This window comes from Cibotium barometz, chromosome 17 (genome assembly GCF_041138505.1).
Source record: "Cibotium barometz isolate CiBa-2024 chromosome 17, ASM4113850v1, whole genome shotgun sequence".
NCBI lineage: Eukaryota > Viridiplantae > Streptophyta > Polypodiopsida > Cyatheales > Cibotiaceae > Cibotium > Cibotium barometz.
In genome coordinates, this window is record NC_141062.1 from 11,883,601 (window position 1) to 11,955,689 (window position 72,089).

Here is a 72,089-nt window from a genome sequence, read left to right on the forward strand (position 1 = left end):
ATTTTGGGCTTTGCCAAATATACAAGCCTCACACAAATCTAAGGAAATAAGGTGAAAGTTGAATGCAAAAGTTGAATCTATTTATTTAGCTTGCGTTGACTTGAGTACAACATGACTAGGGTGCCCTAGTCGATAGTGTCGCCCTCGAGGCGTGTTCTTTTAGGAAGACCTACATATAACATGTGTTCAAAAGGAATTAAAAAATACCTTTTTTGTGAATTTTTACTAAATAAAATCACCCTTTTCTCTTTATAAACTTTGGTGAAAATCTTTAGGTAGCCTCGATGATAGGTACCATGTTGAGGTGGCATGAAAAGTGATAGGTGATTTAGAGGTTTTTCATACAAGGTTCTTCATGAAAAGTGATAGGCGATGTAGAGCTTCTTCATACAAGGCCTTTGTGGCTTGTGGAAGTGATATACAATGTGTTAAGGTGGCATGAAACGTGATAGGTGATGTAGAGATTCTTCATACTAGGCCTTCGTGGCTTGTGGAAGTGGCATGGATTCTTCAACATTAGATAGTTGGTCAAAGTGGTCAGTAACTTGTGATTGGAAAAATTGAGTGCCAGGACCACCATGGAATGATTAGCATGGGGAGATGATGGTCCAAAGTTTCATGGCATAACATGAGAGTATGTCCCGAGCGATCTCACACTGTGATATTGAGACATGAGGCTTCTCATGGCGAAAACATCGGCCAAGGCAAGGTTGTGTTTTGGTGATTGAAATCAAAGCTCTTTGACAGTACTTACGAGGTTGATGGTTCTCTAGGCGATGAGTCATACATGGGCCCAGATTGTACCTCCCATGGTTCTGGCATCAAGAGATGTGCCTGGTTAGTTGATGTTGATAGTTGCAAGTGCATGTATTTTTGTGTGTCGTGAGATACAAGGACTGAAAAAATGTAATGCTAGGGAAATATATAGGTGACATGCATATGTAATGGGCAAAAGGTGTGCCCATGTGTGTTTATTTCTCCAACACAAAGACTTCTCCAACTCAACTACTTTCTTTGACTCTCTTTGCTGCTTTCTTCAAACTTTACTTAACATCCCTTTTCTTGGGGAGTCAAGATTATTGCATTGTTTGAGGCACGGCTGTAGGATTTGCTCATGGTATAATGGAGCTCAGTGGCCTCTCTGGGGCCTGAGGAATTTAGCCACTATCAATGATAAGGCTTAATGCAGGTTCAGCCTATGTGATTATGTGCAGAGCAACCTATGTATATATTTGGTAGGTGGCATGCATGGGCATTGGGTGAAAGATAATTCCATGTGGACCCATGCAAAAGTTTCTTCTGGTGAAAAATCCAACACATAGTTCTTTCTTTGACACTTTTAATTCTTTTTTCTTTGATATTGTCTAGGCAGCTTATATGCAGTCCCCGCCTTGACAAGGGTTTTGAACCAAAACGGGGGGGCCATAAAGAATGTGGAAACTAGTAGACAAGGCTTGGTATGGGATGACTTACCAACCCACATCTTGCCTTGACAAGGGTTTTGAACCAAAAGGGGGCCCATAAAGAATGTGGAAACTAGTAGACAAAGCTTGGCATGGGATGACTTACCCACATTGGTACCAAATATTCCATCGATCTTATAGAAATACGTGATGAAGGGAAATCCATCGATCAAATCGATGCATAATTGCAAAGGGATTTCAAAACTTATCGTGTTGTCAAGCACTATCGATGATGAGACTTAATGCAAGTTCAAGAAAAAGTGGTAATTATGTGTCTATTATATGTGGAGAAACCCCTGTATATATTGCAGGTGGTACACATGGGCATTGGACAAAAGGTGGGCCCATGTAGAAGCTTCTTCCAATGAAAAATCTTAACATAATTCTTTATTTGACACTTTTAATTCCACTTTCATTAATATTTATTAGGGATCTTGTGTACAAGATCCCTGGACAAGGATTTTGTATCAAAAGTGGGTCCATAAAGAATGTGAAAAGGAGTAGACAAGTCTCAGCACAGGGTGACTTACTAATCCACATTGGCTCCAAATATGTCATCGATATCATAGCTTGGCATGGGGTGACTTACTAATCCACATTGGTACCAAATATGTTATTGATATCATAGAAAGACGTGATGAAAGAAAAGCCATCGTGAACGACTCAATTGACACATGATCTCAGGGTGTATTTTTTTGACGAGCGCTTTTTGAGCGAGCGCTTTTCGGTGTTTAAACGAGCGGTTTCTCTCTCTACACTTCTCTCCCTCTATTGTCTCGCACATTGCGACTCCTTGTGATAGTATAGGAGAGGAGTAGATGGATACAAGATCACTACACCATTGCAACTCATTTACAACTATCAAAACAACTCGTTTACAACTACCATTGCAACTCGTTTACAAAGTCACCATATTATGATCTTAAACTTCTATTATATTCCTTAGCAAACTTACAAGGCCACAGCATTACATGACAAACACCTACGACATGACACGATCATTTTTACTTCTTTACAAAGACACCATATGAAAGCATTTTGGGCCTCAACTATCATCTTAACCTTTTCCACCTATCCTAACTTACAAATGAAGGTGGCAACTTCAACTCTAAGAGGGTCCTTCAATGATGCTGAAAGCTCTCCATATCCCAATGGCCATTGCTGCTTTCACCTCTAGCGTGTTCTTGTAGAGCTCATGCACTTCATACGTTGTTATCTATGCTTCTAAAACAGCATCCGATCTAGGTTGCTTTTCTTTGAGTTGCATGAAAGATTGAAGAGCTCTACTTAAGATAGTTACAAACGTAGTAGTATTAAAGGGATTGCTAGATGAAGCCATAACCAAGGAGTTCACAAAGGACCCTATTATAATATGAAGATATAAGGGGAGAGTGGTGTGGGATGTGTCTAGAAGAAGAGTATTGGAACATGGCAATCTCTACTATTTTTATAACTTTAAAAGGAATAAAAATTACTTTTTTGAGCACTAGAATTCTTACTTTAAGCATAAGAATTAATACTTTAAGCATAATTGTTATTATTTTAATATCTCGATTAAACACTCTCTCTCTCTCTCTCTCTCTCTCTCTCTCTCTCTCTCTCTCGTGTTGTTGAGATCTCACACCAATTTCTCCATCTCTCTCAAAAAACAATGCCATGGAGGAAGCAAAAAACAAAGCCATTAACATAATATGAGTGAACAACAATAATGTCTAAAACCAATATATTTTGGGCATTACAAGCTACTAAAATACATCAGTACGGATGTTGCACGTGCCGGTGGAAGAAGGAAGGTGGTATGGGGTAGGAAGCTCTACCAAATGGTGCAAGTGCGGGTGGAAAAAGTGGCCTTGCAAGATTAGGCCTTGGTGCCCATGAGGGAACTGCAAAAGAACCTATGAGGGATGTATGTGGTTGACATGTCAATATTGGGGCTCCATTGGAACACCAGGTGGCCATGACGAAGCACTAGACTGTGTTAGGCTCATGGATACTGGGAGGACTGGAGGTATGGTATCCCCACGTTCATCTACTCCCGTCAAGAAATGTCACTAACCTCACCCTTGAAAAATTGGTTAACCCAAATCATCGTGCACAACGGCAAGTGGTCGCAGACATGAACTAAGGCACACCTCATCACTCTGCACGCTGATGCAATGTCGTTGCAGCCTGCATGCTCTAGCCATGGTCCTAGTACCAGCAAAGCAATCTAGGGCTACATCCCCATGATTGGTGAACATCTCGAGTAACCACCTACCATAGTAATGGCTCACAATTAGCATATATACAAATGGACGACAATGTTTAAAACAATGACTATATAATGATTTCACTACTTGAATCGTGCATTAATTACCTTGCGAAAGGCTCGCTACGCAACAGTATATCGGATGGGATTTTCGTCTGCATCTAATTGGTATGGGGAGGTTTCCTCCTGCACTTCTCGTTTGCATCCAATTGGTATGGGGAGGTTTCCTCATGCACTTTCGGCCCCAAGAAGATATCGTCACCCACCACAAAACCTGAACAATCTGCAACTACCTCGCCTCCCCCCCTATCATACTATGGACGACTGGACGTACTCTCATTGGGGTGCGTGAATAGAAAAGTAGAGACCTACATACACACACTAATAAGTACATTAGGGAGGGAAATCATTGCGCTTCACTTTGTTAAAAACCAAAGAATCTTGCACTCACCTCTTCTTGGCTATCTTCTGACATGACATACAGATATCGCGGGACGCACAAGAACAAAGTCCTTCACGATGTGAAGTTCCAAGTTCCTGCCTCCCATATAGCAATCCCCAAGTACTCTGCACATAGAGTGCACACCATAGTGCCATCAGCCTATAAGAACTCTACAGCAAGCACAAAAGACGTCTCCACAAGTACCTCCCTAAAAACATTCCATCAAGGAACCACAAAATCGCACTTGTGGAGACACAGATATATAGGAAAATTAGCCCACACCAAATGCATGTCTCCAAGGCTATCGAAGTTGTCCAAACTTCCCCACCTTGTCAGAGATCCCATGAATACTACAAGATTTTTGAAACAACAAAGCATGTGAGGGGAGTGCAAACGCTATAATGACGATGAATGAAGAGAGTCACTAGCACGCCTGAGAGATCATACGTATGCTTTTGCTTTCCCAAAAGCCCGAGACGGAGGTGATCAATGTTGGACCTCAAAACTAAGTGCAGGGGGTCCACCACAACGGGATGGTAGTCTTCATTTACACAACACCAAATACATGTTATGAGCATTGAGGAATAAATGATCTAATGAATGTTCAAACATGTCAAGTTCACTTACTAGATCTAATGAATGTTCAAACATGTTAAGTTCACTTACTAGATCCCAAGAGGTCCGCCTCATCATCTTTTAAACTCTCTGACCCACGATCTTGGGTCTCACCATGCGAAGGGGTCACTTGCTCTTCGCCCTATGCGTGGGACTGCCACTCATCTTCATGCTCATCATCCTTGTAATGGCTGTCCTTAGATTCCTCATCAAAGTCATCCCCTTCCCACTCTGGCTGCCGTGACCTTTTTTGGGATGATGGAGGCTCCTCGATTGTGGATTTCTTACCCTTTTTCTTCTCGGGGGCTAATTGTTGCCCCGTGGTAGGCTTCTTACCCTTTCTAGCTACTACATTCAACTAACATTAGAAATCCAAATTCTCAAAAACAAGCTTCATACTTCATACAAAATGAATATTGTACACAAGGAAACGTACTCTGAAATTGCTCTGCCTCCTCTAGAGGAAACTCCCCCTCTGGGTAGTCTAACCACCACCATGGGCAAAGTATCCATGTGTCCTAGCCCCCGAAGCTCATCGATCCACTCTTCGGGATACAATCCTATCTCCTCTACCTCAGACAACACCCATGCATGTGAAGGTCCTCGGGAATGTAGACCCGATCACATACACTACTTCTCCACCACCTAATACACAAACATTAAAGAAGTCTAAAAAACCAATACGAGGTGTGACTTCTCCACCATGTAAGGCAAAAAAAAAAGAGTTGTGGTACTTTATACGTGTACAAGAGGCGTCATACTATGGTCCTCCATCCAATTCGTAGAGATGTGTCAATCAACAACTTGGCTGAAACTCTCTTTCACAGACTCCTCTTCTTCTACAATCGTGGCACTACGATTTGCCACACATTGTTGACGGGCATTGAAGAACTAGCTCCCATAGTCAACTACAATTGTGAGGTGTTTGTTACCTCGCTTGATGTGGCCACTTGTGATATTCCCACATCTTTCGAGAGAGCGATCTCATCTTGCAATCTGGTGAACTCCTTCGATTCTACACATGCGTGGAGGCATTTTGTCTTGAATATGAATCCATATTTAAGAATAATTCTTAAATTAGTCTTTAATCATTAAGATGTGATGCAATTATTTTAAATTAGTTAAGATGTGATGCAATTATTTTAAAATAGTCTTTAATTATCATTAATTATTGATTCAAATAACATGTGATTTAATTAGATTCATGTGATGCCGCAATGAGAGGGTGAGAGAGAGAGAGAGAAAGCGATCGTTGAGGGCTCTTTTGGGGGGAGCCCTCAACATTGGATGTGCAACGAATTTTAAGTCCATTGCATGCATAGCCATGTGGCGTGTGTGGCTGGCCACCATGCAGGCCATGTGGCCACGCGGCTGCTGCTGGCAGGCCACAGGCCACATGGCCTTTGCTGAGTGCGTGGCACGCAGCGTGGCCACGTGTAATGCTTTAGTGTGGGCATTACACGTGGACCGCGACATGTCATGGCCGCATGTGGACACGATCCATTTATGCCACATCTAATGTCCGAGTGTGAGAATTACACATGGCAACGCCACGTGGACTAGACAATCCATGTGGCGTGCCATGTATAGCCACGTGTGTCACCATTTGGTGACACACGTGGCTGTGAATTACATGTGGCACCAATGAGTAGGTGCCATGTGTAATTCACGAGGCGCCCATGTGGACTACGCCCCCATGCAGTCCACGTGGAGTGCACAGTGCATGTGGCACCACGTGCACTGCACACTACACGTGGTAGTCACGTGTAATGCTTGTGTGTGGGCATTACACATGACATCCACGCCATGCATGGCATATGCTGCGTGTGGCCTACATGCCATAGGCCGCACTGGAGGAGGGCCCACAAAAGCCCTCCTCCCAAGCGTCCCCTCTCCCAAGCGCCCCCTCTCGTATCCCTCTCCTATCGACCCCTCTCCTATCCCTCCCTATCTATCCCGCCCTATCCCTGCATGGTATATTTGTGTCCCATGTCTCTTGCAGCCCAAGCATGGTATATTTGTGTCCCATGTCTCTTGCAACCCAAGCATCCCCTCCTATCCTTGCAATCTATCATGGCCGAAACTCTCCTTATTTGCACTTATTATTACTTATTGGTGTGCCTACTCAAGTCTACTGCCTCTTACCTAGACCAACATAAGACTCCTCTTGTAGACCCTACTACAAAGATCAAAATTACTCTCTACCGCATTCTTCTCATGGTATGAGAGCGTCACTTCATGTAAAGAGCTCAAGAGGCAAGCAAAGGAAGCAGTACATGGATAAGGGTAACTCCATCTCTTCCCTTTTATTTGAAATCAAATCTCTGTAGGCAAGAGCATCATGCATTACACAATAGTAAGGTGTACTATCACATCTTGAGACGCCCTTCACACGGTGAAGTAGAGAGGTATAATATTGTGTGGGCATGATCCATAGGACCTCAGTGATTTTGGAATTTGGATTCCATACCATTTTCATCCCCACTTTAGCTCTGTAAGTTATCTGCATGCGCTCTATGAAAGTGTCGATTTTGAGTGTGTATGCCAAATTTTTGATTCAGTGTAAAGTTGTGACACAATTTTGGTTGCATGATAGTCTATGTAAAAAATTTGAGATTTTGCAAGTTGGTGGATGTATGTTTATGTGACTAGTTCATATATAGTTGCAATATAATAGGTTTACAGTACTATTGTGTTGGAGATTGTAGATTGTTGCTGGATATATGTTTAGGTGACTAGTTCATATACAATTGCAGTATAACAGGTTTACAGTGCCATTGTGTTGGAGATTGTGGGTGTTGTAAGTGCAAAAGTTTTTGCAAGCACTATTTGGTAACTTGTTGAAGGTAATCATGTCTCATAATCTATCCCATATTATGAGCAAGAAACTAGACAAGAACAACTTTCAACTATGGAAGTTCATGATGAGAAAGTCCCTCATGGAAAAAGAATCCTCGAAGTTTATTTTAAGTGACAAGGAGTCGGAGCTTCCGGAAAGAAAATGTTACTCCTCAACAGGTGCATGTCCTTAAGTCGTCGTATGAGAGAGCTAGCAAAGTGATGTATTAGATATTTGTTAGTGTGTCGGGTGCTATGATTGGTCATATATAAGATGCAGGGACACCTAGGCATGGGATACCTTGGTTAAAGCTAAATAGCACAAGTACCAAGGCAAGGAAGATGCAATTAAAGCAAGAGCTAAATAATGTGGAGAGGAATAAGATAAGTATCAGTGATTACTCATTGAAAGTGAAAGAACTTGCAGATACCCTCAGCTCCATTGGAGCTTCTGTTGATGACATAAATTAGTGTCCGTCACATTGAATGGGATTAGTAAAGAGTTTAATCAGTTTCTAAAATCTATCTGAACTCGAAAAAACTTCCCAAACTTTGAGGATCTCATAGCACTTCTTATTGCTGAGGACGTGAATGTTGGGAGTAAATCATCTTCTGAAATATGTAGAAGAGACCATCTACTCGGACACACGTAAAGATAGAGGAAGATCGTCATCCAAAAGCCAAGATATAGGCCATTTTGGAAACACAAATCATGGGCAGCCAAACAACAAGAATCTAATTCACAAACATGTCGTTTTGGAAATATAAATCATGGGTAGCACAGAAATCTAATGCACAAATAGGTGGAAGAGGTTCCTCTAGAGGCAGGGAAAGCCACAGAGGCCGCTCTAGCAAATGGCAAAGAAATCAAAGTGAAAATAACATGCAGTAATATTATTGTAGTAAACCATGTCATATAACAAAGGAGTGCTATAAAAAGCAAACTGACATCAAAAGTGGGAAGCTATGATAAGAAAACTATGCATCTTCAAGCAAGCAAGCCAAGATAGAAGTGAGCAGCTTTTTATGAAGTAGCATATGATTAATTCCATGATTGTCAATGCAAGAAACCCTAGAGATGTATGGTAGGTGATTTGGATGCAAAAAATAAAAAAAATAGGGTATGTGGTACAAGTGATACTGTGCATGTTGGTAAGGTGTCATTGTCTATGTAGAATGACACAATGAAGTACTTGGTTGATGTACTTCAAGTTTCAAACATTATAAAGAACCTGGTTTCAGTTGGACAATTGATTTAGGGTTCCTAAGTGAGATTTAATCCTCACGGGTGTTATGTAGAAGCTTTCAATAACTAATGCCACGTGGTTACAAAGGGTAACAGAATTGAAAAATATTTCACACGGGATGTAAATATGTCTGAATTGAAGGCTGCAATGTTTACACATGGTACAAGTATGATTGTAGACATTGACATTTAGCATAAGCGTATTAGTCACGTCAATATTCAACGGCTGAAAAATATGCTAACATTGACATTTGGCATAAGTGTATTGGTCATGAAATATTCAATAGCTGAAAAATATGTAAGCCCAAAGCATCGTTACAGGTTTGCTAAAGTTTAAAGTAGATGGAACACACAAAGTATGTGAAACATGCCAACAGCCTAAGCATGCATTTCCACATGATAGGAATGTGAATCAAAGACCATTGGATATGGTGCTTTTTAATGTTTGGGAACAAACAAAAACAACATTAATCAAAGGATGCTACTATTATGTATCATTCATTGACCACACTGTGGGTTTACTTTATAAAAGAGAAAAGTAAAGTGTTTATGCCCCTTCAAAGCTTCAAGGCCCTATATGGTTGAGAAAGACAAAGGTATGCACATAAAATTTTGAATATTGGATGGTGGGGGAGAATATTTCTCCAATGAATTCAGTGATTATCTAAGAGGGCACGAGATAAAAAGGCAAGATAAAGAGGCAGTTCATATGTACTTAAACCTCATAACAAAATGGGATTGCATAAAGGAAAAACATACATATTGTTGAAGTTATCCTTGCGTTCATGAATGAGAAAGGAATGTCTCATTACTTTTGGGCTAAAGCGGTAGCAACTATAATTTATATTATGAAGAGAACTCCCACTATGCAATAGTTCATAGCATGATGCCTAAGCAAAAGTTTACTGGTAGAAAACTAGATTTAGCACACTTGAAAGCGCCTGGTCGCATTACATGTGTACGTATGCCACATGAAGTGAGAAGCAAACTGGATCCCAAGGTAGAAAAATGTATATTTATTGGATACCCCCTTAAGAGCAAAAAGATTATAGATACTATAACCCCACTACGTGAGATACAAATGTGCAGGAGTGTTGTTTTTTATGAGATGGGGATCTGTACAGAAATGAAGGATTCCATAAAGACAATGTGGTTGTAGCAAATGAAGAGCAACACAATCACATGTGGTTAGTGGACCATGGGAGTCCTTTAGTAGTGGGTCTATTATGAGACATTGGTCAAGAAGATTGAGGTAGAATGTGAGGAATTCTGATATATCATTTCGTGGTACTACAGAGCAAATTCACATGTATCATGAAAGGGAAAAATGAAGATGGACATCTTTTCATAATGCCTGATGTTCCAGCAAGTCATTCATTTATTAATGAGGATAGTGGCTCAAAACAGAGCCTTAATGAGGAGTTTGGGATCCCGGCTATTGTTACACCAGGTCTACAAAGAGCCAAAGCAGGGCTCAGAACACCTGACAGTGATCCACATGTACACAAGTCTATGAGGGTCAAATATCCAATGGAAAAGTTGAGATATGATGGGTATACAAACCATCATTATATGCTTATATTATCAAAGCAATACAGAAGTAGAGGCCACATGTTTTAAGAAGGCACTTCGAAATAAACATTGGGAAGATGTCCTAGATGAAGAGATGGTTGTATTGGATGTAAATGAAAATAGAGACCACATGTTTTAAGGAGGCACTTAGACATAAACATTGGAAAGATGCCATGGATAAAGAGCTGGTTGTATTGGATGTAAATGAGACATGGGAGTTAGTGCCTTTTGCCTAAGGAGAAGAAGGCAATTGGGAGCAAGTGGGTCTATAAAGTAAAGTAGAATTCAAATGGGTATGTGAGCAGATACAAGGCAATATTGGATGCAAATGGATCTATAAAGTAAAGTAGAATTCAAATGGGTATGTGAGTACGTACAAGGAAATATTGGTAGCCAAGGGATATGCACAGGCCTATAGCATTGATTATGAGGAGACTTTCAATATACATGGATGTAAAGAATACATTTTTACAAGGCGACTCACAAGAGGAGCTACATGGTGTAGCCACCAAGATATGAGAACCATGCACATCTAGATTTTGTTTGCAAGTTATGTAAAGCCTTGTGTGACTTGAAACAGGCACCTAGAGCATGGTCAAATAAGATAGGAAAGTATCTTGCCACTATTGGCTTTCATATATCTACAACAAATTTTTCACTTTACATGAAAAAGACTTACAAGGACATTGTTTTAATTGTCATCTATGATTATCACTTGATTGACAATGATGGTGACATTCATTAAGAGGAAGTTCAAAATGAATGATTTAGGTGAGTTGCGATACTACCTAGGTATATAGGAGATAAGATCACATGATAAGATTTGGCTATTATAGAGGTAATATACTTTGGACATGTTGTCTAAGTATGTCCATGTATGGGATGAAAAGTTGTAAGCCAATCTCAGTGCCATTTGAGAAGAACACAAAATTGAATGCAGATACAGGTGATCTTTTCGAGGACCCTACACTGTACTTTTACATGTGCATTGTAGGGAGTTTGATTTACATGACTATTACCAGGTCAGATTTGAGCTATGATGTTGGGTTGGTGAGTCAATTTGCAAACCTACATGCAACTACATGCTTTCCTCAAGTGCCTAGCATCTGGCTAACTAGCCTAACAATGCTCATAACACTTGTCATCATTCCACAGGGTGACTCACACTACGGACTAGCACTTCTTCATGTGTAGGACTTGCACACCTGACCAAGACCATGTACCTAAATTGTACACCTGAACTTGGACGCTTAGAGTAGAACCCTGGCTAACTCATCCTGTATTGGGGCTCAGAAGGAACCAGTTTCCACTCTAAGTCCTGCACCTGCTGTATAGATATGTCCACGTGGCATCCAAGTGTGGGATGCACGTGAAGCTAGTATAGGAGCTTAGAGGACCTACTCAACTCCATGTTCACGTGGATGATACCACAACCTACTTAACCGAGATAGTGTGTGATGAGAAGGTTTCACATAAATCCTTCTTTAAAAAATTGGTGGTGATGGAGCCCCAATGGTGGAACGAAGATACCTTGTGTGATTTATGCCATCAAGGCTTAAACTTGTCATTGAGTGAGTGGTACTAGCGATGTTGTTGATCCTGCCTTCAGAACTATCGTTATGGTCCTGAATCACTTGAGGAAGATACTCTCTCTCAAGAAAAATTAAGAGGCATGAGGCATGTACTGTGATGCTCTTTCTCTTAGAACATTACACATGGCCCCTTTTACCACCTTTCCTCACCTTCAGTGCTGCTTAACAACACTCAATGAACAAGGTGGCAAAGAAAGATAGATTCCACCAGAGTTTGGTAACCATGAGGAGGGTACTTCACTCTGTTTTTTTGGTGCTATTTCAGCTTTGATCTCAGATGAATTTCGAGGTAACACTTCTTTCAGAGATCTTTGCGCCCAATCTGTTGCATTAGGATAGAGACTCGGACCCCCCTCAACTAGAATCATCCATCCCCCCACCAGTCAGTTAAATGAACGAGTGAATTGCCTAGAAATTGCAGTTCTTCAATATAAGATAGTAGCATTGGCTATGGCCAGAACGCTCACCAAGGGCTCCACTACACTAATGTTTGGAAACCAACCTTAAAACATAGCAATTAAGGAAATAGTAAGTCGGCAAAACATTGGTAATGGTGGTGCAATGGCAACAAGAAGCAGCAATGAAAGTATTTGGGCAAGAAACAGGCCTTTAGAAATCTAAGTCAATCAAATGGGCCTTAACTAAGCGCCCGGGATGGATGCATAATGAGGTGCCATCAACTCGTTCAAAGACAACATCTCAGGTTGGATTGAGAGGCCTCACCGATTGAAGATGGAATCTCAATGTTCAAGGAGCGGACTACAGGAAGTCACTTTGACTTTGTTGATCAGTGTGGCAAGTAATCATAGCAAATAAATGTTTGTAACACTATGGTATGCCTCCTCATCCTCTTGTTGTTGATTGATTCTTGCTACTCTATTGTAGTATGCTTTCATTATTTCAAAATTCCATGGTGCTTGGGAATTATCTAGTTCTCATTTGAGCTCTTATGCAATTCGTGAGAGATTTGTGGCTTCACCTTGGGATTGAACTTCTATTTTACATGTGGGAAGAATGTAGAGGATTTTTCTTTAGAGTGATAGAACTCTAATCCTGTACCTTCAGTGAAATGAAGCATGGAATGAGAGTAGTGAGTTGTGAGAGATTAGCTTCAGGGGAGTAGAGAAACCAATTTGGGTGAGTGTAGGGCTTGAAGAGTGGGATTGTGTGCTTGCAAGTTGCAAGTATGAGTCCCGGTGAGAAAGTATGGTATGAGTCCTGGTGAGAAAGCATCACTCAAAGTGCCTTCCAATTGTGGTAGCATGGAAAGGGATTGCACACTAAGAAGCATTCCCTTGGAGATGGATGCTTGGAAGAAATAGTAGTGGGACCATTTTGTACTTACATTACAATTTCCCAATTTCTACCTAGATTAACAATTCCTCTAAATCTCTCAAATTTTTCCCAATTTTCCTTGGTTGTTCCCCATTCCAATCCATTAAATGAGTAACTTCTTCAGAACCACTACCTCAAGTTCTTCTATTTCCTTTCTCGTCAAGGTCTTGCAAGGGGACATGGTTAGCCACAATGGGTCAACCTGTGAGCTGCTGCCATTATGGCACTCCTTGGAAGCCACTGCTTATCAGATTGCCTTGCCCCTAAGCACAACAGGTTTGGAGGAGGACCTTGCACCTCTTTACTGAAGACCACCAGTGCAACCACTTAATCCCTTGGGCATTATTGCCTGGGTGATGCATATCAGCCCTGCTCCCCACTACAGGAGGATGGTATTAACTGAATTTTCTACCAAGAGTTGTTTGTCATGGAAGCCAGCCTTGGTGCCTACGACATATCTCATGCCTTCTAAATCCCCCTAGGAAATGATCACTAGCATGGCAGCAAGGCAGATTTGGCAGGGCTGCTGCTATGAAGAGAAAGAAAGCTCCTCTCGCGAAGTCAGACTCATCCATCAATCTGCAAGGAGGAGGAGAGTGCCTCCACAGCAGCTCCAGATTCATGCAGGAGCATTCTACACATCTGGCGCCCTAGACATTTCTTGTCTAGAGGTGAGGATGGGATCCGCAATACAACTTCCACCTCATTAGGAGGTTCTTATTTCAGAAATGCTTTCCTTTTTATTAGTGGAAGGAAATGTAACCCCCACAATGGGCCCCATGCATTAGAGAATCATGGTTGCAAAAAAATATACCAAGTAGCAAGGGCTTACTGTGCTCTATTCTCAAGAATCCAGTGCCTTTTATTTTTCCTTCTATCACAATGTGGCACATAACTGCTATGTGGATCTTATATCAACTATGTATCTCCCTCAACTTTGAGTTCTTAAGGTCCAATAAGTCTGAGACTCTGGGTCTCCCTTTTGACTGGGAAAAAAGCATAAATTCTGCTTATGCTTCTGCTTTTAGATGCTGCTTCAAGGGCAGCAGGCATCCACCCAACCAACCTGGTAGAAAGAAAGCACTGCAATCTATGTTGTTTGCTACCTGCTCCCTGTAACTACAGATGCCACTTTCCAAGGTAAAAATGAGAGGTGAAGAGATTCGAGGAAGAAAGGAGGCCTTCTGACATGATGTTTTCATGTTACATTATGCTTAGATTGCTGTAAAAGAAAATTTACAGAGCATCCTACCTCTCACTGTTTATTGGATTTGAAGCTCTAACCCGCATACCAGATGCTCAACTAAGAAGGGCACAAAACTCACGGGCTCATCAAGGATGTGATCCGCGAACCCACCAACTTACATGCAAACACCTTATAAGAGGCGTCAAAACCTCTGTTTACCTAAATGGCTGAGACAATTCCTCCTGTGCTAAGACCAATTCAGACAAAGACCTTTTATCGTCTGTGTTGAGCCTGCAAGCATAAAAAGACATGCATGAGAAGTTTGAACTCGTTCATTGAAAATTAAGGTATTAAGGCACCAAGTCTCCTTGTTGGCAAACTGTTTCATGAGAAACTCATCCACAGAAAACATATTACTCACCCTGAAATTCTGTCAAGAGAGAGCAGCTTATGATGTATTCTAAGGTCCTGACCAATGTAACTGACAATCAAGCCCCCAGCATCTGGATGTGGCCAACTGCAAGTGCTAACAAAACGAAGCATAAATGTCCCAGGTCTAGGTGCATCCTGAGATCTCAGTAAAGCTTCTGCTTCCTCACGAGAAGCCATGCCCAAAATCCACTTTGGCTCTTCAATCTCCCATGTCATGCGCAGTCGAGAGTTCAACAAAGATAGAGATACTGGATACATCCAATACCATAGCCGATCAAAGTCTTCACGAGAAACATGCTCTTTACATTTTGCTAACTGCCTCAGAAAATTTTTGTCCTGCGTTGTGCCATCAAATTCAGTGAATCAAATGAGCAGCCCAATCAAAAAAACCCAGAATAAAGACAAATTTAAGGCTATACAAAATTCAGGGAGTATAAACGACCATACCAAACAAGAGGTGATATCCAAGCATAAGGTGGCTGTTGTGCATCTAACCATTAATGAGCTAGAACCTTTAAAACTTCTCATACCATCATTTCCTACAAGAAATTACGGCTAAGACACTATCAAGTTTAGCTTTCACAAAAGCTTTAACAATTTATGAAACAGTAGATGCCCCGGTACCATTACTCGCAAATCCTTCATTAAATTTGTTTTGATTACAAATCCTTTGGAATCAAAATACAGTGTTGACAAGTCAGCGTGTATTTTAGATTCCTTTTTGAAATCCAAGTTGTCGGCTCGCTGAAGCTCTCACGCTCCCCCCCCTGCTCGCGCTGCTGCCTGCGCACACTCCCCCCCTTCTCGCCCACGCGTCTGCTCCCCCCCGCCTGCCCCACGCAAGCTCCCCCTCCTCCGCCTAGCTTTCTTGCGCACCCCAGCGCGCCCGCCCCCTACTCCTCGCCTTCGCGCCCCCCCTCCCTCCATCAGCGCCCCACCCCCCCTCCGCCAGCCATCGCCCTCTCTTCCCCCCCACCCCACCCCCCCTGGTTTTTTTTTTCTGTCCTCGCCGCCTTATCCCCCCCTCTCCTTCTTTCTGTGTTTTTTCGTCCCCTGGGGTTTTTTTGCCTTCCGCCTTCCCCCTCCGCCCTTTGTGTGCAGCTCGGTTCTTGCAGGACTCTCCGCATTCGCTCCGCCTTCGACATAGCTTCAGACTCTGATGGAAGCGAGCCTCGCCGCAGAGGTGAAACGCCTCCAGGCACATTCCACCATCTGCCATATAGTCGGCACTCGCCCCATCAGAGGGGAGATCCGGGATCTTCTCCAGGCCCGCCTTCTTGCAGATGTGGGCAAGATCCTGGACGCTCAGCTACTGGGCCGTGGACACTACCAGATCGAGTTCGAGACAGCCCAGAGCGTGGCCAAGGTCCTTGCCATGAGTCCCCTTGACATCAGGGGCTCGGGCATTCTTCAGACCTTGGCAGCATGGCTTTGACCCAGCAACAGCCGAGCAGGGAGAGCGCCTTTTCCATGTTACAGTTTGCTTCCCTGGGCTCCGCCGTGAGTACCTCCCGTTCCTTTCTAGGCTAGGAGCATTGGTGGGTTCGGTGCTTGAGGCTGGCCCCACAGCAGCTTCAGTGGTGGCCAGAGCAGCTGGACTACCTTCGGTCAGAGTTTTGGTTCCTGACATCTCCTCCCTTCCGAAGGTCATTCAGCTACCTAGGATAGGGGGGGGATGGATTGATCAGAGAGTGGAGTTTCAGGGCTCCCGAACCAGTGCTTTTTTATCTGCAGGCAGGTCGGCCACCTAGCCAAGGCCTGCCCTCGCAGGAGACCCCGACCTTCACCACAGCAGCAGGCCCCCGATGGCCCGTCCACAGATGCGGCTCGGCAGGCAGCCTCCGGGACACCTACTCAGCCCACAGAGACCTCGGAGTGGCAGCCTGGTCAGGGGCGCCGTCGAGGGAGACAGCCCCAGCAGCACGCCTAGAGACCGATGCAGCAGCAGACACAGTCTCAGCATCACGGGGTTCCCGTGAGGAACAGCTTTGCTCCCCTACATGAGGAGACCCCAGCGCCGACTGAGAACCAGGAGATGCCAGCACCCCCTCCTTCGCCCCCACCCCCACCCCCCCCTCCCCCGTCCCCCCCTCCCGCCTCGCTTCCATCTTCGCCTCCTCCCGTCCCCGCTCTGGTTTTGGCAGCGGCTCCTTCTCCACCCCCTTCTCCCCCCCCTCCTCCCCCCCCCCCACTCGCCTCAGCTCCCCGGGAGGCCCTGGCAGTTCCCTGGCGCTCACCTGCAGTCCGGCGGACATTGAGCACCGACCTTGCTCGAGCACCGCAGAGGAGACTTACCATGCCGATTCGGGCTTCACGGATATCCTCTATCCGCAGTCGGCTGAGTCATCTCGACACTAGACAGCACTCGGAGGCTTTTGATTATTCCTTCACACGGCTTTTTGGAGCGGAGGGCCCCCATGAGCCAGCACCCATCAGAGTTCATGTAGTGATGCCTCCGGCCTGAGGGGAGGAGGCACTTGATTCAGCGGTGGCCTTCTCATTCCCTCTCTGTGGCCCTAGCGACCGGGAGTGGACTATGGATCTCGCTCTTAGCACTTTGAAGACTCAGGCAGTTGAGTTTTCCCACCATGTGAGCGATCTGGAGGTGACAGATGTGATAGGCCGACTATGGGAGTTGGCTCGTATTTTCTTTGATCCCGGGAGTGTGGATGCCTCCGGGATTCGACATTTGGTGGTTCGCATAGTGGCAGACTTAGCACGCGACCCTGGATACGTATGCATACACGAGGTTGCTCTGTCTGAGCGGGAGGTAGTCGCCATGGGGGACAGCCACTGGCGCCTGGTCCGAGATTCTTGCAGTACACCGGGTGGGCAGATTCGTAGCTGCTCGGATGGGGACTATTCTCCATCCAAGCCGCTTGCAAAGGCCCGCCGTACGGCTGAGACAACATCCACCTCAGCAGGTCATCCATGAGGATCATCTCATGGAATGTACAGAGCCTTGGCGGCGCACACTATATACGTTACCGTGGTTGCTTGAGGCAGGAGCTTCAGAGATGCCTGGTTGGGGGCAGTATTGACATTTTGATGATGCAGGAGCACCATTTGGGTGAGAGCAGGATCCGGAGATACGGTTCGCTGATGCCTGGTAGATGGAACACCTTTTGGTCTGCAGGGTTTGGCCCCTTGGGTGGGCAGGGAGGAGTATGTATGGTCATTGCGGATGTATGGCGGCAGGCCATTGTGGATCGTGGGATCATTGTGCCTGGTAGAGCACAGTATGTCATTCTGAGGATGCATGATGAGCTCTTTGGCGTGCTCAATGTCTATGCGCCCAACCATGCTGGTGCCAGAGCAGAGTTCTGGACCCAGGTTACGGATGCATTGCCAGAGGCCGCACATTGGTGTGTCGGGGGAGACTTCAACATGCTTGAGGACCCGGCCGATAGGGTGGGAGGCAGTCATGTTACAGTGCACGGCACGGAGCTTGCAGCTTAGGAGCGATTTTGCATGACACTGAGGATCACTGATGCATGGCAACATGAGGCTTTCTCCCGCTCTCAGGACAGTCTTAGTTTCTCTTGGTCGGATCGCCGGCAAGGAGGGACTAATCTATCACGGATTGATCGCTTCTATGTGGGCGACAGGTTACGGGAGCGAGGGGCATCCGTTGGCATTCTCGCTGGCACCTCTTTTTCAGACCATGCGCCAGTTATTTTGACACTTGAGGAGAGGACACGGGAGACCAGCTTGCAGCAGGCCAGTGTGCCCAGGGACTCATCGAGCTCAGCTCTTTTTTGCACGCTGCAGCCTTGACACGGCTGGGAGAGACACGCGAGCGGGAGCCGCGGTTGAGACGTAGCCTTGCTTCGCTTCAGCGCCTTCAGGAGCAGCAGCCTACATGTGAGTGGGTGGCGTCCCAGCTGAGCCAGGCACGCCAGGAGGTTAGAGAGGCAGAGGAGCAGAGACATGATTTTTACTATCACCGCCAGGCCTCTCAGTGGACGCAGCTTGGTGATAGAGTGACTGGGGAGTTTTTTGAGATTACTGGACCTCGCCATGCTCGAGCAGGAGTCCGCCAGCTCAGGAGGCAGGACGGATCGGTAGCCACTGAGCCCGAGGAGATCAGAGCCATTGCCACTGAGTTCTATAGAGACCTGCTTTCAGCGGAGCCAGCCACTGAGGCTCGGGATGCTTGCAGACAGACTGTGTGGGCCAGGAGGGTCACAGATCGTATGCGTACAGTTCTGGGTGAGCCTCTTTCAGAGGTTGAGCTTGCTGAGGCCGCGCCACAGTTGCCCTGGGGAGGACGGATTGACGCCTGCCTTTTTTATGCGCTATTGGGACCTTTTGGGGCCAGGCCTCCGCAGGGGCTTTCAGTATGTTTTGGACACTGGGGTGATGCCACAGAGCTTTTCAGAGGGCTTGATCTTTCTTATCCCCAAGGGGGAGGGAGTATCAGACGATATTCGGCATTGGAGACCTATTACGATCCTCAATACTGTCTACAAGGTCTTAGCAAAGGCCTTGAGTTTGAGGATCCAGCCCTTCCTGGGGGAGTTGATTCATGCTACCCAGACAGGATTCGTCAAGGAGCGTAGTATCCTTGACAACATTTTCACCTTCTGGGAGGCGACAGCCCGAGCTAGATTTCTCGGTGAGGACCTGGTCGTGATGCTTCTCGATTTTGAGAGGGCATACGATCGAGTCGATTGGAGTTTCTTAGAGGGCACGATGCTTCGCCTGGGCTTTGAGCCAGTTTGGATTCGAGGAGTGGCGGCTCTATATTCCACAGCTCGTAGCCAGGTGCTGATGGCAGGCGGACGGGAGACGAGTTTTGAGTTGACCAGATCAATCCGTCAGGGGTGTCCTCTCGCCCCGTTTCTTTTTCTCTTCTTTGCTGAGGCTATGAGCATGTATCTGACGGCAGAGGAGGTTGGTTTGAGAGGACTCCAGCTCCCAGTCCGAGGGGAGGACCTGCTCGATGCTGAGTTTGCTGATGACACGGGTTTATTTTTGCATGGCCAGGAGGCCAATCTCCAGAGGGCAGAGCAATCGCTTCAGGTTTTTAGTGCAGCTTCGGGAGCATTGATCAATTGGCGCAAGACAGTGGCCTTTTGGATCAGCAGCGCTCCCACGTCTGGGCGGGACAGTCAGTCAGCCCGGGCTAAGGTCGCTTGGGCAGTTATTACACTTCCGCTTGCCCAGGGGGGCTTGGGCATTATAAATCCAGTTGATCACAGTAGAGCCTTATTGGGGAAGCTTATTGTTCGGGGGCTGCTTCCAAGCGCTGAGCCTTGGAAAGAGCTTCTTTTGCAGCGGCTGCAAGCTCGGGCTCCTCCAGCAAGGGGCACTTGGGCACCGGAGATACGATGGATCTTCATAGAGATGAGGAGGACAGCCCTCAGTAGAGGATGGGAGGACAGATTTGCCTTGAGCATCCTGCGAGCTTGGGAGTTGCTGAGACCGGGACTCTCTCACAAACGACCTTCTTGTGATGAGGAGCGGGCCAGACAGCCGCTCATCTGGAGCCCAGGGGTTCGCACAGAGCAAGGTCATATGCTGGGTTCTCGGCCTCATCTAGCCTGGGGACCATTGGCGGCAGGCCCAACACGTAGTTTTGGAGACTGGCAGGCCTTCTGCAGTCTCCCAGAGGAGATCCAGGTGGAGAGGCTGAGTCACTTCAGAGGGGGACTGATTATGAGGGATGACATTCAGGAGGCACTCACAAAGGAGTGGTTCACGCCTCTCGAGCCAGTGGCCCCACGGTGGATGGGAGCCTTTATACAGTTGGAGATCCTGATTGCTGTCAGAGCTTGCACTGAGGATGGTAGATGCCTCTACTATGAGATCCAGGATGAGGGCAGACTTCAGAGAGTGGAGGTGGAGTCGCCTTTGGTTGCAGAGTGTATTTTTCAGAGGATACGGGTAGTGGCCGCCGCTTCTCGGAAGTGGCATATTGACCCAGACCCTACAGATGTGGACTCTGATTGGCGCATATGGGCTTATGCAGCGCGCCCTTTGGCCCGGCTCCAGTGGGACCCTGGCGAGTACGAGTGGCATGATCCTTATGCATCCCTCGAGGCCACAGAGATCACCTTTTTCCAGTATACTGTTCGGTTGGGACGACATATTTTGACGGCGAGGAGGATGGTCTCTCCAGCTGCATCGGAGCATTGGCGGCTACAGGGACTCTCACAGGAGTTCCTGGAGGATTTTTGGACCAGGCTCTGGGCTAGTCGACAGGCACGCAGGATCTCGACTTTCCAGTGGCTGGTCGCCCACAGGGGCTCTGCAGTTGGCACCTAGCTTGTCTACAGCGGTCTTCCAGCGGCCTGCGTCTGATGCGGCCACCCTATGGAGACACAGAGGCATTGCCTATGGGACTGTCCCCAGGCGCAGCAGATTTGGCTGCGGATGCTGCGCATTCTGGCCCCCCTCTCTCCAGAGGGTATGTATACGTGGGGTGCCGCTGCTTGGTCGACTTCGTCAGGGCCTGCTATGGGCTATGAGACGGAGCAGGACAGCCAAGCCATCAGATTCATTAGGGGCCAGCCTCGCCTGGTTCCTTCACCGGATTTCTCGTCCGCCGGCTGGACACAGGAGAGGGATTTACGATGGGAGCTCCTCAGCAGCCTCACCATATGGTTCACCTGGAGAGCCCGGTGTTTCAGTGCCTTTGAGGGGAGACTGGAGCCACCAGCAGAGACTGTTCAGGGGATTTGGCAGGAGTTGATCCACACTCTGCGAGGACAGTATGACCGCATCCGGGGCGACTCGGATAAGGCGATCTTGCGACGCCAGGCATTCCACACCACTTGGCGCAGCTGCCCCTTCTATACCCTACACGCGGGCTCCCCCTGCTGGCACTACAGGCCACCTGTTTGGCTTTCCCCCCCTCCTATTGTATGATATAGCCCCTCAGTCTGTGTACTGATATTTGTATTTCTCTGCACCTAGGGAGAGTCTCCCTAGCTGCCTTGCTTGGATCTCTGCTCTGTTTTCTTATGAGCAGGAGGGGATCTTTTGTAGCCTTACGGGCGTTTTTATATAACTAATGAAAGGATCTTTTTTGGGGGGGAAAAAAAAAAGTCAGCATGTATTTTTCAACTAAAGAAATCAATGCTCTACCATCTAGATGGAATTGTAGGCTGATTGGGCCCAACCATAAGCACCTGACTACCTAGTACCTATCACATTGGACAGTATAAGATGCCCTTTGTTCCATTACACACCAAACATTCAGTCATCTCCTCTTTCAATCCATATCAAACCTCTGTCGTAACTTCCGGTGCACCATCAAAGCTCCCTGTTTGAGGAGCTCACCACCAAGGGAAGCCTCTACAATACATCCATAAAGCTTTGACAATTTATGGACCAGTTGTTGCCCCCATACCCCTACTTGCAAATCCTTTGTAATATGTTTTGATTACAAAATCAATTGAGACCAGTGAAATCAAAATACAGTGTTGACAAGTCAGCATGATTTTTTTTAACTAAAGAAATCAATGCTCTACCGTCTAGATGGAGTTGTAGGCTGATTGGGCCGGACCAAAAGTGAGCTGACTACCAATCACATAAGGCTGTATACAATGCCTTTCTCTGCTTTGTTCCATTACACGCCAGACATTCAGTCATCTCCTCTTCAATCCATAACAAATCTCTGTCATAACTTCCAGTGCGCCATCAAAGCTCCCTGTTTGAGAAGCGCACCAACAAGGGAAGCCTCCATAGTACATCAATACAGTACTTTCTCATCTAATATAATATGCACAAATGAACCGATTAATGTATGGGTAAAGACCCTTTTCACGTATGCGCAAACTTAAACATGATACGTATTGTGATTCCTTACAGGTAGGTGTGTGAGGGCGTGCATGTGTACGCATGTGAAAGAATTTTAATCAAAATGACATGATCAAACAAGATAAAGGACGATGTACCTGGACTATGTTGTGATAAGAAAGTGAATAATCATAGAAATTTTGAATGCAAACAATAAAGCCCTACTTTGCAACACTCCCAATATTCATCTGTTGAAAAGAGAGAAGGTTGCCAATATTGTGAAACTTCATCAATGCCTCACCTTTGAAGAAAACCGTCTTTTTTTTGAAGTCGACAAGTTGAGAAAATGTTTCTCTACATGCTCTACCATAATTTCCCAAGGGACTGGATATGTATCTTTTACGATCTGCCTCCAAGCCTCATTGCCATCTTGGATTAACTTTTTGGCAATGACAATTTGATGCCTAAGCAGTCACAAAGAAGCACAAAAAAAGGTTAAACACATCTTGTCAAACCATAAATGTTTATATCGACTGAAATTTGAAAAATCTTGGAAGTTCAAAAAAAAAACCCCCATAACAAATTCTGTGTGAAGCATTGTCACCCAAAAAGATGCTACACACTGTTGAAGTCAAAAACATAAGCAATAACTGAGTTACAACAGAGCACCTTGCAGAAGTTGGGAAGAAGAAAAAGGGGGGGAAGAGGGGGGGGGGATCATATCCTCAACATCAACTCGGCCAGCCAACCTTAGCCTAGCCTTACCCCACCACACAACACACAAGACTGAGCTATGATACCAGTGTCAAGTCCCCAACTTCAAAAATTCCCTGTCGTAAGCCTCCAACCTGAGAAACATGAGAAGTTAACAGCCCCACCATAAAACCCTACAGGTCATCCCGGTGGGCCTGGAGGTCTAGAGGCATCTAGAGCCAGCTCACACATGCAGTAAGCCCCAGAATCCCATACCAGCAAGACACACCCTTTTAATGTGCCGTGGCACAGAGTAATCTTTGCTAGGCCATGAGTTCAGGACTGAGATGCATTCTCACCTAGAACTGTGCCAATAACTGACTTATACAGCCCCCCTATAAACTAGGAGCCATAAATAGCCCTATGCCTCTAATAACCACTAGACCTCCTCATAGATACCTAATCACTGCACCCTGGTTAACCTAACCTCAAGTTAGACCTGTTGACCACCTAGGGTTCAAGATGTAGCATGGGAAGCATTGCCGAGTAGGAGTTTTGTTAGTGTTTAGCGTTATTGCTTGTCCGAGATTTAGGTTTGAGTGCTTCAGCATCTTTGTTCTCCCCTTGGCTTGGTGCTGCTTGTGGACCTCGTTCTCTCCTCTTTACATTGCTTCTGCCACCGGGGACTCTTGCTTTCCCAGTTACAAAAGCATGGAGACAAACTCATACAGGAGCTGCCGCTGGAAAATTACTTCCTCGTTGTTGATGAGGGGTTGCCTTGCTTGGTTTTGGCCCTTTGGGACAATCAGACAGCATCTCCATCTTCGGCAACTTTCAGCAACAGAACTTCCACATCCTCTACAATCGTCAGGCACAACGTGTACGCAAGCTGATGTGTTCACACATATGTACATACATACATACATACATGTGTGTATGTATTTATGATTTACATACATACATACATGTGTGTATGTATTTATGATTTACATACATACATGTGTACGCACACTCACGAGTTCACACACAAGACTGAGTATAAAAAAGTCAAGGCTAAATGCTTTGCAGGTCCCAGGGAACTCGTTGGAGTTGAGGCTTCTAAGATTAACGCTGAAGTTGTTGGCCAAGGCAGTGTCATCGTAAGGAGGAAGAGCAGGCAAGACCGGCAGCTTTGAGGATCCCACATACTCCACTACTGAGGTGGCCGTGGTATTGTCGAAGGGCTGCGGAGTTGTATGCTCTCACTGCCAGGACACAGCAGCATGAAAGGAAGAGACAGGCTCTACAGCAGCCGACTGACCCTCTCCCCCACTGAGGATTTCAGCTGTGCAGGCCCAGGGAACTCGTTGGAGTTGAGGCTTCTAAGATTAACGCTGAAGTTGTTGGCCAAGGCAGTGTCGTCGTAAGGAGGAAGAGCAAGACGCTTTGAGGATCCCACATACTCCACTACTGAGGTGGCGGTGGTATTGTCGAAGGGCTGCGGAGTTGTATGCTCTCACTGCCGGGACACAGCAGCACGAAAGGAAGAGAGGCTCTACAGCAGCCGACTGACCCTCTCCCTCACTGAGGATTTCAGCTGCGATCTCTGCAGTGGGTGAGGATTATTGGTTTCCATGATCACCACCTTCACGTTGACCCTCTTCTACTCTGTGCCACGACACATTAAAGGGGTGTGTCTTGCTGGTATGGGATTCCGGGGCTTACTGCACGTGTGAGCTGTCTCTAGATGCCTCTAGACCTCCAGGCCCGCCGGGGTGAGCTTAGGGTCCTATGGTGGGGTGGTTAGCTTCTAGTATCAAAAGCAATCTCCGAGCCCCACAAAGTTCAAGGGTTGGTGGCAGTACCCATGGTCGAAAAGTCATCTGAGTTAATTGAAGAGAATTGAGGGGACCCCAGCAATGATTCCAATGACAGCAATTCCAATGGACCTGTCGAAGGAAGACAAGACAGAAGAAAGCTAGTTGATCCACCAATTGGACCAGATTGAAAGTGGAACAAAGGTGAGTCATGTCCTCCTATGCTCCAAGATAAGCAGGAGGGGATGTCCAGTGTGCATCACCCATGTGAGTGCCATCTGGAAATGGTCATCAATCTTAAGGGAGTAGAGGCCAGATAGGCACCATCCACAGCCCATGAGGTGTCTGGACATTCTAAAGCCACATGCCCAAGTGTGGAAACAGTCGACTCAGTTGAGCAAATTGACCCAGTTGGCAACTGACCACCCCTAGAGCAGCCAACTAGCCATCGTGAAACTATAAATAGGCGGGTGAGGGACAAATGAAAAATCATCTGTGGTAATCCTCCGACCAGTCTTTGCTAGGCCACAAGTCCAGACTGAGATGCGTTCTCACCTAAAACTGTGCCGATAACTGACTTATAAAGACCCCCTATAAATTAGGAGCCATAAATAGCCCTATGCCTCTAACAACCACTAGACCTCCCCATAGATACCCAATCACTGCACCCTGGTTAATGTAGCCTCAAGTTAGACCTGTGTACCACCCTAGGGTTCAAGATGTAACATGGGGAGCATTGCCTGGCAGGGCCCCATTCTGATAGCCAAATCCCCCCTTTATAAAAGAAAGCCGGCCGGTCCGGGGGTTTGAATATGCCCAGACGTCCCCTACTCAAAGGCCATATGCGCACACTATCAAACAGGCATGGGGATAATCCAGCGGGCATTGTTGCATACATCCATAGACCATATTTTGGTCTCCAAAGGATGGTAATATGCCCTCCGAAGATGATATGAAGAACACATCAAAGACCTAAAGCAATGGAAGAGAGATCACCCTCCATATGATGCCACACCAGGACACACTCCTCGAGGACAGAGGACCACTTTCGATCTTATGGCGATCCAGGAGTTTGGACCCCCCCCCCCCATGTCTGCCACCAACTAAGGCCTTCAGACAGCTTTGCAACCCTATCCGGCATGCCTTCATTGTCCATTGGTGTCTTCATGCCATACCTCACAGTTTCAATCTTTTTTAATGCTTTGTTTAAGTTAAGGGGATGCCCTATGCATCTCGCACCACAGTACTCACACATATTGTATCATCATTAGTCTCATGGGCTGTTTCAGTCCTGCACATACACCTTTTTTTCTCCACTTTCTTTCAAGCTACCTACCTATCTATGCTTTTGAGATGACACAAAGATCCAATTTAGGGGTCTCTAAATTACACACGCATCAGAGTTAAAACCATCGATTTGAAATTTCTATCACTTTTCCGATGATGAAGGACAGACTCAGCCATGATGAGGACTAGCACTAAAGAGCATGCACACATGGCGCATACACACACAGTAGCTGGTTGAAAAACCACATTGCTTTCGATACAGAGAATTAAAATGCACCAGCTGGGGGAAACTTAATGAATGACGACATCTGCATGTCCACTAATACCGCAGGAAGATATACCAATGGAAAGTTCAGGTTATTTCCAAACTCAGCACCAGAGTTACATTTAGTATCAAATCTGTCTTTCTTCACAAGGTAGCAGCAAAAGATATGAGCATACACATCAGAATTACATCTGGTATCAAATCGTCTTTCTTCACAAGACACCACGAAAATAAACGATATGAGCATACACATCAGAATTACATCTGGTATCAAATCGTCTTTCTTCACAAGACACCAGGAAAATAAACGATTGTTTGACAACTATTAATGGATTGCAGAACACAGAAAGATGAGAACGTTCTATCTCATTCATCAAAAGGCTTCAATAAAACAACCATGTGCAGAAAACCTTCATATTCTTACATACCCATTATGCTGGCATGAGGTAACATGAGATACACGTTTGGCAAAATCTGATAACTCTTGGTCACTCCAGCATGTAATTGCTCCCTTTAAGAAAGCTGCACGGCTATGTATGTTTTCAAGGCTGTATTTGAACACAAGGAAATCTGATAAAGCCTCAGCATGGGTGTGTTTCAAAGCACCAACAGTTTTTGACATATCACTTTCCTCTTGATATCGCTCTTGTATCATAGAATGGTCTACCACCAATGTAGCATCTGTCTGAACTGAATATGATGAGGGGCTTTGAGAAACATAATATTGCTCATTCCCGAGGCATTGGGTATCAAAATTGCTGCCTGCAGTAAACGCATCCTTTTGTGCACCAATAGGGAGTGCTTTGATGTCACAAGTTGAGAAACTGTGAGGAGTCTCATAGGGATCAATGAATTGATCTGGAAGAAAACTAGAGACCTCAGGAACTACACGTGCTCGCTTCATTGGATAGCATTTTGAAGCAGCTTGAACACTCAAAGAGTTATTAAAGACAAGTGGTGTTTCCATGATATCTTCCTCTGGCAACCATGAAGCCTCAGGACAAGTAATGGGCCTCTTCCATGGAGCAGCTGGAACTCTGCTATTTCTATTACGAGAGACACAGCGGATAGGCCGGGAGAAAACTCGAAGAAAAGGGTAACTTGGGATACTTGGCGGGTCGAAGCAGACACGAAAAAGGCGGTTATCACACTTTGACGAGAGCTGCAATACAATACGGAAACAAACATTGCATGCAGACTAGATTTGACCAGGTATAAAGACTACCTTTACAACATTAAAGCCACAGTCAATGTACCCCTTAGCTCTGCCTTGACAAGGAACAAACCTGTGATATTTTCAGCTTAAAAGATGCACGACCATGGACAAGCTTGATTGGCCGCTCCGTAGAGGGAAATTCCACACCATCAAATGTTGTTAACAATGGTGCTTCAGCATCATCTTTTGGTTTTTCCACTGGAACACCATTATCAGCATACACAAGAAGTGCTACAATCTGTCAAAATGCAGTGCATTTACAGAAGCATTGGTGATAGCACTATCAACTCAAAAACCACAGAATTGACTTTCATCCTGGCTGTAGTGTATAGTGCAACATACACCTTGTAGTATTAAAGTTCTTTAAAAAACCCATCTTAAAACTTTGTTTACCTCCATATCCTTGTGCACTGATCGCCCCAAAGCATCAAGCAATACCACGTCAAGGGCAAAGTTGCGGCGACAAGATGCCTACCAAAAATAAATAAATGTTTGAAAGACTTTTTTTTTAAAGCTCCTTTTTACAGCCAGCCAAAAATACAATGCATCCGCTTGGGAAAACTTCGGCAAAAATTTCAATCGATAAATCACTTGGACACCAAAATCAAGCACATTCACACATCTTCATTAAAAAAACAGACTGATTAGAATTCTTCTTTCCAAGAAAAAGTATTTTAACCAGTAGAAAAAGATACATCTAAAAGTACAGATAGAGACCCTTTATCAAGATAAATATCTGAGAGGGAAGAGAGAGGGGATCCTTCAATCTCGGCCACTCTAGGAGGGGCAAGGAGCATAGCCACACTGGAGGCCTGTCATGTGATCGAATGTGTGCTACTGGTGCCAGAATAGAACTCCAGCTGCGTTAAAAAGCTTCCCTCCATTCTTGCATGGCCTTGAATCTACCTTGGAGGCGCTCCCAATGCAGATGAGGTCTGTCCAGATATAGTTACTCTAGAGGTGCTTGGGCTAGAGAGTATTTTGACGGTCTAATTGGAGATCGGCTCACTAGGGGTGGCTGTCCCCTCTATAGTGTCAGCCACGTGCCTATCAAATCTGCCAGGATGAGGCTACTTATCGTCTCACAACTTGAATCGTGAGGTGTGACAAGGCCTCGGGAATAGCCACATGAGATCAAGTCCTTGGGTATTGTCTCTGTCGGAACTCCATTCCTGATCCGATGAAGACTACGCAGAGTGCCAAGCTTATGTTGTCGTCCTCATAATGAAGAGCAGGACCCATTGTAGAGCTTTCGCAACAGGTGATAGATGTATGGAGATCTCATGACTTTTCTGATGGCCCATGGAATGTGGCTTCCGCATCGCAGCATGTCAGTGATTTTTACCACAGGATGGCCATACTTAGGAGACAGAAAGCCACTGACCATAAGGGAGCTATCAGATGTAGGTTATCAGCATTCTTGAGGGAACATGAAAAGCACCCAGTGCCTGCCTGAACTCCTGAGAGGACAAGGGGGCATCAAGTGAAGTACACATCCTCCACGCCCATCTGATGCGAAGTAGACCAAACCTTCTGTCATGCTCTATCCCTCTTGGGGGATGCCCAATGGATTGCAGATACCTTATGTATTGTTAGGGCTGAGCTTCCCCATGCATTACCTCAGGGCATAGTCACAAGAAATGGCCATTTCAGTCCCTAGAAACGCGTTTCTCTGTTTCAGGACCCCATCCGTTTCCATGGCCGTTTCTCATTTCCCAAGTGATATTGTCACAGGAAACGGCCGTTTCCACCCCTAAAAACTCATTTCCCCGTTTCCATTCCTCCAATGTTTTCGTTCCCGTTTCTCATTTATGGTGACTATGCCTCAAGGTAAGTGTCCAAGGGATGACAGCCTCTCACCCACCTTCGTGACATTTTGGGATGACTTTGTCGAGGATATCACTATGGCCCTTCAGGAAATGTGGAACACAAGGATTATGCCTTCGTCTCTTACTGAGGGTCTTATTCACCTTATCCAAAAAGGTGGTGATAAGAGGAATATTGGTCAATGGAGGCCTATCATATTGCTTTGGAATGCCAATAAAATACTTGCCAAGGCAATAACTAGAAACTCCAGCAATGGAGCGAAGAAAAATGCTCATATCCTCGGCAACAATGAGATATGCTAAGGGGCATCCCTCTCGTACAGGGCAAGTGATCTAGAAGCGATCACCTCTACCAACGTATGTGAGCACACTATTGTGAGCATCCCGAAACAAGCATGAAACACCTCTGATCCAATTTTGAGAGAATCCCATACATCTAAGAGTTCCTTCAAGGAAATCCCAATCAACTCTATCGTATGCCTTCTCAAAGTGTACCAATAAGATGGCTAGGGGCTGGTTGCTTTCCTTAGCCCATGCAACCCAACCTACAAAACCGGTTGCAACCTCATGCTTTGAGTCTACCCTTGCGCAATAAGGATGAGCTTTTGGAACACCCCCTCTCAGCTCCTGGATGTAGAACCAACCCCAGTGAGCTCTGGCTCCTTCTGTGGAAACCCAATCTCGCCAAGCAACCTCCGCAGCCACAACCTCGCAAGCAGCACCACAAGCAGCCCGGTACTCTGTCTCTGTAGACGAAAAGGCAATAGTTGGCTACCTCTTGCTGCTCCATGAAACAGCTCCTGAGCCGAGGGTAAATCCATAGCCTGATGTAGATCTCCTCGTGTCTGGATCTCCTCCCCAATCTGAGCCACTCCAGCCTTGGAGTCGGACTCGGTCCTTCGTTTCCCCTCCAGTGTCGTAGAAGAGTCCAAGATCCTTCGTACCCTGCAGATACCGCAAGATCCACAATCCTACGTCCCAATGAGTCTTCAAAGGCGTCTGCATGAACGAGCTCAACAGCCCCACGGAAAATCTCAAGTCCAATCCGGTGTTCAGCAACCAGATCAATGAACCAACAAGCTTCCGATACATACAGAGAGGCATCAACTAGCTCACAAGGATCATTCACTATAGCTTCGTGTTCGGGTCCATCGGTGACGTGATAGGCTTATAGTTCTTCATCCCAAAGGCCTCAAGAAACTCATGAACATATCGTTGCTGAGAGACAAAGAACCCCCTCTGGGTCTGCCAAATCTCCAATCCCAAGAAGAAGTGGAGTAAGCCTAACTCGGTCATCTCAAACTCCTTTGACAAGGCAGCTTTCGTCACTGCTATGTGCTCTACATGACCACCAGTGAGAATAAGATCATCCGCATAAAGGATAATCACGCGTTCCCGAAAGAGATACAAGTTAGGATCTGCAACTGATCTCTGAAATCTAGTCTGTAGAAAGAAGGAATCAATCTTCTGATTCCAAGCCCTGGGAGCCTGCTTAAGACCATACAAGGCCTTCTGCAACCTGTAAACCATCCCCTTTGATCATGGAACCTCAAAGCCTGGAGGTTGCTCAACGTACACCTCCTCTGCAAGTCACCATTAAGGAAGGCGGATTTGACATCCATCTGATATATGGGCCACCGCCGCTGAGAAGAGGTAAGGGCAAGAACGGTCCGAATCGTGGTCATCCTCGCTATCGGTGCAAAGGTATCCTCATAGTCGATGCCAAGCCACAAGTCTAGCTTTGTGCTTGTCCACCGACCCATCAGACGTGTACTTGGTCTTAAAGACCCACTTGACACCAATGACTGACCGTTTTGACGGCCTCGGAACCAACTCCCAAGTTTTGTTCTTCTCTATGGCATTTAGTTCCACTTGCATGGCTTTTCTCCAACTATCTTGAGAAAGAGCTTCCTTCACACGGAAGTGGGCTCTTTGTCCCGCATGATACGAGACATCAAAGCATAGTTTACCTGTAAGAGCTCCGTTGAATGGCTTTTGTCATGAACTCTATGCGATCTTCGAGGTCCGTCCTCTGTGGTCCACTCCGAGGGAGGCTTCGTAACACCTGACTCTCGAAGCGTGTCTAACAACCACCTTGGTACTCGAACAGAGCGCGGAGCCTCTTGCTGTTGCTTAGGCTCAACTCCAGCCTCAGGCTCAACCTCAACAACCGACTAAGGCTGTCTAGCTGGAACAATAGACTGGGAATCATCATCAGATTCATCTAGGTCTCCAAGAAGTGGCGGCTCATCAACAGTGGAAGCTGGAACATGCTCATCAAAGACAACATCTCTACTGACAACAACCTTGTTCCACTCCGGATCATACAACCTGTATCCTTTGGAAAGAGAGTTATATCCCACAAATACAAGCTTCTAGGACTTCGAGTCAAGCTTCCCCCTCTGCTTCTTTGGAATGTGAACATAGGCATCACTCCCAAACACACAGAAATGGGAGACATCTGGTTTCCTGCCAAAATCAGCCTCAAATGGAGCCATCTTTGGTACTAAAGTCGCCGGAGATCGGTTGAGGATATGGACACCCATAGCCACAGCCTCTCCCCAAAGTAAACGAGGAAGATCACGATGCTCCAACATCGTCCTCGCCATCTCCACCACAGTCCGGCTCTTTCACTCAACCACTCCATTCTCTGAAGGTGAACCTATATTAGCCAGCTCCCGCTTGATGCCATGTTCCACACAAAACCGCACAGCCCGAAGAGTTTTTATCTGCAATCCAGACTCTTTCTCCACCATAACATGCCACTCCTTGAACCAAGCAAAAGCTTGGTTCTTCTAGGAAAGAAAATAAACCCATGTGAATCTGCTACAATCATCAAGTAGCATAAAGTACAAAGAACCTCCCAAGGATGGGATCTGCATAAGTCCACACAAGTCAATGTGTACCAACTCCAAAGGTTTCGAAGCCCACCTAGAAGCCTGCTTCAGGAAAGATTCCCTGTGCTACTTACCACGAGTGCAAGAACTACAGCGTCCCTGCCTGCTTCCAACATCTCGCAAGCCATCCACCATCTGGTCCCGGAAAGCCCGCCGCAACGCATCCACATTCAAGTGGCCAAAACGGAAGTGCCACAAGTCACCGATCTAAGTGCCTGTCAGAGAAGAGAGTGCTGAGAGTTTGTAGATACTGTTCTCCAGTCCACCTTCCCATACAACCTGGCCTGTTTCTCTGTCCCGTAGAGCAACAGAATGCTCCTCAAACTCCACCCAAAAGCCAGTCTTGCAAACCTCATGGATGAAAACCAAGTGCGAGGACGTAAAGAACATGAGAGGAATGCTTCCCCCCTTTGCCCTCGAGAATAATCTCCATCCTACCCTCACTATGAATCGGTATAGTGGAATTGTCGCCAATGAAAATGTGACCTGATTGCCGTTTAAGATCCTGAAAAAACTCACAGGAAGGAGTCATGTGCTTGGAAGCACCACTATCAAGAATCCACTCCCGAGTATCCTTGGCGGTGAAGCCAACTGCCTCCTCGTTGGAAGAAGATGAAGCATCTGTGTCCAAAATCTCCAAGTGCACAAAGGCGGGAGTCTTTGCAGCTGAAGCTGAAGAATCAGCATTCTTCCCGGTATTCCGCTTAGGACATTTTCTCCAATAGTGGTCTTTCTCGCCACAATCGTTATAGATCTGCTCGGCCTTCAATTTCTCGCAGTCTGAATTGGGCTTCTTCTAAAAAAACTTCTCCAATGAAGACTTCCCTTTGCCCTTATTGTTGTTGTTGTTACGGCCTTTCGACCACTAGCCAGTCAAGGCCTCAGAACCTCCGCCCTGTGGAGGGTTCGTAAAACGTTCTTCCTAGTCCAAGACCATAGGCACAAGCTCCTCCCATGTGATGGTGATGAGCCTGCCACTAGTGATCAAAGAGGAGTAAAATGTTGAGTATTGAGAGGACAAATGAGACAACAACATGATGACCATGTCCTCTGAAGATATCTCTTTCCCAACCTGAAGAACCTCCTACTGAAGAGCCTGCAACTTGTTGATGTGCTCCCGCATTGTCGAAGACTTTGCAGGATTCATTACCCGCATCGGCACTTCCAAGGAGATCCGCTTCATGGGTGATACCCTGTTATACATGTTATACAGAGAAGCCAAATGCTACCAAATCCCTCTGGCCAACGTCATATGCTTTATATGATTAATCACCTATGGTGTGCAATTAAGGAAGATGAAAGAACGGACACGGGCATTGACATGATCCCACAACTGTGCCTGAGCCTCCCGTTCTTTTCAAGTAGAGGGTAACACCTCCCGGTCCTCCAAGTCTAGCCATGGAGCACCAACCACAATGAAATCAGCCAAGTCATAAGACTCCGAGACAGACTCCATCATTACCTTGCATATGCCGTAGTTGTTCCAACAAGTCTGCCATCTCAAGGGTTCACAAGGTCTTGTGAAGGGAGGGTGGGTGGGAAAAAAAATGAAGAAGAGGCTGCAAATAGTATGCAAGGTGGCTGTCCAACGGTGATGGCCACCTTCTACCCGATCTCCAACTCCGCCAAGCAATCTCCAAGCAGCACCACAAATCAGCAAACCCTCAAGGTCCCACTATCTCCAAGCTTCAAGCCACTTGGGACTCTGATACCATGTCAGAATGCACAACGGAAATGAAGTCAACTGTTGTAGAGAGAAAAACGCAAATGAGAGAGGGAGAGAGAAGCTGTATAAACTCGCTATATACACTAGAAAATCCCGGAAATGATACAATGGAAGTGTGCAGGGCCAGGGTCAATATTTATGGCCCCACGCTGCTAGTCGGCTAGCCCATAAACAACAGCAATAAATGCTCACGACCAGCAAAAAGACCAGTCAGCCAGGTAAAAATCAGTCAGCCAGCACTGAGGATCAAGTCGGGTAGCACTAGATCAGTCGGCTAGCAGAAGATATAGTCGACAGCCAAAAAACAATCTTCCCACACCCAGCAAAAATGGGAAAATACTATGGAAAGTGAGGAAAAATGGGGGAACACCTAAAATGGGCGGGCCACACCCACAACAGAGGCCCTGGTGTATACTACACAGATAGGAGATGACTGCTAACACCTTCGTGGTTAACCAAGTACTGCTTGCCTCGGACTCGTTCGTTGTCTCTTGTTGGTGCTTCTCTCGTGGATGCATTGGCCAGCTACGGAGACTGGTCCGTAACTTTCTCTGGTCAGGTTTGGATGGTTCACTAGACACCCGGCTTGGGAGACTGTTATACGCCCCAGACAGGAAGGGGGGCTGAATATTGTAGATCCATATATACAATGCAGGGCATTGCTTTGCAAGCTAGCGGTCGAAGGATTCCTTACAGGCACTGAGCCTTGGAAGAATTTTTTTATGTTTCACATTTCTGGCTATACACCTTGTGGTGGTGGAGACTGGATGGTCAGTTCACGTTTCATCTTTACTGAGGCAGAGTATAGACCACCTTCCTCTCCACTTATAGCTACCATTATCAGATCCTGGAGTAGCATGAGACCTTTTTTGAGACAGAGGCTTCCTAGATCAAAGGATGAGGCTAACGGATAGCCCATTATGTGGAATGCCCTCATCAGAGATGAGGTTGGATGACCTTTGGGTGTGTCTCGGTATATACACTGGCTTGGCTAGGAGAGATGTGCATCCACAATTATTGCTAGGAAAACTTTTATCTCCCTATGGATCGGAGACTTGCATCTACCGAGCACCTCAGATAGAGTCTTAGAAGGATCGATCAAATTGATGCAACTATAGCTCATGCGTGGATTACTGGCACATTTCACGACAACATCATCCTAGGTGGCTGGGAGTTTTTTTTAGGAAAGGAGTGCCCTTACAAGTGTTAGCCTTGCTGGATCATGAGGAGGGGGGAGATCGTGTTTTTTAACCTAGCCAAGATGGAGATTGTTGAAATGTGACATGCAGGAGATTAATCCTGGCACAACTCTTCATCCAGTGAGAGTAGTTAGCCACTCAAGAAAGCAATGGCATGTTGAACCTCCACCTAATATTATGACCCATAGGTCTTGGTGCTTATGGTTGTATGGTGGATGTCCTATCAGATATCTTCATTGGGATCTTGGTGAGTGGGAGTGGATTGATGCAGCCAATCCTATGAAGAGTAAGCCTTTTTTCAGCTACAAAGTTGGTAATGCCAGGCTCCTCCTACTTGGATAGATTCAGAGAACTGGGAGAGCTATGACATCACCCCATTGATTCAAAAGAGATTTTGGCACAGACTTTGGCACTCGTACAAGAGGAGCCAGATCTCCCACTTCTTTTGGTTATTTTTACATGGTGGCCTTCCCATTAATCAGTGGAGGGCTATTTCTGGAGTAGACCCTGCCCACTCCAGATGCCTAGTAGCTTCTAAGACAATGCAACATTGCGTATGGGGGTGTAGAGCTGCTCAAAGGATTTGAGGCTCTATAGCTCAGCTTATGTGCGGATTGAGGAGAGAGACCATTTACGTTACTTTGGGGTGCTATTGCTTGGCTCACTCAGTCTGGTCCACAAATATTTTTTGAGGGCAGGGAGCTCGACACCGCCATAATGATATGCAGAGGTGTGGCCCAATGTTGCATGCTACAAAATATTCCTCATACATAGTACACACCACCTCTACAAAGGATTGATACTACTTGGGAGCTCATTGCCAGTATCACAGCTTGGCAGATTTGGAGGGCCAGATGCACAGAGGCTCTTGAGGGCACGCAGATATGACACTCAGTGCATTTGTACTATATGGGGAGATATTATTCACACTCTTATGGCCACATGGGCTCGTATGCAAAGGCCATCGCATTGTTTTCATGAGGGAGTGGGATCAAGGGTTTTTTTTGCAAATGATAGTATTAATGCTTGTAGTACATGCTGATTGAAAGGAAAATGTAGATGTTTGTAAATCATGTTGTTTCATACTTGATGTTGGAACTATGGTTATTTTCTACTTTTATGTTGGAACTTAAGAAGTATGGATCTTTTTTACATTTGTGTTGCAACTATGCTTTTTATGATTATTTTTCATACTACTATTGTGCTATTTATGAAGTTTGTTTTGGCTTTACTCATTAATGATAGTCGCTAGTACTCTGCTACCTAATGTGTGCTTGTAGCCACAGCTACTTCCCGGCCCATTCCCCATCTTTTCTTTTCGCCACCTCCACACACACCCAACCACCCCCGGGTTGTAGTCTTTACCTCCTTGGTGTGTTGTAGTCTGGTTATAAGCAGACATCTTTATGTCAATTAATTGAAGAATCTTTTCATGGGAATATATATATACATACCAGCATCTCCAAAGGACCAAACAGTCTATGAGACCAAACATGTTACAATGAATCCATGAAGTGATTGAATCATGGAAATAGAAAGAGACAAACTAGCTTCCTAGGTAAAAAACGATATGTATGACAAAGTTACAGAGTGGCCATATGAAGGCTGAGGCATCTGAGGTGGTAAGAGTACACATCTCAAGAACAAGTGCACTACGTCTGTTACGCCATGCATGTTTCTCCATCTGTTGTCTGTGGGGGAGCATCCCTGTGTCTATGAAGCACCCGTCCTTGTAATGCCCCATCATTAAGACCTGATGATTAAAGCCTTGAACAAGCATTGAGAAACCCTTGCGCTGTCCCGATGCCATATGCATCCAGGGATTGTGGCTAGCTACTAACCACCCAGCCAGACTCCATTCCAGAGCCAACCCCGAGCCAGAGGTGTGATTGTCCTGAGTTAGCCAGGACCTGACAGCCACGCCCTGGCGTCCACCTGCAACATACTCTGGCCTAGAGGTCCTGCACACCGGGATAGGCCTCTCCTTGCCACATGGTTACCTCCTTTTTACAACTGACCTCTCAGGTCACGTGTATATCCGGGGACCTGCTATTATGGCTCTTGGTCAATGCACACCTCATCCATGCTAGCACTATTGACCAAGTGTGGCCATACAAACCCACACTCTGCTAAGCATACTAACCCTGGATTAGTTTGAGACATAACACTCCCATTCGGAGTTGCTGCGTGGAAGATCGCCTCATTCCAGTAGGCCGCAAACATCTGGCTGCTGCAACTGGAGTGCTCTCTCTAATGATGTGGGGTGTCTGGTATTGGCAATGCCCGCGGCCCCGCTGTCTTGTCTACCTAGTAGAAGCATCTTCGTCCAATGTCCCTCATGATCACTGCATCACGGCCTAGTGCCTCCATCCTGGGTCAAAGGAAAGAAAGTGGTGACAGGGGGGTGTGAAGCCTGGGTCTAGATCCCTCAATAGAGGTCTCTATGTCAACACAACTCGATCAAGTAGTCTTAAGCAACAGTAGTCGGGTAAACCAATGACCCTGCACAATGGGCCAAATCCATCTCTAAAGAGGCCCTGGAGCCTCCCTTGCATCTCATAGTACACCAGGGATCTGAAGAGATAGTGCTCCTCTATCTCAACCTCTCAAGGGAAAAGTCTACAAATCCCATCCCTCGCAGCGCCCTCTACTCTCCTAGTCTCCACCATTAGGCGGTGTGATGAAACTCAGATTGCAATACCTCTGCTTTCCCTGTCTTCACCCTTAGGTGGTGTAATGAGAGACTCAGAATTGCCCAATCACTATCTGCAGTGCAACATGACTAGGGAGATAGCCAGACTTTTGAATGAATCCATCCTCTAAGATCCATAGAAAAAAGAAGAGAGCTGTAGCATTTGTTGATTTCCATCCTCTGAGATAAGCCACTGTACCCTGCCTAAAGTCACCATGAGCTGCACACGAATCCTTATGTGATGGTAGCAGCCTGCCGCATCTCCCAGTGTGACCCACACTGAGATATCATCAAGAGTCAAGATCATCGCCTATCAAAGTGCACTGAAGCTTCTCCCACACCACCTTCTTACAACTAAGACTGCATGTTTCTCTCCATCCTCACACGCTCAAGTGGCTGGGGAAGAAGTTACCGACTCCACTAGAGTTCCTATCAGATCTAGGGTCCTTTGCCGCACAGCAAATAATGTCAGTCCATATTGAAACGAAGTGGTTTCTGAAACAGCAGAAATGAAACAGTTTCAAATTGGCTACTGATATGGGGCAAAAACAAAGGTAAAATAATTTTGTGTGTCTCAATTAAGCATCTCCAAAAATTCTTAGAAAGGGAGAAATGCATCTGCCCTGAAATGGGGGTAAACCATGGAAATAAACTTTTTGACTCTACTAAAAATGGATATTTCTGAAGATTTTAGGTGAAAACAGAATTCATAAAACAGTTTCAATAATTTCACAGAAATAGGTTTGAGACGAACTGAAATGTGTTTTCTAATCATGCTAGTCAATATGTAGTACAAATCTCTACAACATAGAACAGTTTAATATCTGAAAAAACTTGGGACACCTAAATGCCAAATAAATTTCTCGAAATCAATTGCCTAGAATGCAAATTTTTCACACTACACAAGCAATCCCACACCTTATGAACTACATACTATTTTTTTTCAGTGCAGATGCAACTACAGCTCATCATTTCCCATCTATTTCCAGAAACATTTGAGCATTAAACAGGGCTTCAAACCTGTCGTTTTCCCACCTTGGAAAAAATAGTCTCAAAAATGACAGCATTTCTAGAAGATACCATTAGCATCACTAGCAAAAGTCATCAGACTAACCTTGCCTCCCACCACACTCCATATCCCATCACCGCCTTCTTCTACCTCATGGTCATCAGATGCCCCTGTTGAGCCATCAAGTGATAATTCTAGAGGTGGATGCTGCAAATGAAACAAAAAAGTCATCGATACAAATATGCACAATGGCACAAGATGAAATATACCAATAATGCCAGTTGAAGTCCTTTAATATCTGCTGCTGAAAATGAGACCTACCTTGACATAGTGATTGGTCACAGTCGGTTGAGGCAGCACCCGTACATGATGTGCATATCCCTGCAGATTATCTGAATTGTTACAGCCATTACCGCCCATGAGGATGATTGATCTTTGATAATTACTTTCTACATGCCCGTTTATGTGCTTTTCAGCAACCACCACTCCATCTATGTGAAGACGAATGACATCAGTACCTACCTGCAATTACACCCAGAAGAGCGTATGACAACGGAAACTTCACAGAGCCTGGTTAAAATGATACATTTCTCCCTATCCTATAAAACTTGATAAAACACCAACAGAATACAGGTTGGTTTTTCTACTCAGCTATGTATGACAAGAATTCCATTTTAAACCAACTTTTTAGCAGCCTTTCTACTTAAAAGCATCATGTGCTACAGGAAAGAACAGAAAGAGGTGTACGAGAAGCACAGAGAGCATGCCTCATAGAAACCCTGATCGACAAAACAAGCTCAAGCTTCAATGTGTAGCAGCAGCATGCCCACACACCCCCCCCCCGGCATGCCTCCCCTCTCCCCGTTTCATCTTCCTCATGCCCCCCAGCCTTCTCATCCCTCTTCACCCCAATTCTCACCTCAGCAAGGGCGGTCCTCCCTCCCACCGTCCCTCCCCCTTTTACTCCTGCACCAGCCAAGCAGTCCATGCAACCCCCCACACACTGAGCCACTGGAAATCCTTGAAGGATCAAGCACACGAGTAGCCTCACCATCCTTCCCACATCCTGATTCTCCCCCAAACCCCTGCAGGAGGAAGGAAAGGATCCCCCCACCCCTCCTCCTTCTCAGCATGCATTAGAGAGCTCTTATAGTATAAGAGCTTAAATGCATGCTTTCTAGCTAGACATGGATTTAGCTCAACAGAGACATCCGACACCGCCAAAGCAAGATTGGCCAACCCCAAGTCACCACCTACGGCTGAGACGCACTTAGGGATCTTCACATGCCTCTCAGCCATCGCAAGCAGATCTGCCATTCCGGGAATGTAACTGAAAAAAGGGTGGGTGGGTGGGAACAAAGAAGAACTTACACCTGCAAGTGGCTGTCCAGCGAGTCAGCCCGCCGTCCTCTTGCTTCTCCTCTTCCCGAACAGTCCAAAACAGTCCACCAATCAGCAACGCAACAGTTCCCCTCTTGCTCACACAACTCCGAAGAACTATCAAGAGCCTAGGGCTCTAATACCATGTCAGAATACGCAACGGAGATGATGACCAAATCTGGGAACACCAGAGCAAACACAGTGCAGAAAAATAGCACAAGAGAAGGAGAGAGATAGAGGCGTGTAACTCTGCTCTATATACACAAAGAAGATCCCGAATACAAGATACAAGACAATGTGGCAAGGGGGCTGTGGGGCCATTTTATATGGCCCCAGCACTGCAATCGGCCTGCTCTAGGACAGCCGACAAGTGCATGAATTATGACCAGCCCCTACACCCAGTCGGCCTGCATGGAAACAAGTCCACGACCTGTGCAAGTACAGTCGGCTACCTCCAGTAGGCAAACAGCTGCAGTCGGCCAACAACTAAGACCTCCTGCCACCACAAGGCTGCCACCCAAGCCACAGAAAAATGGGGGAAAAATACGTAGAGTGGGGAAAAATGAGAAAACACCTAATAAGGGCGGGCACACCCACAACAAAGGCCCTGGTGTCTAGATAAAGACAGGAGATGACTTCTAACAGTACGTGGGTCTTCTTTTCATTTCATTTTGAGTACTTTTTGCAATGTTCACAGTCTACACATGGAACTTTTGTAACACACATTCATCTCATAGTCCCATTGGGTCTTTTGAAGATGTTAATAAAATCTCTCTCTCTACTTCATGTTCATTTTGTCCTTTTTTTTCTGTACATCCAAAAGACATTGACAGTTGTACATTGATTTGTCTCATAGGTCGAGTTCGGCCTCTAGTAGACGTTAATACAGCTCTCTCTCTCTCTCTCATTGGTCATTACTTGGCCAAACTATATGGCTCTATATTGGAGTCAGAGCTGAGCCGCTGGGCAGACAGGCATGGTCATCAAGCACAAGGACATGCCGGCTTTAGGAGAGATTTACTACCTTGGATCACATACTGACACTTCGGGCACTTATTGAAGAGGGCAGGGCACAAAAGAGAAGGATACACTGTTGCTTTGTGGACTTCCGCAAAGCCTTCGATACCGTACCACGTGCCAGGCTTATTCACAAATTGCATGACATTGAGGTACCTGAGGATATGCAGTGGGGGATATATGCTTTGTATGAGTCTGACAGGCAAAGTCCGAGCTCCAGGCGGACTATCCGATATGGTGACCAGCATGATAGGGGTGAAGCAGGGATGCCCGCTATCGCCCACCCTCTTTTGACTGTACATTGATGTGGTCTCCAATTATGTAGACAGATTGGGAGGCCAAGGGCATGCCTGACAGGGGTGTTGAATCTTGATACCCATCTTGTTATATGCTGATGATATTGTTCTAATCTCAGACTCTCCGGAGGGATTACAGAGACATATGGATGCATACAGGCATTCTGTGCGGATAGAGATCTGACAGTGAACCTTGGAACAACCAAGGTTATGGTGAGCTGGGTGCCGCACCAGTAGTGACCGAGGCCCTATTCCAAGCAGTTACCTTTTTACAGTGGCTATGGGAGCTCCCTCAGTAGAGGTACTCCTGATTGGCATTGACCTCATCCATACAGTTGGCAGAGGATAGAGATACTCATTGCTGGTATGCTCAGATGAGATCATGGTTTGACCTACATGGTTTGCGCATAGAGGCACTACCACCCTTTCAGTACAGCCTCGATTGTCCGTTTTTGAATCTCACCCACTTAGAGCAGAACCGCATGATCAGGATGGATATCATCAGAGTGGACACAGAGAGGACAGGGACTAGTCCCCTTGAGCCCTTAGGCATGAAAATGGCTCATAACAAGAGCCACTTTCTACACCTCTCACCAGATGATTTTATCACCCGCCCGGCGTACATGGATGTACACCTATCACATGGGATACGTTGTGCCATTGGACAGATCCAGACCTCATCACACCAACTGCGGATTGAGACAGGGCGATATGTGCATCAGATCTCGGATGACCGCATTTGTCAGCTCTGCTACCAGGAGGCAGAGACAGAGGAGCACTACATTTGCCAATGTACAGTCTATTATGAGATCCGAGGGAGATATCACTGCCTCTTCCCAGAGGGTTTTGGGCCGTTATGCAGGGTCATGGAGTTTGAGGATCAAAGATGCTTGGGATTGTTCCTGCTTGAGCTCAGGAGACAGAGAGAGACCCTCTTGGCAGACAGGAGACCGAGCCATGATGTACCTCGACAGAGGATTCTAACAGATTTCTTCGGCACCAGCAACCCAGTCCACACACCTCCTGATACCTCCTCCATCGGGCCATCAGATCACCGGCCACGCTCCCAGCGAGTCACCACTGATAGAGCAGTCATCTTATGTCATGCTCGCATGGTTCAGCAGCCAGAGCTAGATTGACACGGGGATATGCAACATTGGCTATGCTAGAGAGGCAATGCCACCAGGTGCATTTTCAAGAGCCCCAGACGAAGGGGTGGCTATTTGACACATTAGTCACACCGGCACTGATGTATGGAGCAGCGGTATGGGCGCCAGGCCTTGCTACCCATTGGTGGACACAGATAGAGAGACCACAGGCCCTCATGATGGCACGCATGATACGCAGCAAACCGTCAGTACCTCATGACATTATCCGAGCAGAGTTTGTTGCGCCTCCTATGATGGTAGAGGCCATATTCCAGACTATATGCCTGCTAGACAGATTCAGAGAGATGCCACAGGACAGATTGTCATGCAGAGCTTTTGAGGCATCTAGACAGCTGGCTGAGGCAGGAGACAGAGGATCATGGTATGCACAGGTCACACATTGGTTCTCACAGCATGGCCTAGACATGGGTCATCTACCACCATTCCAGTATGACAGGGATGCACCACATATCCGTCTCTCATAGTGAGAGGAACAGAGTATTGAGACAGGACCTATGGCAGCTCTATACACGAGAGACATGGATATCACCTACACAATCTCTTCCACCGAAGATGCTATACTACAGAGATCACTTCATGAGTATCACTGATGATGGATTTATAGAGAGGCCTAGATACATGGAGGGCTTTTTACCACACGGCTCCCGAGTAGCTATTGGTCAACTTAGAGTCTCATCACATCGATTGGAGATCGAGACTGGCAGAGCAGCACGGATCCCCCGAGAGGAGAGGGTATGCAGATTGTGCAGAGAGGAGGTGGAGAGTGAGGAGCATTATGTATGCAGATGCAGAGCATATACAGCCATGAGAGAGAGAGATCCCATTTTATTCAGAGAGCCACATTCCCTACGCCCGATCTTTGAGGCAGCAGACCAGCGCATACTGGGGAGATTCATTCTAGACATACAGTGTCACAAAGAGACATCATTACAGGCTCAAACAGCTCGAGAGGGGGGACGACAGACACAGATTACTACATTTTTTCAGAGATCCACCCCACTCCCAGTCCCTACACAGCAGGGAATTACTCTCCAGAGAGCAGAGACACTCAGAGCCCGCAGGAGACAGAGGACACCTAGCTTTCGGACACCACACCTATACCAGAGAGAGATGACAGAGATCAGAGCTCAATTTCACAGAGAGGGTGCGGAGCGACTGGCTCGCTTCAGAGCAGACCCAAGCATGTTCTTCACGGAGCTGTGGACACCCCCTTCATTGATGTATACCATTTTATACCCCCAGTATGGTACAGGATGGAGCTAGCTAGGTTGCATGTCATGATTGTATACTCCATGCATATAGCTTTGCATTCTCCTAGTAGTAGAGCTCCATCCCCTCCCCCACTCATTGTACTTATTGCACACCCAGATTCAGCTTTTTAGTTCAGTACTTTTTCATTTTGTTGGGATGACAGAGGATACCCCACCTAGGTACACTGATTTGTCTCATAGGCCGAGTTCGGTCTTTTGGAAGACGTTAATAAAATCTCTCTCTCTCTCTCTCAAGAACTGGTAGCCGTCAAGAACACCGAGAAGGAAGAAGGGGAGATCAATGACAACACTCTCACGGCCATCAAAGAAGAGATCTCCAAGGAGATCACAAAGGACATGGAGGGAAAACTCGAAGCCAAGCAGTCAGGATGGGTTGAGGTGGTGAAGAACATCCGTAAAGAAGTGAGGGAGGAGACTCAAAGGGAAGAACATCAAATCATTCACACCACCATTGAGGAGGAGAAGATGAGGCATGCCCGTCGCCTCAACATTCGAGTCACAGGTATAGCCGAGACACCCAACTCCACTCCCGAGAAAGATGGACAGCTTCTATGCATGAAGCTAGGCTACAGGGAAGAGGACCCTCTCCCCTTCACCAAAGCATGGAGAGCCAGGAAAGACTCAACACGCAAGCAAGCCCTCATCCTACAATTTGCAGGAGAGATGGAGAGGGTCACCTTCATGAGGAAGAGGGTCATACTACGAGGCTTAGAGGGAACTCCTATTTTCTTGGATGATGATCTCACGAGGATGCAGCTAGAGCATAGGAGAGCTTGCATGCCACGAGTCTTACACGCGAGGAGAGAAGGCAAGAAGGCCTTCTATCGAGATGGTCGAGTCATCATTGATGGCCGGCCCATGGATTAGCGGTTTGGGGCCTATGGGACACAGACTAGGCCACTGACAGAGGTACACATGGCAGTATGGAACTGTAATGGTTCACTATGGGTGCAACCTGGACAACTGGAGCATGTTATGGTGGGGAGAGACATCATACTTCTGACAGAGACACATCAGAGCCCAGAGAGAGGGCTACCTCGAGTAGAGGGATTCCAGTGGGAGACAGCATACAGGAGGACCACACGCCAGAATACCTCGAGAGGGTCGGGGGGAGTAGCAGTTCTATTCAGACGGGAGCTATAGGGGAGACTGAGAGTGGTAGCACAGGATCCAGAGGCCAGATACATGTGGATCAGCTTACAGCTCTCACAGGACAGGGTTATATACATAGCCCTATGTTACTTTCCTCCATCAGGATCCTCCTATGTGATTACAGAGGACATGCCACAGGAGGAGGAGACAGGAGCCTCGCCATACACTTGTCTGACAGAGGAGATTATGCATTATTCTACACTAGGGGAAGTATTTCTTACGGGTGACTTCAATGCCCACACACAGAGCAAACAGTGTGAGGTGTATGACTATGATGACATGGAGATCCCCACCCTGTGGATCCAAAGGAGATAGGGGCTAGTCGGGCATCAGAGGACACTAGACCAGAAGGACAGGAACATTATGGGAACCACTTACTAGAGTTGGGAGCCAGGCATCGTCTCGTTATTTATAACGGGATGCTACAGTGGCCCGGATCAGGAGGGCTGACATGCTTCCCACATGGGGGTCATACACGGACCGGAGGCACGGTGGTAGACTACATTATGGGGTCTTTGGAGGCATCACAGCTTGTCACCTCATTCTCCATCCCACCTCGTCCTATTGGGGCAGATCATACATACTTGGCATTTTCAGGTAGACGAGGCATCCTCTTCTTCAATATCCACAAATACAATTTTCTCTTCTATGTGTACACTTGAAGCTTAGACTCGTTGGGTCATCTGCCATGTTAGCATGATTGAGGATATGCTACAAAATGCAACTATAAAAAACTATTTGTATAATTATATGACAAAAGCATTATCTTGATACAATTATTATCTTAATTGTAAAACCCTATTTTGGCTCTCGATGAGAGTAGTATTAAAATCCATTTTGAAGCTCTTGAGTATCACAATTTCTTAATTGATAATATATACTTTTTTAAAAAGAGTTCCTAGCCTGATCACCAGTATCACCAGCCCCCACATACCGACGCCACACACTACCATCTACTTCACACATGACATGACAGACATATACACTGGCAGAGTAGAGGATGGGCTCCTACTCATGGATCCCCTGGCACCTATGGATACCATTACAGCCCAGCTGGCATCACTCCTACACACACGGCTGCATTACAGAGCTTCCCACATCGTGTCCACTCAGGAGAGCCTGCGAGATCTGGGACTATGTCCCAAAACAGATGGTATGATGACGAGTGCAGAGCCCTATACTCACGGCTCCGCATACAGAGAGCCTTGGGAGCCATCATAGAGCACGAGTCGAGGAGAGAGATGAGCAGACTTACTCGCCGCAAAAGGCGGGCCTTCACAGAGATACAGGAGCTAGAGATCTTCATGAGTAGAGATAGCCCTATCTCATGGCGGCACTTCAGAGAGCCCCGGACACCAACACCCATTGCAGACCCACAGACATGGCACACATATGCAGAGGGCCTATACCACGCCTCACAGCAGCTACCTATACCTCAGCCACAAGAGCCTCGACCTACCACAGCTAGCTTCTTTACGCACTCGATGGTAAAGGAAGCTATCCACCGCCTACAGCATGGACGGGCCGCCGACCATATGGGCCTACAGGGTGAGCATCTCATATATGCAGTAGATTCTTTGGCTCCTTTTCTTGCATATCTCTTTAACAGGGCACTAGCTGAGGGTTTGCCTGCGGAGTGGACGATGCACACCATTGTGCCGATCCATAAAAAAGGGGATATGCTCCATCCGAGCAACTACAGGACGGTTATGGTTGGCCACATGTTGGCCAAACTCTATGGTGCAGTGTTGGAGCAAGAGCTTAGCTTATATGCTGAGCGAGTAGGTTTACGCTCATCAAGGCAAGCAGGCTTCAGGAGAGCTTTCTCTACCACTGACCATGTATTTACTTTAAGATGTATGATTGATCAGGCCAGAGTGAGGAAGAGAAAGCTCTATTGCTGCTTTGTGGATTTCTGCAAGGCATTTGACACAGTACCACGAGAGAGGCTCTTTCAGCGCCTGCAGTCTCTTGGCATACCAGCAGATATGACATGGGGCATCTATGCATTATATGAGCAGGTTTTTGGGCGAGTCAGATACCCAGGAGGTATGTCCGAGACTATTGCTAGCACCATTGGTGTGAAGCAAGGATGCCCACTTTCCCCCACGCTATTTGGGTTATACATTGATGAGGTGGCTGTCTTCATTACACAGGGAGGCGGAGATGGAGTTGATCTAGCAGGTACCTCAGTACATATTATGCTTTATGCTGATGATATTGTATTAGTGTCTGAGTCTCCAGGAGGTCTACAACAGCATCTACATGCACTCGATGATTTCTGCACACAGAGGGGTCTTACTGTGAACCTTGGGAAAACCAAGGTTATGGTCTTTCATACATCAAGACAGGGCAGGAGTCAGCTGACATTCACTCTCGCAGGACGCCAGGTGGAGGTGGTGACATCATACGTGTACCTAGGGTTTACCTTCTCTGCAGCATCCACACGCTTCACCATGGGTTCAGCAGCCAGAGCTAGATTGACACGGGGATATGCAGCATTGGCTATGCTAGAGAGACAGTGCCACCAGGCCCATTTTCAGGAGCCCCGGACGAAGGGGTGGCTATTTGACACATTAGTCACACCGGCACTGGTGTATGGAGCAGCGGTATGGGCGCCAGGCCTTGCTACCCATTGGTGGACACAGATAGAGAGACCACAGGCCCTCATAATCGCACGCATGATACGCAGCAAACCGTCAGTGCCTCATGACATTATCCGAGCAGAGTTTGCTGCGCCTCCTAAGATGGTAGAGGCCATATTCCAAACTATATGCCTACTAGACAGATTCAGAGAGATGCCACAGGACAAATTGTCATGCAGAGCTTTTGAGGCATCTAGACAACTGGCTGAGGCAGGAGATAGAGGATCATGGTATGCACAGGTCACACATTGGTTCTCATAGCATGGCCTAGACATGGATCATCTACCACCATTCCAGTATAACAGGGATGCACCACATATCCGTCTCTCTCATAGTGAGAGGAACAGAGTATTGAGACAGGGCCTATGGCAGCTCTATACACGAGAGACATGGATATCGCCTACACAGCCTCTTCCACCGAAGATGCTATGCTACAGAGATCACTTCATGAGTATCACTGATGATGGATTTATAGAGAGGCCTAGATACATGGAGGGCTTTTTACCACACGGCTCCCGAGTAGCTATTGGTCAGCTTAGAGTCTCATCACATCGATTGGAGATCGAGACTGGCAGAGCAGCACAGATCCCCCGAGAGGAGAGGGTATGCAGATTGTGCAGAGAGGAGGTGGAGAGTGAGGAGCATTATGTATGCAGATGTAGAGCATATACAGCCATCAGAGAGAGATATCCCATTTTATTCAGAGAGCCACATTCCCTACGCCAGATCTTTGAGGCAGCAGACCAGCGCATACTGGGGAGATTCATTCTAGACATACAGCGTCACAGAGAGACATCATTACAAGCTCAGACAGCTCCAGAGGGGGGACGACAGACACAAATTACTACATTTTTTCAGAGATCCACCCCACTCCCAGCCCCTACACAGTAGGGAATTACTCTCCAGAGAGCAGAGACACTCAGAGCCCGCAGGAGACAGAGGACACCTGGCTTTTGGACACCACGCCTATACCAAAGAGAGATGACAGAGATCAGAGCTCAGTTTCACAGAGAGGGTGCGGAGCGACTAGCTTGCTTCAGAGCCGACCCAAGCATGTTCTTCAAGGAGCTGTGGACACCCCCTTCATTGATGTATACCATTTTATACCCCCAGTATGGTACAGGATGGAGCTAGCTAGGTTGCATATCATGATTGTATACTCCATGCATATAGCTTTGCATTCTCCTAGTAGTAGAGCTCCATCCCCTCCCCCACTCATTGTACTTATTGCACACCCAGATTCAGCTTTTTAGTTCAGTACTTTTTCATTTTGTTGGGATGACAGAGGATACCCCACCTAGGTACACTGATTTGTCTCATAGGCCGAGTTCGGTCTTTTGAAAGACGTTAATAAAATCTCTCTCTCTCTCTCTCTCTCTCTCTCTTTGTGCGTGTAGCCCACCCCATACAGGTACTCCGATTTGTCTCATAGGCCGAGTTCGGTCTTTTGGAAGACGTTAATAAAATCTTTCTTTCTTTCTCTCTCTCTCTCTCTCTCTCTCTCTCTCTCTCTCTCTGTGCGTGTAGCCCACCCTACTATGAGATCCGTGGGAGATTTCATTGTCCTTTCTAAGATGGATTCAGCCCCCTCTCACAAGTTATGCACTATGCAGATAAAGATGCATGGGTCTATACTTGCTTGAGCTTCACCGTCAATAGGAGACCCTACTTAGACAACACCCCAGGAGTCTATACTTGCTTGAGCTTCACCGTCAATAGGAGACCCTACTTAGACAACACCCCAGGAGTCGGAGTTAGCATAATGCCTCAAAGACCTCCATTGCACACTTACCTAAATTGCATCGGCCTGCACATGATGTCACTCAGGCTCCACCACAATAGAGGGATTGATAGGCCATCAACCACATATTGGATCGCAAGATCCTTTGGCCTCACACAGAGAGTCAGTAGGGAGAAAGCATGATCCATTTTGCAATCCAGACACCCCCACCCATGGAGGTCTTGTCCTTCCAGCTGCCAGTTGCAAAGTCAAGACATACTTTGGCGATATGGAGAGGCCCCACCACAAATGCTGGACATCATCTCAGCTCTGCGACCTACCACAGAGGAAGATATCAGTAGAAGAGGCATACACTCTTCTTACATACTGGCACCTTGTATCAAGCACATGGCTACTTATACTACCATACACATGTTTTTAGCATAGGTAACTAGTTTTTTTATTTATTTATTTTCAGCTTTCACTCTCTTTTTCCATGGTCTTGTATTCTCATGGAGATTTGTACTACCATTTGGTCCATGGATCCTTTGGATGGTTTCATTGAGACGCCCAATTATCTTCACAAAAATATGTCCCACACCATGAGGATCGACATTGGTCAACTCACGGTGCCGTAAAACCACCTGGATTGGGACAAGGAGAGCAAAGGGCATGGCACGCGACAGACGCTATGTAATACGGGGGAGATTGAGTCTGAGGAGCATTAAATACTTAGATGCCCAGTTTACTATGAGATACATGGATGCTACCACTTTCTCTTTAGGGAGGGGTTCGGGCCCTTATCACGGGTGATGCATTACAGAAATCAAAGATGCTTGGGACTATACCTATTGGAGTTGAGGCACCACAGGGACTATTAGAAGTAGCAAGAGTGTGCAAAGGTTAGCAAAGGTTCAAAAGGTTAAAAGCCACAAATCTAAGGTTTTCACTAGTTACATTCACCTAATGAAAAGGGCAAAGGGTAGCCACCTTTTGGTCTAGATTCAAGGAGATGATTGAGGAGAGAATGGTGGGCATTTGAAATTGATTCCACCACTTGTAGAGGTCGTGGATGCTCCTCCAACAGCTATGTAATCATGCCTATAAAAGGCCCTTTGGATTAATGCGAAGTACTCTCGCTTATGCCTATTACTTGTGTCATTACACTAATCACATTGTCTTTAGTTTAAGCTCTCTTGCTTAGTGTACTTGCAATGTTAATCCATCATGTTTAACCACCGTTATTATCCACCCTAAGCCTCCTAAGCCTCCTAATCCATGAGCCAACAGTGGCCACTAATGCCTAAGCTTATCGCTTCCACCTAATAAAGCTCACTGTTTTAGCCCCCTGCTCTAATCAGCTCCAAACTTGTTTTTGAGCAGTCCTACTGGATAGCAACCATATAGTCCTCTTGCCAACGCCTATGGGCCTCTCTTAGGCACAAAGACCAGCTCCAAAACACACAAGAAGGCGGCACAAATCAACTGTCAACAGGTGCAGTTCAGCTGGAGGGAAAATTCAACCATTCATCGCCTACTGGAAATCCTTTTGGGGATCTTAAATTGATTCTATGGAGAGACTACAGATCTAATCTTGAGCACTGTCATCGATTGTGGCGGCTCGTGATGAGTAACACTTACTTCACAGCCTACGTGAACCCATTTTTCTAACGGGCAACTTTGTTGGGCAGAAATTGAACCACGACTCCATGAATGAAGACTCAGCATCTTGTCCTGGTCAATTGTTAAGAGCGGCCTTTCTTCTTTGCTTTCAGAGCACACCTGATCTCAACACAAATCAATAACATGTCAATTGGCAAAGAGAGCAAGAGCAAGAGTGTAAGTTAAGAAGCCCAAGCAGCACCTACCATGCGGATGACAAAGCCAGGCTTGCAACTTTTCACCACATAGATCCAGAGACAAAGGGTGAAACTGCCGTCCTCCTGAGTGGAGGAGGAGAGGGACAAACTCAGATCATCCAGGCTCCAATAGTCCTCGTCTCCGAAAACAGGGCTGCTCCTCTGTCCCCTCCTCATCCTCTCTTGCACAGACAGACGGCCTCTCTTGCTCCCGCGAGAAAGAGAACCTGTTCGACGAAGATGAGATGTGTGCGCGGACGCGCGCGCGCGCGAGAGAGAGAGAGAGAGAGAGAGAGAGAGAGGGGGGGGTGCGCAGCTTAGCTAGCTACAGCCCTGTACACAGCAAGGGCCGTTGCCCTTCCCATGACAATGAACACCTCCTTTTACTTCACCTTTACACACTTGCCCGCCCAACAGGCTAAGCTCTCCCCAAAAAAAAAAAAAAATGTAATGAAATTTTGGAGAAACCAATATTATCAAATAACATGGTTTTTTGAGATGAAGTATGTTTGTAATAGTATCAGATCAACACTTTGTACATGACATTAAAGCATGTTAAATGCTCTACTGTGATGTACATCACATTAGAGCATGTTAAATGCTCTAAGAAGGAGTTTCTTACAAATCAATTTCTGAAGGCAAGCTAAGATATCATGCAGGATTTTCTGCCTAAGACAGATTATCGATACAAAACCGTTCAAAGGCTCTATTATTCCTAATAATCCATATGCGATAAAAAAAACCAAATTCTAATAAAGTGCACAATGCACTCAACCTCTGTAGTAGCAACAATGTTCCAAAGTCCATTGACCAAAAGTCCATTGAGTTTTGTTGATTTTGTACCCAAAGGCTTCGTAGACCTTGTCATTTATCTCCCTCCAGAATTTAGCTATCCTAGTGCACAACCAAAAGCAGTGCTCGATCTGTTCTTGCTTGAATCCACATCCAAGACAAAGACCATTAGTCATGTGGCTGGCATTGAGCCATAAATGGCATTCTTATGTCATGAAGTGAGGAAAAAATTGGGGAAAAATACAGGGAGTGAGGAAAAATGATAAAACACCTATACGGGGCGGGCACACCCACAACAGAGGCCCTAGTGTCTGATTAAGACAGGAGATGACTTCTAACATAGATACATGGTTGTCACGGTACGAAAATACGATACCGTACGATACGATACCGTACGGGAATTTTTGGTACGATATGAAATTTTTGGATACTGTACGATAAAATACGGTTTTTATTTTTTACACTTACAACCTATGGAGCTTCAAGCTTGAATGTGAGGGAAGGTTGGGAGGGGAGGAGTCTACAGTGCTTGAGGAACCAGAACATGGATATGTGTCTCTCCCGGTTGGATCTCCCGATTGTCTCCAAAAAAGAACCTGGATGGGTAATGTAATACCAAAGGTCTCCCAGTGTAGCGTTTATGACTAAGGGACCATCCTTGCACAAATACGAGGAGTGCATCTAGGGTGATAAGTTTAGGGACTCCTCTCTAGATCAAAATAGCCATGTCCAAATCTTCTCCCTCGTGCATAACTTGAGAATCTAATTGTCTAGCCTACCTATACCAGAATCCCCAAGTGATGTAGCAAGATTCTCTCATCCTACCAATCAAGTGTACACTACCAGTCTACCTCGCCAGATTTTTTAGGTCTCTCAAAACAACCCCATATGGAATACTGAGTGGACACGAAAGTTGCGAAGTATTGCAAGCATTTGGGATCTTTGTAAAGCAGGGTTTCTATATTTTCTTTAGCATTTGGAATTTTTTTTCCAAGGAAAAAAAATTGGGGAAAAAAAAACTCGTACCGTACGATATCGTACGAATTCGTACGGCATCGTACCATACGAACCGTATCGTACGAACCTGTTAACGCGTACGAGAAACAACTATGCATAGATAAGCCAAACGTCTAGGCAAAATTCTCGCAAGTGTTTGGATCATTGAGAATTGTTTATTTTGCCCTTAATGTTCTATGGTTGCATGGATTTGACCTCTTTCTTTCTCTACCTAGTCGTCCACTATTAGAATTGCCTTAGAAAGCACATGACTGGGCACCCGTCCTCTTTGATTTCCCCAAGTTTAAGGTTGGGGTACCTAATTGCTTTGGACAAACCTACAGGTCTGTGGTACCAAGGTCCTTGGTTACATTGAACTAATGTAGTAGGTATGAACTGATTTTGGGCAATCAATATCTAGATGACTTGGCTGATGGCATTTAAAACATTTATTCTCCCTGTGTAGCCCTGTGTAGCCCTGTGTCTTTGCTCTTCTAAGTAAATAATGAATATTTAAAACATGCATCTAAGAACGAAAACTGCCTTCAACTTTGGGTCCGTTAAATCCTTGTCCTTGACTTACGTACAGTATCCAAAAATTTCATATCGTACCAAAAATTCCCGTACGGTATCGTATCGTACGGTATCGTATTTTCGTATCGTGACAACCATGTATCTATGTTAGAAGTCATCTCTTGTCTTAATCAGACACCAGGGCCTCTGTTGTGGGTGTGCCCGCCCCGTATAGGTGTTTTATCATTTTTCCTCACTCCCTGTATTTTTCCCCAATTTTTTCCATTTTTTCCATGGTGTGGGTGGATGCCACAGGCTGGCAGGAGCCTCTAATGCTGGCCGACTGCACTCATATGTTCCTGAAGACTGGCCGACTTGATCAGAGGAGGTCGTGGTGTTTTTCTGCTGGCCAACTGGCTTTGCCCAATCGTGGAGGGCTGGTGGCACTTCATGCGCTGGCCGACTGCATCCATGGGGCCATATAAATAGGCCCCATGATCCCCACTATGTATTCCTTCAGTTTTCTTGGGATCTTGTGTATAGACAAGAGTTTACACGCCTCTCTCTCTCTGTCTTTCTTGTGCTGTCTATTTTCTGCACTCTACTTGCTCTTGTGGTCTCAAGTTTGGTTATCATTCCCGCTGCGTATTTTGACATGGTATCAGAGCCCTAGGCTCTTGATAGATCTTGGCAGTTTTCTGAGCAAGAGGGGATAGTTACGTTGTTGATTGGTGGACTATTTGAACTATTCGGGAAGAGAAGTTGCAAGAGGAAGGCGGGCTAAGGTGCTGGATAGCCACTTGCAGGTTGAGAGTTTTTTTTCCCTAGCCACCCACCCTTTTTCAGTTACATCCCCGCGATGGTAGATTTGTTACAGATGGCTGAGAAGCATGTGAAGATCTCGACTCTCCCCACGTTCCCTATGGACCATCAGTTGGACGAGAACAATTACGGCGTCTGGAAGGTTATGATGGAGTCTGTGCTGGAGTCATATGACCTTGCTGATTTCATCGTCATCGGGGCTCCACGGCCAGAAGTTGAGGAAGGGGAGTTACTGTTGATGAAGAAGGACTGAGAGGCACAGGCACAGATGTGGGATCGTGTCAACGCCAAAGGTCCGGTCATTTATTTTCCACACCACAAGTAATCAATCACGTAAAGCACATGACGTTGGCCAGAGGCATATGGCAGCACTTGGCTTCTCTTTATAACAGGGTATCACCCATGAAGAGGATCTCCTTGGAAGTGCAGATGCGGGTTATGAACCCTGCAAAGTCATCGACGATGCGGGAGTACATTAACAAGCTGCAGGCCCTTCAGCAGGAAGTCCTCCAGGCTGGGAAGGAGATATCATCTGAAGACATGGCATTACTTTGCTGTCCCACTTGCTTGCTCAGTATTCTGCTTTCTACTCCTCTTTGATTACGAGTGGCAGGCTCAGCACCATTACCTGGGAGGAGCTTGTGCCAATGGTCTTGGACCAGGAGGAACGTTTCACGAACCCTCCTCACAGCGGAGGTTCGGAGGCCTTAACTGGCCAATGGTCGAAAGGCCGGAATAACAACAAGGACAAAGGGAAGGCTTCACCGGAGAAGTTTTCAGAGAAGAAGCCCGACTCAGAACGAGAGAAGCTGAAGGCCGAACGATCCTGCAATGATTGTGGCGAAAAAGGCCACTATTAGAGGAAGTGTCCTAAGCGGACTGGGAAGAGTGCTGATTCTTCAGCCTCAGCTGCAAAGACTCCTGCAGATGTGCACTTAGAGATGATGGACTCCGATGCTTCATCATCTTTGAGCGAGAAGGCAGTTGGCTTCACCGCGAAGGATACCCGGGAATGGATTCTTGACAGTGGTGCTTCCAAGCACATGACTCCGTCCGGTGACTTCTTTTTGGATCTGAAACGGCAGTCACGTAAGCATGCTTCCCGTGTTCTTTATGTCCCTGCTCTGGGTTTTCATCTTCTGTCAGTGCATGAAGTATGCAAGACTGGCTTTCGGGTGGAATTTGCGGAGCATTCAGTTGCTCTACGGGACTGTGAGACTGGCCAGGTTGTTTGGGAAGGCGGTGTGGAGAATGGTATCTATAAGCTCTCTGCACTCTCCTCGTTTTTGACAGGTTCTCAGGTTGGAGTTTTGGCCACTTAAATGTGGATGCATTGCGGCGAGCTTTTCGAGACCAGATGGTGGTTGGCTTGCTAGATGTTGGCAGTAGGCAAGGACGTTGCAGCTCTTGCATACGTGGTAAGCAGCACAGGGAATCCTTTCCGAAGCAGGCTTCCAGGCGGGCTTCGAAACCGTTGGAGTTGATTCACACTGACTTGTGTGGACCTCAGCAGATACCATCATTGAGAGGATCTCTCTATTTCATGTTGCTTGTTGATGACTGTACCAGATTCACGTGGGTCTACTTTCTTTCACAAAAGGACCAAGCTTTTGCACGGTTCAAGGATTGGCACGTGATGGTGGAGAAAGAGTCTGGGTTGCAGGTAAAGACTCTCAGGGTTGACAAAGTAGGTGAATTCTCCTCGACTGTATTTCTCAGATTTTGTGGAGACCATGGCATCAAGAGGGAACTGGCCAATACCGGATCGCCTTCAGAGAATGGGGTTGTAGAACGTAAAAACAGGACTGTGGTGGAGATGGCGAGGACCATGCTGGAGCATCGTGATCTTCCTCGTCCACTTTGGGGAGAGGCTGTGGCAACGGCTGTCCATACCCTCAACCGGTCTCCAACGACTTCAGTACCTAATATGACTCCATTTGAGGCATACTTTGGCAGGAAACCTGATGTCTCGCACTTCCGGGTTTTTGGGAGTGATGCGTATGTACATATTCTGAAGAAGCAGAGGGGGAAGCTTGACTCCAAGTCCCGCAAGCTTATATTTGTGGGGTATAATTCTCTTTCCAAGGGATACAGATTGTATGATCCAAACAGGAATGAGATTGTTGTGAGCTGGGATGTGGTCTTTGATGAGCATGTTCAAGTATCCACTATCAAGGAGCTGCCACTTCTTGGAGATTCAGAAGAGTCTGATGATGATTCCCAGACCATTTCTCCAGTTGATCACCCTCAGTCAACACAGGAGGCTGATCCCGCCGCTGGAGTAGAGTCCCCGCAATAGCAGGAGGCTCCACGATCTGTTCGAGTATCTAGGTGGTTGTTGGACACCCTTCCGGAGTCAAGTGTTACGGAGTTACCCTTTGAATGGACCACAGAGGACGGCCCTCGAAGATCACATAGAGTCCGAGACAAAAGCTATGCTCTGATGTCTCGTATTATGCGGGACAAGGAGCCCACTTCCGTCAAGGAAGCCCTTTCACAGGATACTTGGAGGAAAGCCATACAGGTGGAACTTGATGCCATCGAGAAGAACAACACATGGGAGTTGGTACCGAGGCCATCGAAACGGTCAGTCATTGGTGTCAAATGGGTCTTTAAGACCAAATATGGGTCAGATGGGTCGGTGGACAAACACAAAGCCAAACTTGTGGGTAAAGGTTATGCTCAGCGGCCAGGCATTGACTACGAGGATACCTTTGCACCGACAGCATGGATGTCCACGATTCGGACCGTTCTTGCCCTTGCTTCTTCTCAGAGGTGGCCCGTGTATCAAATGGATGTAAAACTTGCGTTCCTTAATGGTGACCTGCAGGAGGAGGTGTATGTTGAGCAGCCTCCAGGCTTTATTAAGGTTGCATAGTACACTGCTTTTACGACTGCTGTTGTTTAGGCAAGTAAAACAAACCCATATAGGCAAAGGGTATTAATAATGGACAGTGAACGGCAATGCAAAGGGAGAGAAGGGGAGAAGGCAATGGCATTTCATGAGGAGAGAGAAAAGAAGGCATTGGCGGCCATCGCAAAATAAAGAGAGAGAAGAATTTACAGATGCAATGCGTGGAGAAAGGAGTGATGGGACATTTAGTTTTTTGAAAATCTCTTTCAGGATTAAGGAAATCTTTCCACACTATCCAATACAAATTTTCTTGATTGTGAAGCTACTTGATTTCTTAGATTAGGAGTGTGATCCTTAAGCTTTGCTCAATCCATGCATAAGCTTAGATCTTGGAGAGGATGAAGGAATTAAAAAGTGGGTTTGGGAAGCTCGAGTGGTTTTGCATAATGGTTTTGGAAAAGGCGGTGAGAGGATGACGCTTTGCCCAATGGATAAAATTCTTGTGCTATTGCCCAATGATACCCAAAAGCATGTAAATAAATCTTTCCACTTCACAATGGATTTTTTTGACAGTGCCTCTACCCTTTTTCCTTCCCATGCAAGTATTCCTTCTTTGTTTTGAAGCTTTAATATTTGCCAAAATTCAAATCCGTGGCCTTCTTTGCTCTAAATATTTGGGTAAAAATCTACTTTTGAATTTTTTTTTCAAAAATCCTTCTCCTTGAGTGGTCTCCAAAGCTCTAATATTGTCAGGACCTTTATGACACCTGGAGAAGAAATTCTAATTCTCAAGCACAAAAATTAGAGCATAGCATAGACTTGTTCAAATTAAAAGCATAAACGTTAATAAACAAAATTAAATAAACAAGAGAGCTAGAAAGTAGAAAAGGGATCACCATCAACACAAGATTGGGTTGAATCTCCCTAGGATGAGTGTGGCCCCTTATACTACTCACCCATATTTATATGTATTAAAAGCTTGCTTTTAAAAAAAGATAATTAAAAAAAAAGCATAAGTGCTTTTGAGTTTTTGAGTGTAAAAGCTCTACAAAAATATAGCAAGCTACAAATATAAAGTCTTGGGCCTACCATAAGTATAAAATACTAATTGGTATGTACAAAGGTTTAAGGCCTTAGCCTTCCAAAATATTAATACCAAAATATGAAACCATAATATAGGTATTCATATGTCTTCTAAAATATCTCATAGTGGTCCAATACATGTTCCACCCACAATTAACAGATAATCCACCACTCAATCATCACCTATATCTAAACGCTTATATCCAAAATAATATTAGTCAGCACACACAATCGATTAAACACATTAATCTTGACTATATCATACTAATGCACACAAGTGATTAAACACATTAATCCTGGTAAATGATATAAATAAAAGGCACATTCAGAATAAAATATCCCCAAAATATTCTCAATACAATAATGGGTGTCCCCATAAAGGTTATGACTAATAGGATTAAATCATTTAACCATATTAAAAAAATCCTATTCTTAGGATTGATGAGCTTCTAGATCGATTGCATGCTGTGCCCAGATATTTACCAAGATTGATCTGAATTAGGGTACTACCAAATCAGGATCAAAAGGAGCAAGATACCCCTAAGAAGATAGCTTTTAATACTAGTATGGACACTGCGAGTTCACAGTGATATCTTTCAAGCTAACAAATGCTTTAGCTACCTTTACCCGTCTCATGCTAGATATTTTGAAAGAACACTTGGATGATTTCATCCTTGTCTTCTTTGATGGTATTTTGGTTTATTCCGAGGATGCCAATAATCATGAGATGCATGTGTGGAAAGTCTTATGGAGATTTTAAGGAAGCATAAGCTCTTTGCTGAAAAGAGTAAGTGTACCTTCTTCTCAGATTGTATCGATGAATACTTAGGATTTATGGTGTTCCAAGGATGAAATCTCTTCTAAAGCTCACTAAGGTACAAACAATCATAGATTGGCTAGAGCTGAAGACAGTAAAGGCAGTTCGAGGATTCTTAGGGTTAACTGGATGGTATTGAATTTTCATATCTCGGTATATGCCAAGATTGGCTCTCCCTTGACATCACTTTTTAAGAAAAATATCCCCCATATCACTGGACTTAGATATGCTAAATTTATTTATAAGAATAATATTCCATATCAATGGAATCCAATGTACCAAAGTGCTTTTGATAAGCTAAAGGTCGCATTAATGTCTAATCATGTTCTTAAGTTGCCTAAGTTTGGCAAGCCTTTTAAGGTGGTCAGTGATGCCACCGGATTTGCAATAGGGGGAGTCCTTTGCAAGAAGGATGTGGGTCTCTTCTCTCTCTCTCTCTCTCTCTCTCTCTCTCTCTCTCTTATAGCACACTATCCTCTCCCTCTCTTCTCTCTCTCCTACCATCTCTTTCTCTCCCTTCACTCTTTTTTCTCTCTCATGCCATCTCTCTCTCTCCCTCTCCCATCTTCTCTCTACTACTGTCTATATATCTCTCCCTCTCCTACCCTTATCTCTCTCTACTACCATCTCTAGATCTCTCTCTCCCATCTTCTCTCTACTACCGTCTCTATATCTCTCCCTCTCCTACCCTTATCTCTCTCTACTACCATCTCTAGATCTCTCTCTCTCTCTCTTCTCCCTCTCCTACCATATCTTTCTCTCTCTTCTCCCTCTCTCTCTTCTCCCTCTCCTACCATATCTTTCTCTCTCCCTTGTCTCTCTTCTCTCTGTCTCACACTCTCTCTCTCTTCCTTCTCTCTCTCTCTCTCTCTCTCTCTCTCTCTCTCTCTCTCTCTCTTTGCTCACTCTCTCTATCTACTACCATCTCTATATCCCTCCCTCTCTTCGCTCTATTCTACCATCTCTCTCTCTCTCTCTCTCTCTCTCTCTCTCTCTCTCTCTCTCTCTCTCTCTTGTATCTCTTCTCTATTGGCTCACTCTCCCTTAACTCTCTCTCTCTCTGTGTCTCTCCCCTACCATCTCTTTCTCTCTCCCTTTTCTCTCTTCTCTCTTGTCTCCCTCTTGTCTCCCCCTTCTCCCTCTCTCTCTCTTTCTCTCTCTCCCTCCTTGTCTCTGTCACCCTTAACCCTCTCCTCGTCTCTATTCCATTAGTAGTCTATCATTGTCTCTTCCTTTCCCACACATTTTTGCCCTTCCTTCTTGTTATTCTTACTCTCTTTGTATTGTTCCTATGATGTTATAAGGGAGATAGCATCCTCTCTCTCTCTCTCTCTCTCTTATAAATGTTGTCACCTCTTGCATCTCTCTTGCTCTTCATGTTCTCTCTCTCTCTCTCTCTCTCTCTCTCTCTCTCTCTCTCTCTCTCTCTCTCTCGTCCTTTTGATCATTTAAGCCTAAAACTTATCATTTATTTATTTGCACAGTACAGATAACTTCATTTAGCCCCTACAAATCCTTTGAGTCTACAAACTTAAAACTACCTTATTCATTTACACAATTCACACAATGTCATTACTTTATTAGTTTATTTGGCATGTTGAGCACAAACATTGTTGAAACTCTCATTCTTATTTTATTTTACTCCCCAACACGCATCTCTCTCTCTCTCTCTCTCTCTATTCATATGTAAAAGAAGATCATGACATAATCACAAACAATTATTAAACCCAATTACTTGAATATTTGTAAACAAATATGTTCATTAAACTACAATGACATCTTCTTTAAGATGGCCTTCACAACCTCCTCTTGGGGATCAATACAAACTATATTTATGTCTAATTTGTAGGCTACCATAGTACAATCTCCACATCCTACATAAAGCTTTACAATCACTTGCCCTTCTTTTGCATGGTGCTTTAAGAGGCTATCCCAAAACTCTTTTTCTCATTGGCATCCACCTTCAAAGAAAACATTTGTCTAAATTCCACATAATGTTCAACACCCATAATTTGGAGTACTCATATGTTTATATCTTACCTCGCCATGTAGTCCCATATGGTCATCTTCCCCAATGCATAATGGAGCAAGGATTAATGACATAATCAGGTGAAAATGGTTGTGCATGGTTTGTTCCAACCATGCTCAAGAAGGTAGTAGCGACAATGAGGGTATGTGTCTGCATAAGAGTATTAAAAGATTTATTATAATACAAAGTATTGTTCAATGGTAGCCTTTTATGAGAATCAAACGCACCTCTATGGTTTGTTCCAACCATGCTCAAGAAGGTAGTAGCAGCGATAATGAGGGTATGTGTCTGCATAAGAGTATTAAAAGATTTATTATAATAGAAAGTATTGTTCAATGGTAGCCTTTTATGAGAATCAAAAGCACCTCTATGGTTAGTGTTACTCACCTCTTGTCAAAATTCTTTTCCAATCTTTGTTATACACTGCACATTCAATAGTGTGTCCAATACACTGCGCATTCAATAGTGTGTCCAATACAAAGCCATATTGCTTAGCCTTGCCTATCATGGTTGTCATTTGATACATTGTACCAATGGTAATAAGGGAGCCATTGTCGTCAAGGATGGTCTCACAAATCTTGAGCAATAAAGGCTCGTCTCCATCTACATGACATTGATGTGAAAACATGAGAATTTGTGCCTTAGATTAAACAATTCCTCTTAATCACTCACATATACAGAGATTCCATGGTGGGATTACATCATCACAGGGAAGCCATAAATGAAACCTCCTATGGGCAACCTCACTATAATACAATCACATCCTATGCTTGTATTGATACCTTTAATATTGAAGGTCTAATTTGCCTCTTTCACACTTTGTAACATTTCTTGAAGATGTTCTAGCTCCTCTGGACTCTCTTGGTTTTGGATTGCATGTCCTATCTTAATTGGATCCCCCACAAATTCTCTCACCTTCACGAAAGTATATACTGCTACACCATGTTGAGAAGAGTTTGTTTAAGAACGATATAAAAGACACACATTACATCTCATTAAAAGAGAATGATAAAAACAAGAAAACATTCCCATTAATATTTTTAAATGTGACTTGCATGTGTCTCGTATCCTCCTTCATCAATCCTTCTTTTGAATAGTCGACATACGCCCATATTTCCTTGCTATGTATTCATCCATTACTTCAGCCAAATATTCTTTGCGAAACTCTTCTTTTGGTCCCTTTATAAGCTTTTTAGAGTCCTCCATAGCATCCCCCCATGTCTCGAGTAACTATTTAATTTTCCCTTCTATGCCCTTCATCCTCTTCATCTTCATCATCCTCTTGATCTTCCATGAGCTCTTTGCCCTTTTCTTTAAGATGTGATTGGTCACACAAAATTCAAGTCTTCATAATATAAAATCATGAATCAATAGGATATAATATTAGATATTTACTAAAAAAATCTAATTACAAGCACGAGTAGATATATAGTACATAATGCCATCTTAGATTGCTTTAATTTACAAGCCCGAGTGTACATCTCCTTCTTGCTCCTAAGAATTTTTTCACTTACAAAGTCAAGGAATAGTGGACATCTCTTGTACACCCATGCATCCCAAATTTCTCGAACTTGTTATCCTAGATTCCACCACTCATTTAATATGGTAGCTGACATAGCTACAATATAATTCTTGGCATGTCACTTACGAATCCATATATATATAATTGTTTTCATTCAAGTTAAGAATACAACAACTTAAAAAGTAGTGAGTGGTATTTCAAGATTATTATGCACTTAAATACAACATGCTTAGTAGCTTTAATGACAAAAGCATGTGAAGCTACCACACCTTGTTTTTTAGGAACCCCACCATTTCCTCAAATAACTTCCCAAAATGCAATCTTGAGATCGAAGATATCTTCCTTAAAAGTATATGGTAATTATATTTGGTACTTATCTATAATTTCTATAAGAACTACCACACCTTATGCTCTAATCTCATGCCATATCACTTTTTTGTCTTAGCCAATCTCTGAATAAACTTGCATTTGCTATGTTTCCATTGAAAGTGTTACTAATATAAGTTACAACACTTTATATACAACATGAATAAAATAGAAATAATAATAATTACTTACTCTTTGGGATTTGCAAGACCTTAATCCTCTGAGAATCTCCATCAATATATATATCTAAATAGCTTTTTGGTCATTTGGTAGTGTGTTGGATGCCAATCCATATAATCTATCCTTCGTCAAACAATCTGGTCTATCATCCCAATTTACTTGCACTAGTTGACTGCATCAAACAACATCAAAATCAAACTACAATATCAAAATCATTTTACGTCGTTGCCTATCTAAATGACTAAAAGGAAAGGACATAGGTTTTCTTACTCAAAGAAACCATCTCCTTGGGTAGGGTTTGCAACACAACAATCACGACTAACTGTCTAGTAGTATGCCTTCACTTTCGCTCATCTTTATAAAAAGTAGTTCCCCATTTATCTTCAAACTCCTTTGCAGGCAAGGTATCTACACAACGAGATCAATCTCTCTAGTGATAGTAGCAAGGTACTCATCCTATATTTCACAGGTTACTTTATTAGTATGAGAATATGTAGATGGTCATCTTATATTACAAATATTAGAATTATTTATTCCACTACCAAACCATATAGAGAATGTACCTGGAATACTATTTGGGATAGCTCTGAAAGTTCACAATTGTACCAAGATGGGCGACCTTTTTTTGCATCATGGCATGATTCTCCATCCATATCATCCCATCTAGTAATATCTTCCTGTGAAACTTCTCTAACATGATTATGGGATGAGGAGACAGAGCATATAAATCTGTATAGAATTCCCTTCTAAGCTTCTTGTACCTAAATTGCTGTAAGATTCCTCCCCAGCCCCTCAAGATGTCTAGTTTCTTCCCCTATAATCAATTCTCTTTTCAGAATAATAAAAGATCTTGTTTCTACCTGTTTTGGCCTAGAGAGAGGTAATTCAGTTTTTAGATATCTTTGGATAGAAAAATATCCCTTATTAAAATAAATTCCCCTGAAACAAAAGTTTAAAAAGAAATTCCTAAGATGCATTAGAAATAAATTATAATGTGCACAAAAGACCTTAGCCTAAGGGTCCCTATTTTCAAAAAATTTTGGATTAAGGTCCAAACAAAGATTTGACATGCCAATGAGATTAATCCAAATGTAGGGAGGAGATAAATTGAAGAATAAAATAAAACCCCCCCCCAAAATGAGTAAATGCTCACATAAGATGAAGAGTGGACTAAAGACCAAAGAAAAGAATTAAAAAACTGAATTTTGACACCGTAGTGTGGGGATCTCCCCTCATGAAGTAGGCGCCTTTTTCTCATCATTACTCCCAAATTTTTAATCAATAAAATGAGATATTTTTATCTCTCCTATTTCCTGTTTCAAATCTAGATCCAAAAAGTAAGCTGAACTGACCCAAAAATGGTCAAAAATTGACCAAACTGATCTGGAAAATTCTAGAATCAGTTTGCTTGGTTAGAGGCTCACTTTTTCCTATAAATAGAAGCCTCCCCCTTTTGTAAAAGCTTAATGGTATTTATGCACTGCTACTCTACTCCTATCCTGAGCCATCTACATTGAATTTTTTAATAATTTAATTATTTTTGGCTTTTTGGCCTAATCCTCTCCAAAGTGAATTGGTGGCCACTATTGCTTCAAACAAGAGTAGAACCCTCAATCCCTTAAGCCAAAGGAGAGCTTACAAGTTCCATGTAAGCTAATTTTCTTACTTTGTTTACGAATTTTAATGAAAAATCTATGATTTTCTTGATTTTTATGTTTTGCAAATGATTGAATTAAATTCAAATGCTATGCCTTTGATGAAAAGGCCACCCCCTTCTCTTCTTTACATTTCAACCTTTTTTAATCCTAGAAAGATTAACTAAGTGATTAATTAAACTCTCCTTATTGTTTACTCTCTTGAATTTAGAAAATTATGTAGATTAGAGTTCTATAATTTTAAATTGGGTTAATTAAGTTAAGTGAAGAAAGATAAAAATGAGAAATTGTCAGCCACACAAAGGAGGTTACAGTAAAATTTTCTAGAATTTTGTGAAAAAGAAAGTTTATTTTTATATTATTCCAAAAGAGCAATTCCCACCATTTTTGCATTTAAAAGAAATATTCTAATTACTCCATGTACATATTCACCTATGAATATGCATGGATATCACTGATATTAATTATTAAATTTAATTTCTATGCATAGAAAGATGCATAAAGGAAATTTTTTTATTATAAAAATGTTATTCTTATTAAATTTGATTTCTATGCATAGAAAGATGCATAAAGGAATTTTTTTAATTACAAAAGTGTTATTCTTATTAAAATTGATTTCTATGCAGAGAAAGATGCATAATGGAATTTTTTATTATAAAAGTGTTATTCTTATTAAATTTGATTTCTATGCATAGAACGATGTATAAAGGATTTTTTTATTATAAAAGTGTTATTCTTATTAAATTTGATTTCTATGCATAGAAAGATGCATAATGGAATTTTTTTATTATAAAAGTGTTCTTCTTATTAAATTTGATTTCTATGCATAGAAAGATGCATAAAGGAATTTTCTTATTTACAAAAGTGTTATTCTTATTAAATTTGATTTCTATGCATAGAAAGATGCATAAAGAAAATTTTTTTATTATAAAAGTGTTATTCTTATTAAAAGTAATATCTATGCATAGAAAGACGCATAAAGAAATTTTTATTATTATAAAAGTGTTATTCTTATTAAAATTGATTTCTATGCAGCATAGAAAGATGCATAATGGAATTTTTTATTATAAAAGTGTTATTCTTATTAAATTTAATTTCTATGCATAGAAAGATGCATAAAGGAATTTTTTTATTATAAAAGTGTTATTCTTATAAAATTTGATTTCTATGCGTAGAAAGATGCATAAAGAAAAATTTTTATTATAAAAGTGTTATTCTTATTAAATTTAATTTTTATGCATAAAAAGATGCATAAAGGAATTTTTTTATTGTAAAGGTGTTATTCCTATTAAATTTGATTTTATGCATAAATAGATGCATAAAAGGATTTTTTTAAATAAAAGTGTTATTCCCATTCAAGTTGATTTTTATGCATAAATAGATGCATAAAGAATTTTTATATCAAAATTAGAATTCTCTTTAATTCTATGTTTAAATTCTATGAGTATTTGATAAATGAATAATTAAATACTCTAAGAGAGAAATTTCTATCGTTTTATATTCCCACGAATTGTAAAAAGAAAATTCAAAAAATCTATCGGGATCGAAATATTTAGATAAATGATTAATTTATTCCTCAGTGGAATTCATAACTAATTTAGAAATCAGTTAAGTGAATATTCAAAGAAAGAAATTCAGTAAAATAGTAACTGAATTATCAAACCTTTTCGAGAAAGATAGTTTAGGAAAACCTTATCCTCGAACCTTGAATCAGACTATGACCAAGACCAAAACTCTTTCGTCAGTTTTGAGGAAAGGAGGTGTGACCAGTTTAGAAAAATACACTCAAAACTCCCGCCAAATCTAAAACTAAGTTTGAGACCCTTCGAATTGATATGTGGATCAAGGTTATAGAATTCGAGGAATTCTTGTATGAAATTCAGGATTCTGATCAAGAAGTTTTGGGGATACTGATTCAAGAAATACTCCTTGTATTCAAAAGAAAATCAAACTGAAAACTTGCTTAGAAACCCTATTTTCTTAAAGGACTGTCTTATGCCAGAATGCTGGAGGGAGCATTTGGTATATGTTTTTCTAAGGGAAGTTACAAGAGCTGGCAGGGAGTGTTCAAAGGATGGCTCACACGGCAAAGCCTGCCCAGGTCTTGTGACCAGTCTCGGTATGGTTGAAAAATGGTGCGCTTCCGGGTACGATAGGCAAGGGCCGACGAAGCGGTCCCTGAGTGAAGTGCCAGGACACCTAAGGAGGATCCTGGAGGGTTCTGACCAAGAGATGCACGGGCTCGCGGTGCCTATGACACCCAGCGTATGTCATGGAAGATATGTATGATGGACGAAATGACTATTGTAATCTGTTTACTGGATCTCGTTGTTTGTTGACCACTTGGTCTTAACGGAGAGTCCAGAGTGATACTGTTTTTTGAGAAACAAGAGACTGGATGGAATTTTTGAGTTATGACATCGGTAACTAATAACTGTTTGTCAATGGATTATTTTATATGTTAAAGTTTTAAAGAGGAGTGTGTGTGTATCTGTATTCGAAAGCAAAAGTTAAGAAAGGCATTCAATTATGGCTGGGTGAGTAATTTTCTGGTTCTACCGATTCCAGTGGTTGGGTGGTGGTGGCTAACCTATGGGCCGGATGGGGTTAGACTGGAATCAGTGGAGATCTTATAATTAAATTGAAATAATAGGAATACGCTTAGAATTCAAGTAGTTAAATAAAAACTTGAAGAATTTCTCAAATGAGTAGATCAATGGCTGTGCCCGACTTCGATTAGGAAAAAAGCGTTGATTTCTTCAAATGATTAGATCAACAGTTGTGCCTGATTTTAGTTAGGAAAAAAGCATTGATTTCTTCAAACTAAGTCAGTGATAGTTTTCCTTCTATCTGGTTTAATCAGGTGAAGGATAGTTTAGTCTCTTGACCCCGTTAGAAAATTCGTTAAGAAAATAAAAAAGGTGGAATTGTCCCTGTTTTTCGAGAAAAGGAAATTTTCCCGGTTTCGATTTCGGAATGACCACCAGATTAGTCCCGTGTCCGGACATTCGAGAGCAAGGCCCCGAGTGGAAAACCCTACCTCGTGCAAGAGGAAGCTATTTTCGTTGTTGCTAGTAGCAGCAACCAGAAATCCGGTGCACGGAGGGGGCAGAGGGGTCTCACAGCTGGTATATCAGAGCGCTGTTGTAAACTTACGAAATAGCAGCAGAAATTGCCTAAAATTTTAAAGTAAATCTGGGAAATAATGTTTTCACTTGTTAAGATTATGTTTGAAATGAACTTCATAAATCAAAAACTCATAAATTGAATTGGATTTTTAGATGGATACCCCAAATCTATCTAGCATTCTTGGACTTCTTGGACTCTCCCAGAGTCCAAGATATGATCGCCTTTGCCTTTGAAAATCTCATCAACTTCGCTACAACCCGAGGAAGCAGAGTGACACGCGCTCGTCACTTCGAGGATCTAAACTTTTCTGATCCAGTAGAGCGACGTCAGCTTATGTTGTTCTCTGGAGGGCGAAGTATTCGCATCAATACCAATCAACGACAGAGACTCAGACAGAATATCTCGCTAGCCATGATCTTGATAAGGCTAGGAGTTATTCATTATGTACAACTCTATAATCACTCACCCCAGAATTTTAGAATTTCTTGCCGTATTTTTAGACTTCTTAGCCGCTTTATTCCTAGGAGAAGAATTACAGCACCATTATCAGTGATGAATCGTGTATATCATAGCATGTCTCCATCGCAGTATCGCCTTTTTATGTGTACGCGATTGAGGCAGTGACTTTTGGAGCCGAGGCGCTCTATGTATATATCAAAAACTTTTGATAATAAATGATGTTTTGCAAATGATTCCAAATTGTTTTCATGGTTATGAATATTGGTTGATAAAATTATCAGAGTGAATCTTGTTTTCAAGAATTATGATGGAATATTTATTTGTTTAAGAAATAAATCTCAAAAATTAAAGTCATAAATCTGATGACAAAGTTAAGTTGACAAAAATATCGTTTTGAGAATCATGAGGTGCGCGGGCCGTGGTAGGCAACCGGATCCTCTTACCGATTATGAAGAGTTAGATCTGGACGTTTGTAAAGCCCTACACCGATCCCAACCTAGTCCCTTCAAGGGTGAAGGGAAACAGTTAGGAGAAGTAGTGGAAAAATGGATCGAGGCAATGGAAGAGTATTTTGATGTAACCGGTTATAACGAGAAGAGCAAGATGGCTCTCGCCAGATTGAAAATTGTGGAAACGGCTAGGGTCGCATGGAGGAACCATTGCGAGACAAACTGTCTCGACCGAAATACCCAGACCTGGTTAGATCTTAAAGCTTACCTCAGGAAGAGGTTCTGTCCTCCGGGCTTCCTGGAAACCAAAATAAATGAGTTCTTGGAACTAAAGTAGGATAACCGGACGATTGAAGAATACCATCAGGCATTTGCCCTTCTCCTCAAATATTCTCCACTTTTGGATGAAGAGCAACTGATGGCCAAATTCATTCGAGGGATGAACGAGCCATTGGACACTTTAGTGAAAAATGCCAAACCAGTCTCAATGGTAGAAGCTGTCAGAAGGGCAAAGGACTTTGCCAAAGTAATTATTGTTAAGGTCCCGCCAAAGCCTACACCCTCAAACTTTAAAAGGTTCCAAACCCCGGGAAGTGCTTCAAACTTTCCACCCCCAAAGAGGCAGCAAGGCCCTAATCAGAATCAAGATGCTAGGAAATTCAGAAGTGTCAGAATGACAAAGGACTTTGCTAAAGTAATTGTTGTTAACGTCCCGCCAAAGCCTGCACCCTCAAACTTTAAAAGGTTCCAAACCCCGGGAAGTGCTTCAAACTTTCCACCCCCAAAGAGGCAGCAAGGCCCTAATCAGAATCAAGATGCTGGGAAATTCAGAAGTGAAGGAAGACCCTTCCCTCAGAACACTTTCTCAGGAGCCCCACCTCTTTCAAGGATTCAGAGGGTTGAGCTTAGCAGTGAGAAGAGGTGTTTTGGGTGTCAGAGTTTCGATCACCAGCTTAAAGACTACCCGACTCCTGCCATGTCTCAAGAGGACAAGGAAGTCAAGGACCCAGAGTGCAGAGACCAGTCCCTTCATATCAGTCAAGGTCCGTCTCGCCAAAATCAGGGCAATCCCAGGAGGACTCCAGCTCAACCATCTGCGTCTGTTCAAAGTAATCTCAGAACTCCCTCCCAGAACTAGGGTAACCAAAGAGAAAGAGTTCTGTCCCAATCTGCAAGCTAGAGCAATTACGATAGCAGAAGTAGTGGAAGAGGAAAGAGGTCAGATTTATGACGCGATTGAAAACCAAGGGCCAAATCGTCAATTTAAGTAAGGGTAAGGGTAAGCCATTTAAGCTTTTGATTGATTCAAGCAGTACTCATTCATTTATTTTCCCAGGATGCTTGTGTAAGCTAGTCTTAGAACAGAAACCTATGCAAGTTGAATTGGCCAGTGGAAAGATTCTTTTCACTCACCAACCATGAGACAGATCGTATTCAGTTTAATCTAGATGGGAATGTAACTGACTACTAGTTCAGAGTCTTACCTTTGGGAGTTTTCAACGGAATCCTTGGAATGGATTGGCTCCACAAAAATCAAGCTGACATTCACTGTCACAATGGAACCATTTCCTTCCATGACCTTCACGAGAACAAAGTTCAAGGAACTAGAATTTCTGGATCCCCAGATCTGCAATTAGTAAAAGCTTCTAGGTTACTGAAAGAACTTAGAAAGAAGCAGCTCATTTATGTTGTCCAAATGAATCCGATAGACACAAAGTTAAAGGCTAAAGAACTAGAATGGTTAAGTGAGTATGATGATTTATTCCCAGCAGAGCTAACTGAGATGCCTCCGATTCGGGAAGTAGATCATGAGATAGAATTGACCCCCAGAGCTTAGCCAATAGCCCAGCACACGTACAAAATACCAATCCCTGAAGCTATTGAACTCAAGAAACATCTTAGGCAGTTGTTAGAACAAGGGTTTATAAGACCCAGTGTTTCACCTTGGGGAGTGCCAGTTCTCTTTCAGAAAAAGAAGGATGGAACATTAAGACTCTGTGTGGATTACAGAGTTCTCAATTAGTTGACAGTTAAGAATAAGTATCCTATCCCCAGAATTGATGAGCTTTTGGACAGGCTAAATGGAGCCCAGATCTTCACAAAGATAGATCTCAAATTAGGGTATTACCAGATCAGGAGGACTAATGATCAAGATATCCCGAAGACAGCCATCAATACTCGCTATGGGCACACTATGAATTTATTGTCATGCCATTTGGATTGACAAATGCCCCAGTTACATTCAATCGCCTAATGTAGGACATTCTCAGAGAATACTTGGATGATTTTGTTCTTGTTTTCTTTGATGATATTCTGATTTACTCAAAGAATGCAGCTGACCATGAAGCTCACGTCCGTAAAGTTCTTGAGATTCTAAGGAAGCACCAACTCTTTGCAAAAAAGAGCAAATGCACTTTCTCTGTCAACCATGTTAAATACTTGGGCTTTGTGGTATCCAAAGATGGAGTTTCTCCAGATTTCGCAAAAGTCCAAGCAGTCGTAGATTGGCCTGAACCAAAGACAGTGAAAGAAATCAGGGGATTCTTGGGATTAACTGGTTGGTATAGTATTTTTATACCTAAGTATGCTCTCA

The 72,089-nt window shown here is 44.4% G+C and overlaps 1 protein-coding gene across 3 annotated transcripts; it reads right to left on the minus strand.

Annotated features, from left to right (window-relative positions):
- Window positions 1-14,071: 14,071 nt before the first annotated feature.
- Window positions 14,072-52,223, minus strand: LOC147629680 (SH2 domain-containing protein A-like). Of its 3 annotated transcripts, XR_015267744.1 has the most exons (11): window positions 51,840-52,223; window positions 51,613-51,753; window positions 39,643-39,843; window positions 39,427-39,528; window positions 28,366-28,443; window positions 28,043-28,210; window positions 27,185-27,918; window positions 23,017-23,179; window positions 22,448-22,626; window positions 14,959-15,305; window positions 14,543-14,828 (listed from the first exon to the last, which is right to left on the minus strand). XR_015267744.1 is itself a non-coding variant. In XM_086811204.1 (10 exons), exons 1-10 carry the CDS (start codon window positions 52,005-52,007, stop codon window positions 14,753-14,755), a joined length of 2,178 nt encoding a protein of 725 aa, XP_086667330.1. In that variant the 5' UTR covers window positions 52,008-52,223; the 3' UTR covers window positions 14,072-14,752. The 3 variants fall into 3 exon arrangements, 2 of the variants coding, with proteins under 2 accessions (XP_086667330.1, XP_086667331.1); XM_086811204.1 differs by lacking the exon at window positions 22,448-22,626 and having other exon boundaries at window positions 14,072-14,828; XM_086811205.1 differs by lacking the exons at window positions 22,448-22,626; window positions 51,613-51,753 and having other exon boundaries at window positions 14,605-14,828; window positions 39,643-39,839; window positions 51,836-52,149.
- Between the last annotated feature and the right edge of the window lie 19,866 nt (window positions 52,224-72,089).

Bases quoted from the DNA above. Each gene is read 5' to 3' on its own strand.
- LOC147629680 (XM_086811204.1), bottom strand. From the start codon at position 52,007: ATGAGGAGGGGACAGAGGAGCAGCCCTGTTTTCGGAGACGAGGACTAT. The intron at 39,844-51,612 runs GTAAGTGTTACT...GTGTAATTGCAG, and splicing joins GGGTTCACGTAGGCTGTGAA to GTAGGTACTGATGTCATTCG. The intron at 27,919-28,042 runs GTTTGTTCCTTG...ATTGTATTGCAG, and splicing joins TTAAGCTGAAAATATCACAG to CTCTCGTCAAAGTGTGATAA.